This window comes from Haemorhous mexicanus, chromosome 2 (genome assembly GCF_027477595.1).
Source record: "Haemorhous mexicanus isolate bHaeMex1 chromosome 2, bHaeMex1.pri, whole genome shotgun sequence".
In the NCBI taxonomy this organism is placed as follows: Eukaryota; Metazoa; Chordata; class Aves; order Passeriformes; family Fringillidae; genus Haemorhous; species Haemorhous mexicanus.
Window position 1 is genome coordinate 73,741,638 of NC_082342.1, and position 72,089 is coordinate 73,813,726.

Consider the following 72,089-nt stretch of genomic DNA (forward strand, 5'->3'; position numbering starts at 1 on the left):
CACACCCTTAATTATATGTAAATGTTAGAACCTTTGTCCAGCCAGGAGCTGATACTTGTATTTCACACTCTGTTTTGCCCCAGCATGTCACTGGGACAAGTTTAGGGAAAATGCCCTGTGTCTTCTGCAACAGATAAACCTGAATTCCTCAGCAAAGCCCATTCTTGTGTTCAGAAGGGAGGCCATCTGGAAGTGCTCTACAGTTTTCATTAACAGAGAGATTTATTGAATGCAGTAATATAAAATGCAAATAAGTGAATCAGAGAAGCATTCTCCATGTTGCATACATTGATTTTAAACTCAAGCAACTGTATATTTTCATGCTTTACATCTGACTTGACATATTTTTGCAGTGACAACATATTTATCACTCTGTTTTGTGTGATGCATGAAGCTCCATATGATGCCCTGTGTGAAAGGCAAGGATTAGCATCCCTTGCAGGATGCCAAAGTCAGTTCCCCGCTGGAACTGACTGTGGAGGGACAACACCATTGGACAAAGATGTTTTGCAACTTACTCTACAAGCAGTGACTGATGCAATCCTTCTCTGGAATTCTTCTCAGAGAGAAAATCAATGTGTCTCAGGAGAAAAAGGGAAAACATACCATCCCTAGCAAAGAATTGCACTCAACTTTGTAGGAGAGCCATGTTTTCAAGCCTGGCATTTGACAGGACTGACAATCACAGAATCACAGAATGGCTTGGGTTGGAAGGGACCTTAAAGATCATCTACTTCCAACTCCTCCCCTGGGCAGGAACACCTTCCACTAGACTACGTTGCTCAGCTCTCCATCCAACCTGGCCTTGAGCAGCTCTAGGATGGGGCATCCATAATTTCTCTGAGAAACCTGTTCTGGTGCTTCACCACCCTCAGTCTAAAGAATTTCTCCCTATTATCTAATCTAACCCTACTCTCTTTCAGTTTGAAGCCATTGCCCCTTGTCCTGTAACTACATGCCCTTGTAAAAAGTCTTTCTCCATTTTTCCCATAGGCTCCATTCAGGTACTGAGAGGCTGCAATTATGTCATCACAAGGCCTTTCCTTTTCCAGGCTGAACAATCCCAGTTGTCTCAGCCTTTCCTCACAGGAGAGATGTTCCATCCCTCTATTCATCTTGGTGACTCTTTTCTCAACTCACTCCAACAGGTCCGTGTCCTTTCCATGCCGAGGACCCCTTAGCTGAATGGGGGTGGGGTCTCACAAGAGTAGATGGGATTATTCACCTTCACAGTAACTGCCCTGAAGAGGTTGTTGGAGGAATCTGCTGGGTTTAAGGAGCTGGACAGCTGGCATTTGGAACTTTTATTATTTTTGAAAAGGATTTTGGTTTTTTTCTGTTTTTTTATGGATGGGAAGGACTTGAAACAATTTGAATGTCTATGCAGCCCTTTGCATCAACATCCTTGACAAAACAAATTTCTTGCTAGATCTTTTTTACCTCATTATCTGCTGCCTTATGCAGGTATGATTGATAAGGACTGCAATTTCTTTAATCTTGCCAGAATGATAAGTGATATGAGATCTCATTCGCAGAACTGGGTGACGTAGACCAAGAATTAACTCTTGTAGGGATAGATTGCCCCTAACACTCATGTTCCCTCAATCAGAAAGAGCCACTGCAATGTAAAAGGGCTTTGAAGATGCTTAAATTGTAAGTACAAATTTGGAGAAAAAAATTGTGTGGATTGAACTGGAGCCTGTAATTGACATTTATGCTGTTGTCTTTATAACTCTGTTAAAATTGTTAGAACCACATCAGCGAGAGACTATATCTGCTTGGCTGTAATGCATACTTCAGATCTGGGAAAGCAAAACCATAGCGGTTTATACACATTTTCATTTGAAAGCTTTTTCCCTGCTGCAAGAATTACGTGTCCAAAGGATGCTAATGCTGTTTGCAAAGTAACACATGAATATAATTGAATTTCTTTTGACGTACAATGTAATTATCTCAGAGATCAATAACTGAGCTAAAAGAAATATGCCTCCCATATCAGCACTGTTGTATAGCTCATTCTTTTGTCTATTGATCTATAATAGACACAAACTTTGTTTCTCCTTTTAATTCTCTTGGACATTGTTATAATATTGCATACTCTGAAATACATTTTTTATGACGTGATTACCAGTGTCTCTTATCATTACCAACAGTAACCAGATAAAAATTTTTGTAATTATTTTTTGCTCCATTAATTCTCAATCAAATCTTTCATTTGCTTATGTGAGATATTTCTCATTTGACATACACATGCTGCATCAAATGTCTAGTGTCCTTCTTCACCTTATTATGAATCCTTTACATTTCAAAAGTGAGTACTATGAAGAAATAAAGCTATGGAAGAGTCATGAGAATCAGATTGAAACTGACTTTCATTTTTTTTCACATTTGCTCATTTCTTCTTTCATGGAGTTCAACTCATAATATCAAACCATTCTGATTTTGAGACGATTTGTGGAAAACTTGAATGATTTTTCCTGTAATCTACCTAGAAGTTACAAATGTCCAGCTTTTGGTTTTTGATATATCCTTGCTGTGTTCTCTACAGCTGCTGTTGAAGCCAGGTTCAACAGAATAAGGAGAAAGCCAGTACTTGTATTGCCCACATCCGCCCTATTTTGGATCCCATGTTTGGAGAGCCCTAAACACAACGCCTTTGCAAGGCACATCTAACAGGTCAACTGAATGGGATACACTTAGGCTTGACCCAAATCAGGGCATAATAAGGCACTGCATAGTGTAAGCCAGTTAGTCTCTTCTGTCTGTGACGTAAAGCAAGTGCATTGCTCTGGAGGAGATGTCTCTGCCTCTGAATTGGGTTACATTCAATTCCACATTCTTGTAGAATGCTGTCATTCCTAAGAAAAAAGTGTCACTCCAAGTTTGTGCTAAATTAGGGAGTGTCTGTCTGTGAACTCACACCAAGCATAGTTTTAACCAGTGTCACCACTGCCTGAACATCCTTTCCTTGGGATCACGCAGCACCAAGTCCCCAGACATCATTTTCCTGCAAATGCCTGAGATTTTTATGTTGTGGGCCACGAGCAAATTGGATTGATACCATGCATGAGTGTCTGGCCCCATAAGCTGTACATGGTAGACATTTTCTTTAACATTGCTTTTGTGTATGGTAACATTCTGCATTTTACTTTCTGATTCACAAGTGTAAGCTAAAGAAATGCAGAAAGGATCAATAACAAACACTAAAGGACCTAATTATAGAAACTGACATAGCCACATTTTTAAATGCAAGCACAGTAGTTTATTTAGAGACACACATGTACTTGCATGCACCAAAATGGATTAGAAAAAGAAAAGAGTGTGTGCCCATTTCAATCTGACTTCAGTGTGCTGTCTGACCTTGTGTTTTGGCCACACATCTCCACAGTGATGCTTTTTGTAGGAATATTTTGTGTATCTTGACTTGGTAAAACTTTCTGTATTATATGTGGAGTCGGTTTTGTAGAGTCATAAGCTGAATTTCTATTTAAGCCACCTAGCCACATTTGGCTTACCCTTTTACAGGAGAAAAAGAAAATTTGGCTGTTTCTATACTCATGACCCCTTTACTGGAATTTTAAAAAAATTACAATACAATGTCATGAAAATTCGTCTAGCTCAGGAGAGGTTCCGTTCATCTAATGCAAGCACAAAATAGATAATTCAGCTGCCTGCTGGGGCAGACAGTATACTCCAAAAGATAAGTGATAAAATATCTACTATGTTTGAAGATAACCAGACTGAGAACCTGTCTGCTCCTACATCAAATTCCCCAAGTGGGTACCTAAGCCTCAAAAATTAAAATCTTTCATTAGTGTTTAAAGCCACCCATTCCGTTCTATGGACCATGTCCTTCCATAGTACATATTATCTTTGGTGCTACTCCTTCATTAGTTACCTAAAGCAGAGAGACAAAATAGGTGTCCCATTAGATAGTTAGAGTGCTACCATGTACTTCCAGCCTGGGAATTCTGACCTATTTTAAGGCTGGATTTTAATATAGACTTTATATTACACATATGCACAAATATATATATTTTTTTCTAATAATGCAGGCTGATGCTTGCAAATGATCTGGTGAGTTTGGACTGTGCTTGGTCTTTGATGCACAATTCTGATGGACTTTAAAGGAGATGAACTTTCCCCGGGTGGATTTTCACTTCTATACTCAGGCCTTTATAGGTTCTCAAGCTTAACACTGCGGTGCTAACACCCTCTGAAAGCAAAGGCCAAAATCATTGTCTTCTCTTGTCTGGTCTTGACTTGCTTCATATGAACATCTTAATCAATATTAATCATATTTTATTAAGGCAAAAGTAGGATTTTATTTCTGTGTATATTATAAGGAATTGATGACTTCATCATAAATTACTAAATACAGAAACGGGCTTGTTCACTTGTGTGTCATAAATACAATATTCTTAGCTAGCCCAAAGCTTTCTCTTTTCTCCAGTCAAGGTCTCCATACTTTTAAAAGTTTCTGCTGTAAATAATAAAGATTATTATTTAGAAATGCAGAACACATTAGGTTGATGAGATGATAACCTGGTACAGAATTTTTGACTTAGGATTCTGTAATATACTTTAACAAGATGTTTCCTGAAAAGATTTACTTTAGCAAAGAATGTTTCCTGAAAGATTCCCTTAGCACAGAATCTTTTTGTAAATTCTCAGTATTTCTTTGCTGATATATAAATATTTTTGCTAGCTCATTTTCTTACTCTATAATTAAACAAAAAAGTATGCTCTCTATTTATTTCCTCCTTGCGCTGATTGTTCCATATTTTTCTTCCTGAGAGAATGAATTTGCAATGTAGTTTGGTGAAGTCACGCTTTGTGTTAAGAAACAAAAATGCATTCTACAGGAGAAACAGGACATTCCAAAGTGTCCTGTCTCTCAAGTGTTTGCAGAGATGCTGGTTCCTAAATACAAGCAGACAGGAAACAAAAATAGGTAGCTATTCATTGCATTATTTTGTAAGATTTTTCTCTATCTCAAATGCAGTTTTTCCTACCATCTAGATTAGATTCCTTAGCGGCCAATCTAAATGTCTAATTGAAGAGTAGCTTTCTGAAGAGTCTGTAACTGTCGCTTGGCTTCATCCTTCTCTGTTTGTTCCTAAGATTTCTTTCCTCTCTTGTTTTCCTTCTGAAACAACAATGCACTCTATTTTGGGGTTGCTAGTCATGATTCCAGGAATGGGAATCCAACTCTTGAGTACAACAGGCTTTACATAGTAACTTCTTGGCAGAAATTCAGAAATGCTTTGGCCAAAGGGAATTAAAAAAAGACCCAGAACAAGGGTAACTTGCAATGAAAGACATTCACAAAAAAAAAAAAAAAGTGTGAAAAATCTCACAGAAGCTCACATAAAAAAATACCTTCAGCACATAAAAGACTGAAGAATTGAGATAAATTGTGATATTTGTTTTTCATGCTTAATGGAAAGCTTTTTGCGACTCTGTCACCAAGTATCATGAATACTAAGACAGTTCTCTTCTAAATGTGTATGTGTATATGGGAATGTTCTAACCCCAAGCTTGCCAAACATGAAGTCCTTCTGTTTGCTCTCTTTTTAAAATTAACTCTTGATGGAGGATTGGTTCCATTCAGCAAGGGAAGGAATTTAAGTTTCCCCTAAGTCTGGGGAATTAGCATAAGAATGGTCCTGGAAATGATGAACTGTCTGTAACACTACTCTGCTCACAAAGAAATGGTTCACAGTTCCAGGGTACCTGTCTGGATGATGCTTCTCTCTCTACCCCCCACCCCTCCACCTATGCCACTTGAAACACAGGACAGATGTCTTTGGGGTCAGAGTCACAACAGGAGCCTTGAGATTTTGCACTGGAATATGTCTCTTTATATGTTTTCCCTCAAAATTCCTTTCCCTCTTCATGCTTACTTCTGACTTCTTGTTTGCCCCATAATCATGTCTTCCTCTTGAAATGACTGTCCCAGCTGACAGGACGTGGACACCTAATACAGCCTTTCTCTCATACCTCAGAAGGCTGCAAAAAGTAGGTGCTCTATTCAGTTCTGTCTTTAACAGGTCTTTTAGGATTTTAAAACCCAAAAATTTCCATGTTAGATTGCTCTACTTTTCTGCTTTTGTCGTTATCTTGCCTTCCTCCATCCTCAAATCAGTTAAGAGAAAGAAAAGGAGTGCACAGATGACAACCAAATACACTTTTCTAAAGAAATGTCAAACCTAGTTATTGTCAAGAGGAACCATGTCTCTTCTTTCAACATTTATTTATCTATTACCAAACACACCAAAGTATCTATCATATTTTAAACACAGTCTTTTTCCAGCTACTTAATAAAGTGTACTGTGTATTTATGACTCCTTAACCAGAAAACCATATCCTAATGGATAGATTTCAAGTTCCTGACCCAAAACCCTTAATTAACTGTAAACCAAACATTCTTATTCTTCTTCAGAGGAGTATTATGCTAGCAGATTTGGAAGTTAGTTCTGAAGGGACCTGTTTTTATAGTACCACAGATCCTGAGGGGGGGGAAGTAATTTTCTATTCCAAGAAAACATCTGCCACTAGTACCACAGAGAAGAAGAGCTCCAGTTGTTTGGGGTTTTTTTAAAGCCCTAATGACTAGTTTTTATTCCATAATCACAGAGAACCCCTTTCACCTGATGATTTTTGTTCAGTCTTCAGCACACTTCCTTTCCTGCTTCATCATTCATCAGCTATGAAGTCATTAATTTTAAAAGGGAGATTCTCAGTAACCAACAGAGAATTTCAATGTAAACCAAAACTTCTCCAGCTGATAAGTTAATTTGTCGGTAAGGCAGTTCAGCAGCCCTTTTGTTTTGTATGGAATTTTCCAGACAGTCCTTTAGGCTGACTCCAGAGAAAGCAGGATCACCATTTACCATGGGCCATCAGTCTTGATGGAGGTCCTCAAAGAAAATAGAGATGACATAATTTTCACTGTGCTCCCAAGGTCTCTATACCTACAACTATCTCTGTTGTACTGTCTGCTGGGATATGTTTGATCATACTGCCAGTGTATGGATGCATGCCAAAAAATTGTGTACGGCCATTAAGGAACACTTGTTCTCTGGCTGAAAGGGCCCCTTTACACATGTCTGTCCTGGAAAAAAAAAAAAAAAAACTTTCACAAAAGCTTCATGTCCAAGATATGACAGCTAACAAACTCATTGCAATCCATATGGGGGAAGGGAAAAGTGGGACAAGAAACTGAAGTACCTCAGATGTCCACTACATTTTCACATCAAAACAGCAGTCAGAAAAAAGCTTTGGAGCCAGCAATGGAAACAGCTTTTTATCAAACTAGATGTAGATTAGCTGTGCTGAGGAAACTCCACAACACAATGCAGGATCATGCACAGCCTGGCGGAGCTCAGCAAATTCAAACACGCTGAATTAGCATTAACTTCTCTGTCCAAAGAAATTTTACAGGCCAGAGCATTGCTTCTGTTATGACCCGGTTTTGCCCTACACAAATTGTTAGGTCAAGGAAAGGGAGAGGAGCAAGCACGTACTTGCTTTGCCAGTGCTCTGACTGTACATAGGTTGTGCTGGTTACGGCAGCTGAGCTTCAGTGTACCAGTGTTGGCCAGAGAAATCAAGAACGTAATGCTTTCTTCATTCCTCCTGCACTGTGCAGTGCTTTGGTACAGAGAGGTGTTTCACCTGGCATGCAGGCTCCAGAAGCATGATTTTTTCAAAAATTGAGCTCTAATATCTAGTGCATGTGGACAGTGGAAATAACGGCAAGTCACTCTTCTAGTTGAGACATTGTGTTATGACAGTTGTCCAGTACAGTGTTCTCCAGTGTTGCTCTAACACCCTTAAAATCAACTCTTGCTCTATTTCACATTACTTTATATGCAAAAGGGACTAACAGGACTTATCAGGAGGAAAAATGGATGGAGACAGAACTTCAGAAACCTTCTGCATGTTTGGGTTTTTTCTTCTGAATTTTCAGTGAGAAGTAGAAGTAACTGCAGAGTATGTTCCTGTGCAGCTATTCCTAGGAAAGGTCACTCGTAATGGCAATATCCTTGGTTATTCTGCAGATGAGCATTGGCTCCTTTACTGCTGTGCTCTCTCTTTAGTTTTGCTCATGGCATCTTCACAGCTGTCCTTTTTCATTCTCCTTTTCCCCTTCAAAACAATCCAGTTCCCTTCTCCAGATGACTTTTGAGGCCCTCTCTTTGATTCTGCTGAGCTATAAGTGACCTCTATTCTGACTGCCCTGTCCTTTCTTCCTCTTGGCCTGGACCATTGGGACCACAGCCAAAGCAGCCAAGGATTAATTACAGAGCTGTGCAAGAAATAAGAACCTTTGTATGGGGATTATTGATGAAAACCCAAAATGTTTTGACTGCTTATAGCACCAGGGCCTGATCCTGTCAACATGTCACATGAAGACCTCCTGTTTTTCTCTGTGCATGTTCTACAGGCAGGCAGCTGGGGACAGCCAGCCCCTCTCAGAAACATCTAACACATCTGCACAGGACGATGAATGACGCATACTGACGTGTGATTTTCCACATGTAATGCAAACTCAGCCTTACTGCTGAAGCATTGCAGTAGTTGAAGGAACACATTTCTCAGATCCTTTCCCAGACTTTTATGATTCAGGAAAATGCAAAAGCCAGCTGAGTCGCTGGGTGGCAGCTCATATGAAATTGTGGTGCATCAGTAAAGGAGAGAGATTCATCTTGTAGCCCACTGTGTGCTATCAAAGGCGTGCTGGGCAGTAACACTAATTGCAATATGCTGTGTTCACACAAAAACGTTTGAAAGCAGTTCTGTTGAGCTTTGTGAATATGTGCCCAGAGCTTGTGTATGTGACTGTTGCAGTAAAATGAAAATATCTCTCAACAACTGAAAAAGAGAAATAAAAAAAAAGAAATATGTCATTAGTACCTCACGGGAAATTTTCCCTCCAGTTTGGAACCAGTAATATCGTCCACTCACTTCCCCTGTAAGACATTTTCAAAGAGGTAGTTTCTTGATCATAAAACAAATCATGACACCAAAAAAAACCCCAACCAGAACAAGACACTCTATTGCACATGCTGCATCTCAAGGGAAAGGATGAGACAATAAACAGCATGTAACAGATGTTATTCACATTGCTTCATGCACTGTTGGAAGGCTCAGACACTGTAGTTTTGAGCATGGTGAAAGAGTCCATAGACACTGAGTAGGGTCACCAACAACAAATTTTATTTAGGAAGAAATAAGAAAAATAATTTATTATTTATACATTCATCAACAAGGTCTTAACAAATGTAATAATCTCGAATCTTTCCACTCCACTGCTGCGCTTACAGTAAGATCTTTCAAGAATACAGAAATTGGTAAAGATTTCAGAGTACTTAAAGTTTCCGAACTAAGAAATATGCATGCTAAATGTAGCATCTTATAAGGACTATCTGGATCTGTGCCAGCTTTGAATCATGGGGTTTCAAGGGAATTTTTTATTATAGTTTTGGCTCCAGTGTACTAACACCATGTGGGTTTTTGCTTTAAGTTCTGGGTTTGAATGGACCAAGTACTTCAAAGCAGGACTCTAAATCAGGAAAATGCAGTGAGTTTCATATGCTTTCCACTCAAAACCATACCTTGGCCCAGATTCCTGTATGATGGAGCCCAGCCTCACTTGAAACTCAGCCCACATTTGTTGAAAGCGTTTACAAATCCCATCAAAACTGGCCAAAGTTTTAAGTTTGTAATAAAATCCAAATTTAAAAGCTCTTCTTGGCTACAAATTACTCTCTGTTCTAGTAATTCCTACTTGTTTCCATTAAAAGGAAAAAAAAATGGTCTTATTCATTCTGATTTCTTCCTGTTGCACTGACAAACCTGGAATAATTCCATTAACTCATCAAGGTTGCTTTAGATTTGCACCAGGATAGGTGTGAGCAGGTTGAGCAGAGGTCTGATTAAGACAAAAGTGGGCCACAATTCCAAGGCCACAATTCCTAAAAGCAACACATGCCTTTCTGTTGAAGTTAACAACAGGCAACTGCAGCCTGTAGGTTTTCTTTGGTAAAATCAAATATTTCTGGCTACACCAGAAAAGCATGGCACTTGAAATGTCTCAGCATGGTGCCATGCCAAAAGGCAATATCCATCTTTCTTTCTGAACCCAGGCTGTGGCAGCTCCACATGCTGCCTGCCTCCCCCGCTCCCTCCTGCCCCTTCTGCTAACACTGACCTCTGTACAATCATCAGGGGACCAGGCTCAAGGACTGTCATTTGTTTCCACCTGTGTCCATGCCTTGAAACCAAGCAAGACTTGAAGCAATTACATTGACTAAGAAAAAAGTTCTGGAACATGCAGCCTGGGACACCAGCAAGGGTGGGAGCACTGGTGTCTGGATTTAGAGTCACTCAAACCACCGTGAAACCATTCCTAGGTTTGCAGAAATAGGATTGGGTAAATTTTATGCCTCTGCATTTGCCAGGCTCTACTATCTCACTGTACATCACAGATTTGCAGGGCGATATTGTCATCTGTTATTATCTGTCATGCAACATTAAGAATTATATCACTGACACACCTGATCCATCACTGGATCTTACTGTCTGAGAAAAGCCCACCACAAACAATAAAAAAGCCTGCAACTATTGCTCTCCAGCCAGCAAACCTTAGTAGGGGGCTATCCCATGGTCACATTTCAGTAAGAACAAGACAGTCTTCATAGCAAAATCCACACTGCAATGTTATGGCAGCCACCTGACTTGAGACTGGAAGCGCTGCAAGGGCCGTCCCCCTTGCAGGGATGTAATAGGGCAGGTAAAATGCAGCAGCAGACAGATTTTTGCTCTGGATGCTTAGACCAGTTACCCTTTTTGCACTTCTTCTGCCAGAAGCCCTCAGCAGAACTCACCCTGCCCCTGTGGCATTACTGCAAGCGGAGGCCAGGCTTGCAGCATTCTGCCTTGCAAAACCAGTCCCTTTGGCTCTGTTTCTCATTCTTTCCTGTTCTCCCGGGAGAAGAGGGAGCTAACTGAGACACAGACTGGGGAATCAGAAATCTACATTTTTGAATGAGCCTCTTCCAAAAGGCGGGTTTGCTCCTTTGCAACATTTCCCACCTCACCCGAGCGACCAATGTGTTGTGAAAAAGTTTTCGTCCCCAAGCAGTGCCTTCTGATCATGACAGAAATATGTCCTCGCCCTGGAAGGACTCCTCACAGGCTCCTGCAGTTTGCTCCCACACTTTCTCATCATCCAGGGGCAGTCCAGAGGCAGCTTTGAGCAGCTCCACCCCACCTGCGGCTACTCTCACCCCTCCTTTCCCTAAGCCTCTTCCCCTGGAGAAAGGAGGAGGGCTGGGAAACGGCTACCTGAGGCCCTGAGCCGTGACAAGATGTGATGGAGCGCAGGGAAAACAAAGTAAGCGCCATGAGAAGGCCGTCCCCCGCTTGCCCCCCTTGCCCAGGCGGGCCCACCAGAAGCGGCCGGAGCGGGAGCCGCAGCCGGGCCACAGGGCTGTTTGATTGCCTAAGCCTGCTGGCCAGACAATAGGACCAGAAAGAATGGCTGCTTCCTTCCTTCCTGTCGAGTGTTCTGCCTGAGTGAGCAAATTCAATAGCACTTCGCTTCGCAGCAACACCAGGCTCTCTCGCACAGGCGAAAATCAACAAAGAGCCATTCTCGGGCATTTCCAACTGCACCTAAGCCAAGGCACTGAGCTGTGGAGCCATCCGGCCTGGGGAGGGGAGCCACGCAGACACTGCTCTTGGGTGTGCGGCCAGGCACAGTAAACATCCAGGTTATTCTTTATGGTGAAGGACGGGTTTTTTTTTTTCGGTTTTTTTTTTTTCGTTTTTTTTTTTTTAACCCCTCTAATGTCAGGCACCAGGCAGTTAGGTTCGCCATCCTGCCCCCAACCCTGCCACTTACTCCGTTTGTTGGTTTGGGGCTTTTTTTGTTTTGTTTGGGTTTTGTTTTGTTTGATGTTTTTTTGGTACTTTCCTGATGAATTCGCTGCTGCTTTAAACCCCTCCAAGACAGGCTGGTTGAAGGGAGCTAGGAGGTATTCAGGCGTAACTAAACTAGGTGAAGGTGACACAAGAGAAAACCTGAGCCTGCTGCTTTCTGCAGACTCAAGTGGTCACACATTTAAATCACAGACTGGCTGAAAATAAAATAGGTGTCAGTGAATGAAAATATTTGACAAAAGCGGGCAAGCAGGTGACCAAGGCTATGCTCAGGTGGGTATAAACTGAAACACCGGTCCCTATAAATTTCATAAATAAGAAAGATAATAATAATAATAATTATCTATTGCAGGTTTTATTAGTGTAAAGGTCTTTTCTGTCTTCCAGATCCCATTCTTTAGTTCAGTGCTGTGCCAAAATAAGAAGGAGCATTGTGTTGCTAAAAAGACAAGGACCCAGGATGTGCACACCTGAAGCTGACAGTCAGACGTCATGGTTTTGTAAGCACTGATTTTCTAGATCTTTGGGGCTTCTGAAGTGGGTTCAGACCATGAAGTTTTCCCATACAGAAATAAAAAGTGCACTTTGTACATGACTTTGCAGTACAACAATCAGCACTGAGGAATTCCTGTGCATCTGCGGTAAGGCATCTCCCCTTGCACTTGCATGGCATAGGACAGGATACTGAGGGACGTATCCTTGTGAACATCTGGGTTTGTTGATTCAGTGTGTGTGGGAAGAGAAAGGGGGAAGCACAGAAAGAATCTCAAAAAAAGAAAAGTTTACATGGAATTTTTGGAGTGATCTTTCTCTCTGTTAAAAAGCTAGTTTTTTGCTTTTGAAACAAGCAGAGTAAGATTTTGCACTTGCCTGCTGCATCTGTTTTCTCAAGCAAAGACCTGTTTGTTTTTCCCATTGTGTGTGAACCATATTTGAAACAGACCACTGAGCCAAGTTACATCAAGTCTGTTTCTTTTCTACTTCTGAACTATGACAGATTATCCTAACCCATCTGCAGGCATGATTAAAAATATGAAAATAATTTTTACTTTTCTTTTGAACTGCCTTTGATATAGTATTTGCTGTCAGATAATCTATAGAGTTTTAACATCTGGTAATGCAAAATGGTATGTTATTGCAGCTGAAGAAAGAACTATTTAAATATTTTTATAGCAATTTTTTTTGTGGCATCCAAGATTGCAGTTGTGGCTTCAGTTTACAATAAACTTGTGGTGGTACAATTATGACTAAATTATTCATTTTTTATGCATCAGAACATAGTCTATAACACAAAGGAAAGAAAAACCAAACCCAGCACAGAGGATTTTTATTACGATAAAGATCCTGCTTACATGATGGGGATAAGTGATGTTCAGATATGTCATCACCCAATCTTAGGAAACTAGCTCAGACAACTTTCTATTAAGCAATAACCTATAAGTGACAAAACAATATCTATTTCAGTCATTGCACAGTGAAGTCTGGATTACTGTAGTTGAAAGATTTTTCTCTTTCTCCAAGAGCATTCAGAAGAAGCATGCAGAGAAAAAAACAGCAAGCAAAGTAGGACAGCTATGTAGACTTTCATCTTCTAAAACTTGAAATCAATGGGAACTCATACAATTTATAGATACAGCTGATCTAGTTTTAGGCATTAATGTTCATGGTTTCTTTCCCCACAGAAAAATAGTCACTGACGCAGCGCAAGTCCCACTCCTGTCTTGGTTTGCTTGGGTTTCTTTTGGTTGTTTTAACCACTGAAAAAGATCATGATGCTGTGCAGTGGGTTTACTCCTAACAAAAGTAGTAACCTAAGAGGATGGTGTATGCAATGTATATTTTTTAGCCTAATTCAGGCAAAGTTTCCCTAAGAAAGCAGTCTACTATTGCTTGTCCTGTAGAAAAGAATTTGCAACTAAGGACGAAGAAACTGATTAAGGTCAAAGACCACCACCACCAGACTGTATTCTGATTGCCCCAAATCTGGTATTTGTATGACTTTCATTTATGCTACCTTACTCAATATCCTCTGGGAGCAATATGCAGGTAGGTACCTTCCCCACTCCAATTGGAAGTGCACATTACCATAAGATTTCAGAGCCAAGTCTGAAGATTCCACACATTCAGGTATGTCACATCAATTCTGAGGTCAAAGCCAAACAAGCAATCAGATTCTAGCATCTGTGAAGGTTGTTGCTGGCCATGGGGTACTCATTACAACACATCCTCTTTTCTTGTAACACCTTCTGTTCTTTTAAAATAGTCTGGTTTGTGTTTTGTTTTTTTTTTTAATTTCCATTGCAGTCAAGCTAGAGAGAGGTCAGATGACTCAGACACTGGTTAAACCAACAGAATTGAGATAATTTTTGACAGCTATATAACCTCCCACCTTCATTTTAGAAAGCTGCTTATACCTCTAGAAAATAAGACTTCCCACAAGCTCCTAGGGAAAGCTGAAAAGGTAACTACTCAGTGTATTTTAGACTATATGTAAAATACTCTCATTAACCCTAGGCATCTGCATTGCTTACAGTCTTTTGATACATTTATGTTCAGATTGTGAGTCTACCTGTGAGGTAGACTGATCCTTTCACAGATGAGCAGCTGAGGCCCTGTGTTCACTACCATGGGGAAGTAGGGCAGCAGCAAGGACAAGCACGGCAGTGTTGGTGGCAGCAACCAGCTCAGGCTCTCAGGCACTAGTGGAAGTATAGACAAAGCAGCCTGGGATGCTCAAATCTGCCTGGGACCATCAGCATTTAGCCCACATTGAAGCCATGACATTGGAGTGATTCTCATCTGCAGTTCCCAATTTATAGAAAGTGGTTTGCTGAACCATATAAAACAAAGTTGTCACAATGGTGCTTTTGATTAAAATTTTTATAGGGGGCCACAGTGGCCTTTGAAAACAGTGGTGGTTGACAGTGGTCTAGTGGTGCTGCTAAAAAGTTCAGGAATGCTGAACTTTAAGGTTAGGTTGTCTGACTGCAGTGCAAATATATGCTAAGTGACTTGCCCAAGGTCATTTGTATTATGATATCTATAGTAGAGCAGGCACTGAACACTGATTTTCCATAGCTGTGGTTAGAGCTCTAATCTCTGCTATGAAAAGAAAAAAATATTTTCTAATCTGACTAAGTATGTTCAATTGTATCTTAGGCAAACTTTAACTGGCTATACAATATACATAAGTAGGCTAATAAGCATATCAGGAATCTCCATCTTTACTTCTTCCCTATGTGAACACTTGAATTCAAACATCAGTTTTTAATTCTAAATTTTAATTTTAATTTTAATTTACACCTTCTAATATTTTTTGATGCAGACTCCAACACAGGAATTGAAATGGGACACACTTGTTCCCAAGTGAGAGGAATCACAAACAGGTTTGGACAGAAACAATGAATGACTTGACTTGAAATAATTTTTCTTCCTACTGGAGAAAGTTGCAGTGGTTTACTAAAGGGACAATTTAAATTAATCTATTTAAACTACTTTAAATGGTGGATGGAGGTGTGTTATGTATATTCGGAATAAACAGTTTACAGCCGTTTAACTGGGTCATTCTTGAAAAACTGTGCATGTCTTTGTTCTATAGACAAAGTCTGCCATTATTGGGGGGGACATTTCTTTATAACCCAAATTTCAGAACTCGGAGGCAGCTTTTATCCTTCAGGTTTATTTGCTGCTGTACCCCATGCAATTGTCACTGCCCTGCTTTCCAGAGACGAATAAATCATGGGGCAGACTGTCCTTCTCAAAGAGTTTAATGGCTGGTCCATGTTGCTGATATGCTGATCAAAATTACAAATTGCAAAATTACTTATTATTACTGTAAACAGTGTTCAGTGTCTTTTCCAAGCAAGCTGACTGTACTGATTCCAAATGATTTAGAGTATCTGAGAAACTGAAAATGCATGCAAATACATATATTAATGCTTTTCAAATGAAAGAAAACCCTTTCTCTAGATGGTTGTATTTTCATTGGTTCTTATTGAAAGAGAATTTGAACATTTAGAAAAATTAATAATTTTGGAAATTGCCACTAAAGAAAACAAAAAAGTAATAAGAACAGAAACAGCAGTGGTGTGGGGAATTTCACACAGGGTAGATAAGAGTGTAAAGGAGCAACCTTTTTCATACCCCAGAACTGTTGTGCAAACACCTGTGGAAGCCTATGCAGGGGGAACAGATGCTACAAAGACTGCAGTAGTTCTGTAAAAGTATGTCACAAGCTCAGAGAGACAGGGAGGCGTAAGCAGGTAGGCTACCTTTCATTTTTTATGCAGAAAATGAATCATGAGCACAGATCTGAAGATCAAATATGTCTGTGCTTAATTGTATTGCAAGCAACTTACACCTGCAAAAGCAAAATGCCCCTTTTGCAAATCCACCTCTTGGGTGTGGAGTTGGGGTGAGAACTACTGTCATGCAATAATTCATGAAATGGAAAATGACTGCCTACACGCTTTGTTGCATCAGGCTCTTTGCATACTTGTCTGGTTTACAGTGTGACAAAGTGCAACAAGCTGATGTACCCAGCAGCATGAAGTGAAAGTGCTTCGCATTAAAAACTGTGAACAACCAAACCATTTTTAAATATAGGCAGAATCTATAATAAGCAGCAAAACGCCCATGCCTCTCATGGCTAATGAGAATTCCCATCTGTAATGGTCTGCCACATCCCCGGTTAATTAGAAACTAAATTACTGACGTCGCTAATTATTCATAATGACATTCTTTTACGTCTGTTAAATTAGTTATAAAAATGATTAGCATAAGAAATGCTAGGCTTTGAAATACTAGTCAATAAGTCAAAAAGCCTCTGTTTGCCTATTTAATCTAATGAAAGGTATTTTATCTCACACGGCATCTAAGCACACAGGCAAAATTAACCCTGTGAAAGTAAAGGGTTTTATCAAACAAAGCAGAGAAGGGTTGCACTACTATAATTTACATGTACAGACTGTTTCCACTAATAAATGTATTTCAGAATACTATACATACTTTGAATAAGTTGCATAATTTTCAAGGGCATATGTGGGGAAAAAAAAAAAAAAAAGCTTTCAGAAAATGTATGTCATGATTTAATGTATTAATAAAAAGATGACCCAACTGTCTCCCAGGCTTTCCAGATACTTGACTAACCTATTGTTTTAAAGGTGTATATGAACGGGCAAGTTTTCACAGGGTGTCATTTTCCATATAATCAGGAGGTCTTTGTGTGAAATTGTATAAGAAAGCATTCAGGGTTAAAATTCAGCATGACTCTCCCCCAAACAACCCTTCCTGCACCTTCACCCCCACTCCCACTTAAACCCTTTCGGAGGTTCCTGCCCTCCCCTCCCTGTTCTCCTCTTAGAAGCAAACTCAGCACCATTAGCACACAAATGCAAAATAACTAGCCTAGGCCTCTTCCCAGGAATACAAATTAGGGGCAGGTAGTTGAAGAGCTTAGAAAGCTGAAATAGCGAAGTTCACAATGAAAAGGATGAATAGATGAGAGACTGAAAGTGGGGTAAAGTGTTCAGCTTTTGTCATTTAAAGTGACGTCTTTAACTCTTTGCCTTCATAAGGCTGCTCTTCACAAAAATAATAATGAATTGCAATTAAGACCTGAAGGACAAAAGCGAATTATGTGGGAGGAAAAAAAAAACGAAAAGGAAAAGAAAAATAGAACAAAAATATGATGACAAGAAAATTATTTTTCCCTCCTATGCAGCATATGAATATCTGTCAGGAAAGCAGAGAGGATAGTTTTAGAACTGTCATTGTTTTATCTGACAATGGTGCCACTGTAGATAGTGAAACCAATGATGTCATCAAAGCAGCTGGAGAAAAGTTTGAGATGGCTCATCAGATCTTTTAAATTTATATCCACATATGAAGCCCTGTAGCTACTTCATGTTCTGTTCTGCTTTTGGGGACACAGTACTGCTTCTTACTGAAATAGGAGATATTTTAGTTGTAAAGTGTTGCTATATTTAAAGTTATTTGTCCTTCAGTTATGCAAAGCCTTTAATTCAGCTGCACCTCTGGACTTGACTGCCACCTGTTTGTCCCCTGCTAGAATAAAGTTCTGTTTTATGGCATACACCTATGACTAAAGCCATGGTGAGAGTTACAGCTTTAAAAGAATTCTGTAAAATGTGTTATTTGTGAATATAGCATCCTGCTGCCAGTGTAAAATGGAATGGCTCTTTGATCACACTGAGGACAAGCAGTTCCTTAAACCAGTTGTCTGATCCGTCAGAATGTGGGGAATGGATAGGGACCCAAGTTGGGTGCAAAAGCTTTAGTTCCTATTTTCTCTTAACTTTAAGCTATTAGAGCATCTCAGAAAACCTGGGAAAGGTGTCTGGAAGAGTACCATAAACGCCTCTCCCATTTATTACCGCCACAGTATTTCCTAACCAAATGTGATCATCGGTCCCTTGTATTCACCCAAAAAAGCAGAAACCCAAAAATAAGCCATCACTGTGGCAGCTTGTAGCAGGCCATGTAGGATGAATTCCCAGACTAGGGACTGCAATATTTGGCAGGAGGCTGCACCAGAACTTAAACAGCAAAGTAACCAGTAGAATCTCAAAAAGACAGCTTCTGAAGATGGAAAGTTTACCAGGACCTTTAATTTTATGAAAGAAAATGGAAATTTTACAGGTTCTCCTGTAATTCCTATACCAATAGCCAGTATTTCTGGATCAGATTTTGGAAATACCAAATTATTCTTAAAATAAGAAGAAACATTAAAATAAGATAATAATGAACAAATTAAAGGTGACTGCCCACTACTAAATTAGCTTTTCAAAAAGGGTTTACGTCAATTCCAGCTATTGCACTTGCATGACAGTTTATGGGTGTGGGAGGAAAGAAAATCTCATTTTATTTGCATTGTTTTACCTGTTTTCTTTGTTGAGGATATTTCAGCTCCATGATGATTACCTGACATTCCATATTCATTGTTTACTGTGACATTAAAAAAAAAAAATCAGCTATTTAGCAGCTTTAGGGTATGTCTCCAGGGACAGGTACAGACAGATGCAAGCTTGCCTGTCTGCTCTTCAAATGGCCAGACATGAGCCAGCTCTGATCCAAAGTCATATAGACATTCACATGGCACTTGTGTTTTGAAGTAACCAGCAGGGTTGAGCAACCTGAGTGCAATTACTTGATTTTGGACAGGATCTGGCTCTGTCTGACCAGGTCAGGGCACAGCCAGAGGACCTTGGGCTTGTGCTTGTCCAAGTAGTCAGGCTTCGTAAACCTTCCAGAACAAAATGATGGACAACAGTGACAGCTGAAAACAGCCTTTTCAATGTCATTATAATGTAAAAGGAAAAAATCTTAGGACCAATTTTCTTTATGGTAACATGAATTTGGATGCCTTTCAACAATCTCACCACAGTAAAAAATGAGTTACAGCTTTGTGTTTAATTACATCTTAGAGATCATACATCTATTGTGAGATGTTGTGATTAACTAGTTCTTAAAAAGACCCTACAGACAAGAAGTTTTTTTGGCTTTCTTCATTTCACAATTCCTTTGACTTCTTAAGCATATTTTAATGATTTGTCTCTTTCTTATATTTAAAAAAACAAACAAATTAATGTGCTTAAATTCTGTTGCAGTTGATGGAAATATCAAAAATTATTCAGAACTACTCATGCTACTTCCTTAGCATGCCTAAGTAAGTATTTCCAACACTGTGGTTTATTCCAGCTTGCAATTCCCCAGTGAAGTCAATAGGAACTGAACACTTGTATCAGAAGTCAAATTTTGCCTCTTTATGATTTCTAGAGCATTTTTAAAAGTCTCTGAAGGAATAACTATATAAAATACTTTCTGAGGTAATCCCCATAAGGAGAACAAAAGCAGGTATTATTTAACAGCCTCACCAAAATGCAGAGTATCTGGAATAAATCAGGAAGAGTTTGGAATAGATTTATTGGAAGGGTGATGCTTCTGTTTAGCTTTCCATTTTTTACGGGAAGAATTAGAAATGTCATTTGGCAGATGTCTATAATGTTTTTGGAACTGGAAGGAAATTTGGCTTTTCCATTTGGCGTGGGTGGATGTTCCTCTAGGCCACATTTAACATGTAAAATGAGAGAGGTGGGTTTGAAACCCTTCCTAAACGGAGACCTGTAGCTGCATGTTTTAGAGACCTACCTTAGAAAATCCTCTGCCAGCAACCTGCATACCTTATCCATATATTACCCCCAGGGAGATGGCCCTAAGCATCAGTTTCACCCTTTTTGCTGCATAAAGATTCAAGCCAAAAAAATCAAAGTATCAGGATTCAGGGCAACAAAAAATCAATAGACCAGATAAACTGGTTTATCCTCCTTGCTGCTGTGCAAAGGAGTTATAAACATGACCTAACCAGCCAGATTCCACCAGTGCATCTAACCTTATCTGTATTTCATGCCACTAAGTACATTGTGGGTTTATGCTTGACATTATATATAATGGATGTCCTCTCTATCCCTCCTGGAGCAGGATGTAATTCTAATCTTTCTGGATTTAGGAGGGGTGGGAGGGAAGGCTACTGCTGATATTAATAATCCTGATAATAATAACTGTTACAGAAACAGTGAAAGCCCTTATACATTGCAAGACACTACAGGAAGCTTCAAAGAGTACCACACTCTTAGTGCTAGATGAAAAAACTGAAAAGATACAAACCTGAAGAAGATACTGAGGGACTTGAACATTTTACCAAACACTGATAGAAAAACCTAAAGTTTTTATGCCCCAGTACTTAGGTATGTTTCCCTCTTCATGAGAAGAAACTCCCAAGGTAAAACTCAGCTGCTAGTCATACATTTGCCTTACAACAAAACAATGACATTGCCATGAATTTTGTACCCTGCATCTTTCTTGATAATTGTTGCAGGAATTTGAGCTGTGAAGACAAGGGAAGCCATCTGGAAATATTTCTTTTCTATGACTTAACAAAAACATTAGCAATCTAATAAATGTCTATACAAAACAGTGAAGGAGCACTGGAAGCATATGCACACAGTTAGATAAATTAGCTTTGTGCTGCACCTGAGGGTTCATACTACAGGTAAAATGCTGCAATACAATCAAGGAATTATGTATCAAAGTACAGATCACTCAGTGTACCTTCAATCCTTATAAAGGTACTGAAGTACATCTATAAAAATCAGTTTGCAAGTCTTTGGGGTGAAATAAATCTTACCTTCTTTGGTCAGCTAAAAGCTAGGTTTAGAGTACAACAGTGGAACTCCTTGCTCAAGGATATTGCAGGCAAACATGTTAAAATGGCTTAGACAGTAGGCTTTAGAAACTAACAGAAACATCATTAAAAGCCATTAAAATGCTAGATTGGATGCAGGAAATTTCTTGGTTGAAGAAGTACTTTATTATTCCTTAAATACTGATGAATCAGTGATAAATACTGATGTATCAGTGGTTATATCTTTTTCTGGATGTTCCAGTGCTGACCTCCTGGGCATGAATTTTTGCTAGCATCACCCAGCCAACTTGCTAACTTTGCAGAACCATCCATAAGGTTGGTGTTCACATCTGTGTTGGGCTTCCTGCAAGATACCAGATGCAGTGTCTTGTTGACTTAAATGCTTGAAAAGCTGAATTTTAGTGAAAAATCTTCCCTAAGGTCACTGTAGAAAATTACTTTATCAACATATTTAGCAGAAGAATTTTCTTCTTTGCCCAGTGTCAGCTATATACATTCACATTGGAAAAAAAAAAAATAGATCTAGCACCACTCTATGAGTTTTGCTTTTTTGTTTTTTTTTTTCATTACTTCTACACATTTTCTAGGAGAATCCAGATGGAGATGCTGGCAGCCACCTAAGCCTTGATAGGCTGTAGTGGACAGCAGCTGACACACAGGCAGTCACTATAATTCCCTTACACCTGCTTAAGGAAAACCCAAGATAGTTCGGACTTGTTATGGATTTCTGTTTCTCAAAAAAGTCTTAAGAACACAAGGACTTTCTGTGGCCTCAGAAGAGTTGTTCATATAGCCCAAGATGTATTTTCTGATGGTGACAAGAGAGATGCTCTTTAGAGATAATGTGCAGACATGTCCACTGTCTGCAGTCCATTCCCTTCCTATCCCTCATATCCACCACTGTTGTACTGGGATAGCAGACAGTACACCCAAGCTCCACATTCATTTTTCTTTGTGTTCAAGGATCTATGGTTCATAAAGCAAACAGTTCACAGATACACTCAAAGTGCATGCCTTACTTTTAACACCAAATGTACAAATGTGAAAGAGATTAAGGCTGCCCAGTAGCCGACTGCAGTTGGGCTGTAGAAGCTGGTTATCATTACAGGTGTTGATGAGGCTGTGTCTAATCGTGAAGGCTGTTTGTTCCTGAAGATTGCCTTACACATCTTCTCAGTCAGCTCCTGATTATGGATGCATCTCAGACTGGCTGCCACTTCTCAAAAGTCTCTTATGAGGCACCTAAATTAACCTATCAGCAGGTTCTTCCTTTACTTCATGTTCTGCTCTTTCCAGTGTTTATCTAGCAAGGGAATACAAAATATTAGTTTATTACAGCCCTTACAAATGTATAACTCCTGAAAAATCTGTTGTTATAGTTTCTGTAAATTGGCGGGAGTTAAATCCAGGTTTTAACCCTGGTCAAGATTCCATTCTGTGCAGGACAAACAGTAATCTGAAAGCAAAGATGGCTCTTTCACAATCACACTAAAAAGTAAGTTAAAAAAAATGCAATTACCAAAAATATTTATGGTCCTGTGGTAAGACTGCTTGCTTACCAAAAGGATGTTTACTTGTCACTTCATTTAGGATGCCCAGTGATACAGGCTCCCACTATTTCTTCCTCTCTGCAACCTGGAGGGGGGGAATCTCCTGCAATGCTCTGCCTATCCTTTCTGCTTCTAGACCAAAAATGAAACAGATCCTGCTTGGGCAATGAAGTGGTAAGTACCTGTAAAAACTCCTTGCAGCTGGTGAGGAGGAGAAGAAATATTTAGATTTATAAAAGCAAGGTCTCTTGCATTTTGAAACACAGATGTGAAATGCAAGGTGGTTAGTAACATCTTTTGAGGTGTTAACCAGAAGCTCAGGTCTTATCTTCTCTAGAGAAAATTGGTTTAGCAATGGTACTTAGTTGCTCATGTTTTTTAAACAAATATTTTCTACTTATCAAATGTTAAAATCACTGTGCTAAGAACATGACTGTAGTTTTGACATGTATTGGTAGAGATGGTAAACATTTTCTTGGTAACATGAATGACCAAACCACTAGCACTGAAATTCCAGCAGCTGTAACCACATGAACATTTTTTCTTGTGCTAATGATCATGTGTGAGCAAGCAGTAAAAAACATACACTTTTTTTTCCATGCAAGTGTGGACACAAAGACAACAGCTTTCTTCACCTAAGATCAATGAATTCAGTTGACAGAATTAAATCATGGACTACTTCTTTCTTTTGGCCTCTTAAGAAAGTGAAGAAAATGAGAACTTCAGAGGCATCACAAATATGAAGGAAGAACTAATTTCTCTCCATCAAAGAAGTCCACAAATTATTTTGAAATCTTTTTAAAGCTGTGGAAATATGGTGTCAATCTAAGCAGGGAAGGTTAGTAGCTTTTCTGACTGAAACATCAAAAACTTGGGGGTGAACAGCAACCAAAGCTCATCAATTACCTAAAAGCCCTGTGGAAGCCAGGCTCTCAGTCAAGTCTCAGGAGCTATTTCTTGTCTTTCAGATTTGGGTGTGAGCTACAAACTCTTCTGGTTTCTAAACTGTGTTATATCCTTGTATATAATTTATTTTATAAATTATTTTATATCATTTATATTCTTGCTTTAAGCTGCACTCTAGATTAGGCTTGTTTGCATAACTATAAATGAAGTATAAAGGAACTGGGATGTTGATTGTTGTTTCTTCATCTAATCTCTAACGTAATTCAAATGTTTTACATAAAAAATTGGGAAGTTTGAGTATAGGCCAATGGCTTTACATAGGTCTCAGATTCTCATTTTTCTGCAGTGTAGTCCATGGTGGGTGAAGTAGTTCACCCGCTGTTACACTGAATAATAGCTTTCATAACTCCACATATAACTACAGGCTTCACGTGCTCAAGACCTGTAGGTAGCTTTCTAGCACAATTAACCCATTGGCTCTTACCAATCAGAGCTGATATTGCCTGAAATTACAGACCATTTCTGATTCTGAATCTCGCAGAAATGGCAGAATTAGCCCCAAACAGCCCAGCCCAACAAACAAATGAAGACACATCACTCCAAAATGAAAGTTTCCGTATCAGCAGGGCAGTTGTAGTGGTTGTGCAGCTGTAAAGTCAGAGCCCGCAGAGACACTGCCTCTCACGGATCACAGCTATGTGAGCCTGCCCACTAACCTCCTTCCAAGAGCCCAGGTTTTTCTGCCTTCTTATTTTTCATTTTGCATTTGTCAACATCCCACTATCCCTGTCTAGGAGGTAGAGGAGCTCCCTTTTGTTTGATGTGAGCTGAACGCCTGGGGGCACTGAAGGGGTTAAGTGGAGGAAATTCTTGTCAACTCCAATAGAGAATAAGGCATTTTAAAGGATTTTCTGTAAGAAGAACCCAGTATGTCTGACATCAGAGCTACAGCACATTACAGTGAAGGAGTAAAATTTCTACTTAAAGGGTTTTTTATACTTTCAGAGTGGAAAATATTCATATTGTGGTTTCACACTAAAAATAAATTCTTCCATTCACAGCCAGCAACAGGTAGCTGAGGTTAGATCAAACCACTAGCTTACTAATGACTATGAATTGCAGTATCTATAGAAATGACCAGAATTCAAGGCAGTCTCTAAAATAACCCAGATGAATCATTCTTGAAAAATATTATTCACTCCATAATAAATAGACCCAGCATAAATTCCCACCACACAAAGCATGCTTTAAGTATTTTTTAAAAACTTAAAACACTGTTGCATGTAAATCGAAATGATCTGTTTTCAACCTTTTGCAGTTCTGCTTTTTTCACAACAAGTCTGGGAACACTGAAGTGATCCCAGGACCCTCAAGTTAAGTGACTGAATTGAAAGCATTTCTTGTGTACAAGCACCTTGAATGTAATAAAAAATAATAGCTCTTAAAGTATTATAAATAAGGAATCTGAACTGTCTTGAGTTATAGTGAAAACTATTGTTCAACAATGATGCAAAAAGAAACAAAAGCTGATAAAATCTCAAGATTATTATTCTACTGTGCACCATGGGTTTTTTTTTTGGTAGTAAGTTATTGGCCAAACACTCTGCCTGTGGAAATAAGCAGGACATTGCTGTCAGTAATGGTGCCAGGTTCATTTACCCAACTTGTGAATCTGGGCCCCAGTTAAACTATTAAAAACCAAAACCTAAAAATCACAAACTCCCCACAATGCCAGCAACCACTGTCCTGCAATGCTGTTACATAGTTTTAGACAGGGTTATATTTTCATATTTCATAACCAATGCTTTCTCATTAAGGCAAATGCATGATCTATGATCATAGGACTGGCAGACCCTAAGAGGCCTGAAGAAGACAAGGACTGTTAGCAAAGAAAGACTAAAACAAACAGTGGATAAAAATCACTACAACCATGACAACTTACTGACCTTGCCAAGGAAGTAAATACCAGAACAGCACCAAACTTTAACTTCTACATTCTTTTGGTCTGTGGCATTTCCTTCTCCCAGTAAACCTTATTGTACCTCTCTGAAATTGTTACGAAGGATCACAGGTTGGTTGTTTGTTTCTTTTCCTTGCCATGAATGGTGTATCCTAATTCCATATACTAACCAGGGAAATAAAAGGAAAAAAAAAAAAAGCAAACAAAAACCAACAAAAAACTATTGAGGAAAACAATACCTTTTATGGCCTCAACATGAGATGTCTAAATCACACGTGGACAACAGGGACAATTAGGGCTTAAGTCCCTAAATTCCTAAATTTAGAAATGAATGTTCTTCGTATCTAGTTATTATCTATACTACTGTGGGACTGAATCTCTCAGTTAAGTCCCACCAACAGTAAACCCTTCAGTCATTATTTCATGGCCACTGCTGCTCATGGTTGGTTTTTATAGCACATCACATCTGTGCACTCATTCTTCTCTTTATCACTCATCTTGTGATGATATCTCCTCCCGAAGCAGTAGTTCTGCATATCTGTGCATCTGCACAAGAGCTGCCTATCAGCTGCTTCAGGAATTGATGAAGTCTTTGAAAGTTGCAATATTTGTATGATTAGCAATAAGAAAACCCATATTTTCATCACTTGTTTGTCACTGAAAGTACAAAGTGGAAAAAAGCTGTTCTGTTTACTGGACCATCATACCACACCTGAGAGATTCAATATACAGAGTACAGGGTAGCTGCACTCCACTCTGCAGATGCTCTCCTTCAGGGGTGGGAGAAAGGAGCACTTTTCATGGTGTTGTTTAAAGACCATGGGAAAATGTTACAGCAAAAGCTGATACTCTGGAAGAGGAATATTGGTAACAGTGAAATACGGTAGTTCCTCATAGGAAGGGGCAATTCCTCACTCCCCCTAAGAAAGACGTAATTGTGATGTGCATATATCTATTTCTCTATCTCTCTATATATCTATATCTACAGGTGATATAATGCGCAATGTAGATATGTAACTGTGACAATATTTTGCCCATCGTAATGGGCATCTCAGATGAAAGCAGTGCTAGTACACACAGACACTTCTGTCTGACAGCAGCTCACTGTACTTTACTTGAAGCATGTTTTCACTCATGTAACTTCGGGTAGTGCTTAGAACTGATTTAGTAAGTCACAAAACACTGTGCAGATACTATTAGTATAAATGAGCCTATTCCAATTAACCAGACTGTCAGCTAAACCAAATAAATACTCTCCCTAGACTTTTTTGCAAGAGCTGAGCTAAACTGAATTCAAACTGTTGTAGCTTCAGTATACAAGAATTGTTTGATAACAGTAAGCTGAAATAAACGGAGAAAGTCCACACACAAGCTTTTATCAGGACAAATCTGCCAGCAAAAAGCCTAACAGGAGTCTACAGCACCCTTAATGGAATTAACCCCCAAAACAGAATCTCTCAGCAAAATATAAAAGATTGATGTCTAAAGGAAGTAACTACAAATATCCTACAGCAGTGGTGGGAATAAATTATCTTAGTAGTAGAGTAAGTTAAGTAGGATCAGAACGAAGGTTAAAAATCCTAAACTAAGATAGCTGCTCCTTCATTCAAAAGTGTGTGTCATGCAATTATAAACTTTTTTTATTCCCCTAGGCAGCTGGGATTTTCCCAGGATATCTATTCAAGTGTATGTTCAATCAGTACATATTCAGGAATTCACCTCTTGTCAATACAAAGTTTCAAGGAGGTCAAGGAGAATTTTGTCATTGCCTCCAGTGAGGCCAAGCATTTCACCCACCAATCTTGCAGCTGAAGTGAGGTCTTTGGATAAAAACTATGTGAAATGTAAGCAGCACAAATCTTGGACACATTTATTAAACTGAACAAGATATCTTTTTGTCTAATATTTTGCTTAGTTGACATTGATTCCTTTTTCTAAAGCAGAGACCTTAAGGAATGAATTGTGACATTTCTTTTGTCTCCAACCACATCCCTCAGACTGCATGTATGCAGAATTATATTTTGCACACACTTGAAATATTTTAATAAGATCTGTTCCTCTCAGAGGATAAGCTCAAGTGCAATACTTTACACACCAGTTTTTCTCTATGAAGGGCTGCACAATCACTTAGCAATTACAAGGTTCCATAAGACACCCATTCTGTAACCTGGGGGCTAAGTGGGCACAGGGCTGAAAGCAATAGAGAACACTTTCCATATCTTGGGAAAAGATGAAGTTGTAATGATTACCATGAAAGGAAACTATCTTTTGTGACTGTTTTATTCAGAGATATATGTAAATTCCAAAAGCAAGAATCACCATCTCAATTCATTCTGAAAAATCAAGTGCTGTGACACATTAAATCATACTTTTTAGTAAAAGAAAATAGAGGAAAAAGTCTGGTTTTATGACTTGTCAGCACATACTTAAGAAAGAATTTTGGAAAGAAAAAAAAAGAATGCCATTCTCCCAAACAAACAAAAAAATTACTAGTTCAGGTTAGATACAAAATATCGATATATAATTTTATGTAACTAGGCTGGAGCAAGTTTTGCAAAATTCTAAAAAGTTACCTTGACAATTGAGAGAAAAAAAATTAAATAAGTTGCTTGTGTGTGCAATTAAGTTTCTACTTGAGGATTAGATTGTGTCATCTGAACTCATGAGAATGTCTGTCTTTGTGAGTGGATTTCCCTTGAGATGACACTTGTGGGAGGGATCTCTTTCCTCCTGGACTGCAAATGAATCTGTCCAAGAATGTTCCTGGGCACTGTGTTCCAGCTGGCCCCAAAAGGACAGTGTCCATGCTGAGCAACTCCTTTAACCTCTAAAAGAAGGAGCTGCTGGCAAGCTGACTTTTGGGAATGGCTCCTGAAATGTGGTGGGGAATAGCTTGGGAGAGTACTTCTTGGCACGTGCTTAACTCATGCCAGGCAAAGTCTTAACGCTTCAGTAACGTGGGCAATTGCAATCCATTGTCCAGGAACATTTCCACCTACTGTCTGATTTAGAGTACAGAGGTGGCCAGAAACACTCTTGCACACTTTCAGACTTTGTACTGCAGTTGTGTATGTGCAGGAGAGAGCAGGTCATGCACAGCCCTGATGGAAAGTTCACCTTTTATACATAACCCACGCCTCCTTCCAACCACACTTATTTCAGAATAACTCACACAGTCTTTTTCTTCCATTTGGGATGAAGGGATCTGGGAGAGCCTTCATCCCCAAGAACAGTATTGAGAGTAGTAGGCAGTGGGCAATTAATATAAACTTCACATGTGGCTAGTTTGTCTCTGGTTTTTTTTTTTTTTTTTTTTTTTTTTGTAAGTAATGGTATTATGGGATCCTCATGCACTAGTTTTAAAGAATGAACATGATGTTTCTTCAAAACGGAAAAGACACTGAGGCACAAAAACACATACCTGATAAACAACTGCATAATCTCTATCTGCAGAGCAGCAGAGGTGGAAGAAAGTAAACCCACTGGTGAAAGGTAAAATGCATTCAATGATTTCTGCAAGAAGGCAAGGATGCTCCTGCTTTGCCTTACTATTTAATGCAGCTGCACTTAGGTTAAGTTCACAAAGTGAATTCTTGGTCCCTTACTGCTCTACTTGCATATTTCATATCAACATATACTTTGGGGGAGTGACTGTGAGGGCGGTGGGGAGAGAGGGGAGGGAATCACAAAACAGCAATCCATCAATTTAGCACTCTGTCTTCAATAATTAAACAAAATTCATAAATAAAATGACCCAAAGCAAATAAAACTATATCACAGTTTCCTCATCTTTGCAATGCTTTATGAAAGGGAAATGAGAGGGAAGAAAAACTGTTCACTTCATGCATTTGACAGTTTGTGATACACCAACTTTTATATGCATCTTACAAGAAACAACACTTTAAGTAAATCAGTAATTAATGAAACTACACTACAGAGGAAGCTGACAAAGGTCTGAGTTGATTTGGAGACCTAAAGCAGAACTGTGTCTATTATAGTAACAGTTTTATTAACTGTGTCTATTATAGTAACAGTTTTAGCATAACCAATTAGTGCAATTTACTTACAGTGCAACTAATTTTGAAACACGGCTTGCTATAGCCCTGATGTTTGCATTCATTTCTGAAGATGACAGTGGTAAGTTTGGTCATTTAAAGATTTTCCACCCTGGTGTGGTTTTCTGAGGCACACTTTGAGAGCATCAACACATTCTTTCATCATTGAACAGAGGAACAACAACACGATTTATGACTCATTCATATACACCATTTCTAGATCAAAATAAAGTGACAGTAAAAAAGGAAAAGTAAAAAACTCCCTTTGCTCAAGGGGCTCTCTATGTCTGTAAGTTGGTGATTCTTCCTAATACACCCTTGTGTACCAACTCAGACTCTCCAAATGAAACTTGTGCCTGCAATTCCTAAATGGCACCAAGTGCTATCTCTTGTAACATATCTCAGGCGCACCGAGTGGTTTGGTAATTATACAGCAGTCTTTCAGGAAAGCAGAGCTCCTCTGATTATACAGTTCCTTACCTTTTAGAAACAGATTATCTCCCTTGGCAAGACCATTTTAAAATGTAACTTAAACCCCCAAGTATTAAAATATCCATAAATAATCCTACATAATAGTAGACTACATTGTCAAAGCTTCTGATTATTGGTAACTTCTACTGAAATGGGAACCAACCCATTTTAGTCTAGCAATTTCAACATTTTAGCCCTAAGCTTCTGTAATCAGCATGCACATTGAAGTCAGAGGAAAAAAAAGTTTCTTACACCACATGTAAAGCGAAACTTGAGATATGTAGCACAGCCTCTGTTGCCTTATCCCAAGGCTGAAAACACTGAACCCCCACTCTGTTTCAAACAAAATCATTCCTGCTCATGTCCAAAAGCAACTACATTGGCTGTCTACTGAACAATCCCTGTGGCAGAGGAACAGCAGCGGTTCATGCTTTTATGGTAGTAACACCTCTTCCTCTTTCACCTGAAACTCAGTGCCAGTGGGTTAAAACAAAGCCTTCTTGAGTAATAAAATTCATACCAAAACAATGAAAATAAGATTTTTCTGAAATAGTGTATTCAAATGTCACATGAATGGAAAAAACCTTTTATCTTACTGAAAATACAGGAAAAATTACGTGCAGCAAGGTAATCAGTTTTCTGACCTTGTTCTGAACTTACAGGTGCAGAATACTAATGATAATAACATGTTTAATCCTCCTCTTTCCCCTTTTGTTCTATAAGTGGTAAAAATGTATTATGTATTATTACTAGGAATGGTCAAGGAAGGGGATAGGGACCAGAAAGAATATATGTGAAGAGGAATAACACATAGAAGTTTCCACAGATTGAAACATGAAATATTTTTGAATTGAAAAGTACTATACATATCTGCACTTTATATGCACATGTTTTTTGAGTCAAACTGTCCTGACTTCAATGAGACATTATTTTTTATTTATAAGATTCCAGTTTAAAATCAGATTGCATGAAGAGGAAAACACCCAAGTATTTTCATTGGTAAGGATTTGGTGCACTTTGTCACCGGCAATCCCACATCTGGTGTGCTGTCTACCTACAATTCCAGTATGTAACTGATTTATTTAAGATGACCCAACAAGACAAATACTGACATTTTCAGCAAGACATCTATTCAATACTATTCTTACAGACACTACTCAATTGAGCGTGCTCTCACATTCTGCCAATTTCTTCCTGGCACTCTGCTCCAGTGACTGATTGAGAAATTAGTCTCAGCAGATGAAATCATTATTACTTGCTGTACCTGCACCCATCTAGGAACATCTGAGACAAGACAGACTGTTCAAATCAATCTTCCCCAACCGTTAATTCCTAAAAATGTTCCACTGTAGAACAGAAATGCATTCTGCTCTCTTCCTGCCACCTGAGAAAAAGACCTAAGATTTCACTCATCACAAAAATTAATTATTTTGCATTTTACCAAAAGTGAAAATGGTAAAACAGGTAATATTGTATATTTAAATGCTGGGAGTTTAGTAAGAAAGTGTAAAAAATCTATTATGTTAATCACCACAATTTAACTACTTCACTTCTGCACTTGGAGAATTTTTGGTTTTTGAAGACTGATTTGGTAAATCTGTTGAATGTAAATAGTCACATGAATATGATCTCAAATCCTTTAGGAACACATTTCAATTCCATCCAAACACTATTTATTCTCTACTTGAATCCAAGTCTCTTTGCATTTTTTTTCCCTATTTTATACTGCTAGGATCCTTATCTCAAAAAAGAAATTATAATCAAGTTTCAAAACAATACAGAGCAAAGTAAGAAAAGAAGATCCTGAGGATATTAATAGAGGAATTTCTAAATGTCTCTAAATTTGATGTATTTATTTGTAGCTTACATCATACAGAAAAATAATTTGAAAAAATGCTATTTGTTTCCATTGTTACTCTGGGGTCAACTGTCAGTTCAATCCTGCAAATCTCTACACCTTAAACAAACCTTACAGAATCTGTAAGTTAACAGATCAAAACTCTGAAGCAGCAACACAACAAATGGAGCAATAATAAGGGTTTTGCTCTCTCTCATGACTTCCTAGCAGTCTAAAATTAAAGTCCTATATGATGTATATCAAGAATGACTTTCATGGTTATCCTCAAAACCTGTGTATGGAAAATTTTTCTCGCTTGGACCTCCACTTTCCTATCTCAAAGGATAAAGTAGGTATGCTTTAATAACATTATCTCAATCCACTTAAAAAGCCCTCTTAATTCTTATTAAAACAATCTAATCTGCTTGAGGCAAGATTTTAGTTTTATTTAGAATACTAAACCTTATCTAATTAAGTGCAATATTGGGATGTTAACTAATATACACAAGCCAGCTTTTAAGAGTCCAATGGGCAAAACCGTCAATCCATACTAACTGAAGCCTAGACCCCAGTGCCATAGTTAGCCCAACAGGCCACACTTCCTTACATCCCTGCTCCCAAGAGTCATACATCTTACCCAATTGCTGGTAATGGGCTTACCTGGGGTGGATGGGACCCACTATTTTATCCTCATTAAGAACCAAGTGGAAGGTCACAACCATTGCTCAGTGTTTAAACCAGCTTCAAATTTCACTGCCAACAAGAAGATGGTTTTCCTTTTCCCTTAGAACCTAACTAGGCAGACAGAGAACCTACTATGCTGCAGAAAGAAAACACAGCCACAATTTTAGTATTCAGCTAGGACTTTTGAGTTGTACCCACTTTACTGCTGTGCTGCTCAGCCATCCCAGTTTTCCAGTTTCACCTTCACCTTTCTGTAGAGTTACCTTCAACTGAAACAAAAACCACTGAAAAGACTGGGCTTGCCTTCAGTTTTGTCAAATTCATCAATCCAGTGAAAACACTGTATTTACTGTCTACTGAAATTGGTGGGACGTGGGGTTTCCAAGATAGAGCCTAAAGATTCCCCTAATGCTTGCTTTCATCAGCAAGACTAGCCCAGGACAGTTTAAGCGTAAGCACCCAACCTAGTTCAAGAACTACATTCAGTGAATGGAAACACATGAAGGTTATTAACCCCTTCAAGAACAAAATTGCTAAAAAACTCCATAATTAAATAATAAAAATCACTGTTTATCAGGAGCCAAGCACAATCTCACATATACAGTCCCCTACTCAGTTACAGTATACTGATGTGCTTTAAATATGAACAAACTACTCATGTAATATAAGCTACCCTCTTTCTGGCAAATTCCACTCAGAAAGCTAAATATATACTGTTCGTCTTTGTATACCAAAGTATCCAGCCAGCTGGTGCAGAAAGTAAACCAGCTTACATTTTTCATCAGAGAGGTAAGGAAAAAAAAAAAAAGAGAAAGAGAACAAGCACTTTTTAATTTCACTTGATGATTGATAACCAATATGCACAAGCACACAGTGTAAGATTTCTGAGTACTACAGACCTATGTAAAATCATCCAAACACTAGGCCTGAGATGAAAATTAAGGGGCAAAAAGACAGAACATTTACTCAATGGTCTGGTTTTCAACTTTTAGTGAGTTCTTAATTTATTAGTAATAACTTGTTTATCTTGGAGGGGCTTCAGAAAAGGCTGGGAGACTTTTTTAAGCATCAGCTTAAAAATACTAACAACTATTCTTAAATGCCAGCTTAAGAAATGTATAAATAAAATTGAACATTAAGACCTCTAAACTTGGAGAGACATGCTCAGAACAGGAAATGATAGTTTGTTAATAAAGAAAGGTAAATCATTCTCTAGGCTTCCGGTGGGAAACTTGGCAGGGAAAGGATTTTGACCTCAGTGGAAGGTAACTGCCACAAATGACAAATCAAGCAACTTTCTTCTTACAAGTGAGGCAAATGTTTGACATAAGGCTGGACTGGATTCAGATCTATCATTCCCTGTGGCATACTCTTCTAACTTTAATAAATAATCCTGCAAGCTTTTTGCATTGACAGTATTAATTACATTTTTTTCCTCCTCTCTCTCTCACTGAGTAAAGCCATGCAAGCCTAACATTTTTTGTGAATGATTACTTATTTCCTATTTGAAGCACAAAAGCTCATCACTTATAGAATAGGTCAAGCTTTCAGTGCCTATTAGTCCTAGTCTGGAATGAATTAATGCATTTTCCTATGTTCATTTTCCTTTTCTCTTGTAGGAATAGTATATTGGACATTTGTGGAAAGGAAGGGAGCAAAAATCCTGCACTGTTATCAGGTGAATAAGTAAACAAGAACAAAAGAATACACTTAAAAATCTCTTTTTGGTTTCACATCAGGCTCACTGTGACTATAGCACTGTGAAGCTTGCAATTAAAAGTATCAATTCTCCCAACTCAGAACAATAAATGGGAAAAAATGACAAGTAGCCCAGTTTAATTTCAAACGTTAATATATTTTCTATTTTATAGTGAACATATGCATCATTCACCCCTTATTTGCAGCAACTATGACGTCCTCATAAAAAGGGGTGACATTTGTAAGATGCCTCTTAAAATAAATATTTCTTTTTATAAAATAATAAAACTTCAAATAAATATTCTTTACACTAAACAATATGTTGAAAAAATTAGAAAATAAAGGCTGAATTTTACTGTAACTGTACAATATACATGAAGTCCAAGGGAAATCAAAGTCTTGTAATAGAAGGTTTCCGTAAGACAAAATACAATCTAAAAACATACTGATTGATTCACATTCTTCCGAATGTACAACATATTAGTATAATATTTTGTGACTGTGCCATGTCTTATGACAGCACTTACTTTTCACAGTTGAAAATATTATTGTATATACAAAAATATAGCACATTATCTCTGGCAGAAAACAATGAAAAAAAAAGGAGTCATTTGCTAATTTACAAATTTTGCAAGTACTATTCACAAACAATAGAGTTGCCTAGGAGTGTCTGTGTTGCTTTAGCTTATGCAATATGTGGGTCACAATGTACTGCATCCTTTTTTTCCCCCCTGTATGCCACTAGCTGGATTCTAACAAGCGTATCAGTTAAGATGGCACACACACAGAAAAGCATTTCACTGCAAACAGCAAAGTACATCCCCAACCCTTCTACTACAGTGCCAAGACCATAGCTGCTTAGTTGGTTGCATATGTACGTTAAAATAATAATCCTTGTCACTTTAGTATTTCTGGCTAGTGATGCTATGTTGGCTTTTCAAAGTTCCTGGGGGGTACGCTGGGAACTTTGCAGCAAACGGTGTTGGAGTGTTTGCAGCGGCACCCAGGCCGATTTACCCGGTCGTAACAGCCCTGGCACAACTTAAGGCAACCCTTGGCTGGTAGGTAACACCACAAGCAAGGCAGAAAGAGGGACACTACACCCATGGCGGACCACCTAGTGCAGCAATGTGACTGACTGCAGGAGCAGGGGTTGTCAGCACAGTTGTCCTCGTCATCATTAGAGCAGTGATAGAAGAGGCCCTTCACACAGCAAACACAAGTCCCGTAATCAACCACGTTCTGGGCTGAGCAAAGACACTGCTTGTCACAGATCCAACATGAGGGGAGGGTCCTTGGATAAGTGCACTCCTTACACTTACACTTTCCACAGTCCTCACACCTGTAGCTGTGTGCTCCCAAGTCTTCTTTGCTCAGTGGCTTCAGCTCACTCGGCTTGAGCTCAGACTTGGGCTGCATTCGGACTATCCCATCAGCAACTGGCCCTGAAGATGATCCCAGAAGTCTCTGTTCTGACGAATTACTGCTCGTACTTGTCCTCGTACTGCTCCGTGAGCCTGTGCTGACTGTGCTGATGGACCGGGACAGAGGCGCTCGAGGAGATGCGTGCGTCTGCGTGTGCTGGATCCGGCTAAAATGACGATGCTCAGGCAAGCCATGGGGCCTTTCATTTTTGGGTTGGGCTGTTACCCGAGGAGAAGACTTGACCCCCGGCCGTGGAGCCACCGTAGGTCCCTCTGTGTATTCATTAGTGTTCCGGATGGCTCTGATCTGGTCCAAGGACAAGACGTGGACCTGCTGCATCAGGACATCCCGCAGGTCGGGCTCCCCGTGCGGCCTCCCACTGTCACGCCGAGCCTGTAGCAAGGGCTGCGACCCACTGCCGTGCTGAGTCTCCATCAGTGCCCAGAAGCTTGCTCACCCCGCCAGGCTTAGAACACATCTGAAATCCTGGAGCAAAAAAGAGAGGATTCACTATTGAAACAGGTCTCATGCTCTCTCCAGCAGCTTTTCAAGCCTGCAGGACCCCACAGCACCGCAGACAATCAGGTAATGCATCAGCCATTAAAGAAAGGAGTCACGCCTGGGACAAGCACTGGCACCGGTCAGCTGAGTGACCAAATTCCCTTGGCCTGTTCTGCCTACTGCTGCGGAGAGCTTAAGGACCTCTAAGAATCCCTAGGACCCTTTCCTAGGACCATGCAACTTAACTTGTGGCTCTGGAAAGTCTAGGTATTACTCCTGCTGACTGAGGCTTCTCAGGCCAGCTTCTGGTTAGACCATGGCCTTTAAAGTGATTACATTTCAGCCACTTGAAGTGACACTTCTTTTCACATCAGGCTACTGAAAACCTTATACTAAAAAAAAAACAAAACCAAACTATCCTGCAAGTATTTAGCAAGTGTAATGTGACCTGCTGATGACAGACATATAATTCTCCAATTTTGTTTAAAACTGGATAATATTTTGGTAGGTTAGTCTCTTTACACATTAAACTTTACATGATGCAAATAGGAAATTTTAGTTTAATACCAATGGTCCCAAGAAAAACACTAAATAGCAATAAAATGTTTGAGGTTAGACATTAAATGAGTTAGTGCTACCAAAAACTTCAACAGCACAAGTAAAAATATCTCTCTCCAGTATTTTAGTGTGTGTCATACTGCTGCACACCGCTGTGATTGTTATTTTAAGGCTCAAAACTACAAAAGCAATGTTACCACAGTTGTTTGGTTGTTGTTCTTTTTTTATGCGTAAAAAATTCCGTAGACTACATTTCAAATTGTAAATATCATCAAGAGTGGCTTTTGGGATGGAGGCATGCATAACATAATCAAATAATGCCAGCATCAGAGACGTCTACTTGATTGTGAATATTACTTGAAAGGATCGTTAACTACAAAGTAGAAATGCAGACTTTAGAATTTAAATGAAAAGCCAGTAAAAGACACAGAAGATGAAAACTTGTAAATAACTTCCACACTCAAATATGCGCAAGTTTCAAGTACTGCCCTCTAAACTAGTTAATATTTGTTTTGCCTTTATCATATCTTAAGTGGTTCCAAAATCCAATTACCTATACAAAAATCCAGAACAATATTCTACAATTAAAACCCAAGTAGGAACCAAACTTCTTACAAGGACCACACAATGTCTTCAATTATACCTAGAAAGAGCACCATAGTGTTACTCTGTACACATCAGTTACCAACAATAATACTGTACTGCAGAATAGCAAAATATAGCCAAACAGTTTAACAAAGAGTATCTCAAGACACAGTCTTTATTCTAACATCAATGCAAAACATTAAACCTTTTAACTCCTGGCTCCCCTCCTTCAAGTGTTTTTTTACTTTAAAAAAAAATATATAATAAATACATATAGACAAATCTCTAACTTTTAAGAGTGACCACTTCTTTTAAATATTGCTAAATCCTGGTTTTGGACACAGGATGTATGTTACGGTGATCCTTCCCCCGCCCCCCCCCAAAAAAAAACTCTTGCAAACTTGTCTTGAAGCATTGCTTATACTTTTTTCTTTTTTTTTTTTTTCAAATTAAAACCTCCGCCATACCAAAAGTTTCAAGCAACAGCCTAAGTAGAGGGTCACCTCCTCTGAAACTATCTGGAGATAGGAAATAATAGAAAATAAAATGCTTTCCCCATTCTTGAGAGGACTTGGCAGCCCTGTGTCTCCTCCGCGCCCAGGTTTCCACCAGCCCCAGCCAGCCTAGAGGGTACGCCGGATCAGCCCCTGCCTCTCCAGAAATGACAACCCACTGCAAAAGCAAAGCTGACCCTGACCTGAAGGCGCTTCAGACGACCCCGGGATCGGTGGCGGAGCCCCCCTCAGACGCCAAGGTGGGAGCTGGAAAAGCAGCCTCCGGTCTCCGCTTCCCTGCCCGCCTCCAGCTCCGTCTCGGGCGGGGGGCGCGCAGCAGGTGGGAGGCGACAGCCCCTCGCCCGCCGGAGAGTGCAGACAACCTGGAGATAACCAGGAGACATCCTCTGGGCTGGGAGGTGGGAGGGGGCTGCTTCAGCCGCCTTATCAGAAAGTCAAACCCATGCTTCCTTTTAACTCTTCCCCCCTGCCCTCCCCCAGGAGATGCTAAAGGAGCCTCCCCTCCCGGGAAGTGCCAGGCGCCCTGCAGACGGTTCAGACAACACCTCCGGGACAGCTGGGCAAAAGGCAGATTACCCCCTCTCGCCTTGCCCTAAACACCCATTCAACTTCACAAAGCCAGCCGCTGGAAAAGCTCCTCTTATTTTACGCATATTCTGCAAATTGCCCTGACCTTCAGCCCGCCCCGCTCCGCCCCAGCCCGGAGGGACCCAGGAGGCATTTCCAGTGGGGCATCAGGCCGAGCCGGGTGCTCCCCGTTTTTTCTCCCCGTCATAGATCCGCTAACAGGACAGGATGCAAAGAACCAGCACATTTATTTGCAAACCTACATTCGCCTGAAAATCCTGACGCGAGGGCACACCTCTCCCTCCTCTGACCTAGTACTTCTCCCCTTTGCATCCGCCAAGAGCAAGAGAAGCAGATTTGCCTTTTTGTGTGTGCATGTGTGTGATAACACGATTCCCCACTTCTAAGAGCCAAAGTCCACTCTCACCGAGCTCAAGTGCCAGGATTGCTAACTTTTCTTTTCTTTCAAGCTGGGCTTGGCAAAAGGGTGAGCGAGGGGGACGGGTTTCGCGTTCGACACATTTGGGGAGGTTTAAAAGGCGAGGGGATTCTCGCGTGCTGTGGAAAAATCCCGTGTACAGCTGGCCGGGGAAGGGCGAAGCCTAGGGAGAGAAGTCCTCTGCCCGTGAATTTCTGTTTTGTGGCCGGAGCCTCTGCAAGGCACCCCCACCCCCATTCCCACCGCACACACACCAACCACCTCCTCTTCTTTCAAAGTGCTTTGAAACCCCCATTAAGGCCCGAGTGTGTGATCAGACTATGGATTAGGGCAAAAGGGACTTTACCATCGGGGTGGGGCAAAGTGACACACAAACAGCTTGCTGAAAACACCAGCAGCTTTTTTTTTCTTTTTTCTCTTTTTTTTTTTTTTTTTTTTTTTTTTTTTAATGGGAGAAGGGGGCTGTCACGAAGTAAACCCAAAAAAAAAAAAAAAAAAAATTAAAAATTATGGCTCTTCCTTCCCCTCCACACATGCCCTCTGCATAGAAGAACCTAGTGAAGGACTTTCCTCGTCTTACAGATCGAATTAATTTCATCACAGGAGAAGTATCTAAGCTTACACACACGCACGCACACACACGTATATATTTGTACCAGACGTGCACTCACTTCCGAATCGCACGGATCTCCTGACGCCACTAGAGACAGGCGTAAATCACGCACTGCAAGGCAGGTCGCTCCTTCTCCCCCAAGAGCGGGGCACCAACAGCCCCGACGCTCGCCAGCCCCGCTGCGCCCTCCCTACACCTCCCCCGGGGCTTGTCGGAAACCCACGCGTGCCCAGCGAGGCAGAAGCGCGCAGGACCTCCCGTGCCCGGCCCCCCGCAGCAGCAGCACGGAGAACACGCCGGAGTTGTGGCTCCTTCAAGCGCACCCCCCGGCCCGCTCGCAGCCCCCGCAGGCATTCCGGGGCGCCCGGGCAGCCCTCCGCCCCCCGCGCAGCCTTCCGCACCCCCGGGGCACCCCGGCGGGGCACGAACGCGGCGCAGCCCGCAAACCCCGCGGAGCTCCCCCCACCCCTCCCCGGAGAGAAACCGCTCCGAAATCCCACCTCCAGCTCCTCTCTGAGAAAGGAAGGAGAAGGGAAGGGGGGAGAGGGAGAACCTGTACGAATGGAAAAGGGATCGGCCTCAAACATTTCCACGAGTTTTCTTGGAGCAACCAAAGGGGGGGGGGGGTGGGGGAGGAGGTTACTGAAAAGCTTGTTTTGCAAAGAAGGAAAAGGCTCTCACCGTGATCGCGGCGCTGCACCAAACCCCTCTCTCTCTTGTATTTTCTTCTTCCTGCGGTTTGCAAATAAATCCAGCCCTAAAGCAAAAAAAAAATTCTTTTCCAAACTCTGCTTTAGTCCAACTTGCAAATTAGAGTAAGAATGATCACCATGTAAAAAGGAAAAAAAAATGTCCGGAGCAAAGTTAGGTGCCTCTCCCCAGATCGATTATAAATTCGTGTGTGTGCGTGTGTACACTATAATAATAATCAAAACACCTCTCCGGATCGGGGTGGGTTTTCTTTGCTGCTAAAAATCACTCAGTCTTATACACACACTCTTTCCTTTTTTTTCCCTCAATGAACAGGAGGCCGAATCGCCAATACCAAGTCACTTTTTTTTTTTGTTGCTGTTGCAAATTGATCAAGAGGAAAGGGAAAAGCCAAAGAAAACAAAACAAAGTGGATCTAAAATAAAATCCCAGAGCTTTCTTCCACTGAGCTCCTCCAAAAAAGCAGCTTGTGCAATGTAGCCGTTCTGCTGAGAAGCTGCTTGCTGCAGGCTCCTCTCTCCTCTCTCCCTCTTAGCTTTCTCGCTCCCTCTGCGAGCGTGTGTGTTGCAGGCAGTTCTGTGGTTTGCAATCGGGGGGGTGTTTTGGGAGCGCAGCGGATTTGTGGTGGTGGTTGTTGTTGTGTGTTTGGAGGAGGTGGAGGAGGAGGAGGAGGAAGATTTGAGATCTGAGCTGTAGGGGCTCGGCGTTTTTCTGCTCGCTCGCTCTCTCCCTCTCTCTCTTTTTCTTTCCGGAGGAGGTAGGGTGATCTCTCTGCAAAAGCAGCAGTAAATGGCGTCATGTGGATCTGAGGAGGAACAGAGCAGTTGTTGTCCCAGAGGATATATCGCATCCGGTCCCAGCTCATTGGCTCTGCGGGGCTACATTCACTGGCGCTCCCAGCGCCCTGCCAGCACTCAGAGCTGCGGGAGGCATTCAAAAGGGCAGCGCTGCTGCCGCCGAGCCAGCCCGGCTGTCCCGGCTCCGGCCCCGGCCCCGGCCCCGGCCCGTCCGCGGCGCTCCCCGCGCTGCGCGGAGCGAGCGGCAGCCGCGCTGCCGGGGCCTGGCCGCAGCCTGTGCTCACGGGAGGCTGCTCCGTGCGCGGTCTCACGCCGCTCGGGCTTGCTTTTGTGCTCGTGTATTTACTCAGAGGCAGGCGGCGATAGGTTTGCAGGGAAACCGAGGGGAACTCGTTTCTCGCGGGGAGGAAGGCGCGCTCTCCCCGCCGCTGCGGGCGTTCGGGAGACCCGTGTCCGAGTGCTCCCCGTTGCCTCCCACCCGTTTTTCTTAACCGAGTGGAATAAAAGTTTACACTTTCTGCCCCTCCCATCCCCCGCTTCGCCCTTTCCAGCCGCCGGTCGCCGGCCGCGCAGGGAGCAGGAAGGGTGATTACTTGGGGCATTGTCCCGCGGATTAATGCGATTAGGCGGCGCGGAGGGCGCCCCCGTGCCCGGGCGGGAGCGCGGAGCGGAGCCCGCGGGGTGCGGAGCGGGGCGGAGCGGTCGGCAGGTCTCCGCGCCTCGGGCGCCTGCCCGCGGGGTGCGCCGCGTCCCTGGCACCAGCGGGGTCCCCTCGCCTGTGCTGGGGGGCCTGGATGTGTGTGGGGTTTTTTTCTAATCAGTTAAAAAAACCCTGCAAAGCTCGCCCCCCAACTTTATTTTAGTCAGCTGCCATTCGTGCGGGGGACACGGTCTGCGAGCAGCTCGCGAACGTGACTGTTTGTCTTCTGGGCGTTTCCTGACACGGCCCCAGCTCGGTCCCTTTGGTACGAGCTGGAAGCACTGTGCCTGGTTGGACGCGGGCATCTTGCGCCGGCACGTATCTGTGCGCGCACCCCTGTCCCCAGGCAGGCACGCACCGAGCACGAATGTTCCCGTGTCACGTGTGGCACTACTTAAAATACACACCGTGTGTAAGGCAGTAATCGCTGCGCTATTCGCATGGACAGCCCTCGGCGCAAAGCCCCAGCCAGCCCTCCACTACTCGAGGCGATTTCGCAGGCACTTCCTCTCCTACACCTGCTGGTCACCGTTCCGTGGAGGGGGTGGTCATTCCCCATAAAAACTTGTAAATAACGACGGCTGTGTCTCACATGGACGGCCTTCGGGTTTTCGTGGTTTTATGCTCAAGTATCCGTTCTTCCACAGTAATGTTCTGAACCTGCAAACTATTTTCCCTACTTGGGTGACAGTAAGGTCAGCCGGAGTTAAACGGGGCTCGCTTCTTTCCTTTCAAGCGGCTTCCATTGCTCCCTAGCCCGCACAGAACTGCTGCAGCCCGGCCGTCAGTCCCCTCCCAACCCTGTTCGACTCCCAGCCCTCAGACGGAGCGCTCTCCCGCCGGGGCGGGGGCTGCCCCTGGGCCGGAGCCGCAGCCCGGGGTGGCTGGGTTGCCCTCGGGGCTCCGGGGAGCGGCGGCGGCGCGGCCGCTCTCCCCGCCAGAGGGAGCGCGGCGCCGGGGCGGGGGGCAGCGGGTCAGGGCGGCTCCGCGGGGGCACCAGCCCCGGCGCCGGGCAGCGCCGGAGGGAGCCGCGGGCCTGCCCTGAGCTTCCCAGCGGCCTGGCGTCTCCATGAGGATGCGCCTGGCAGCGACATGAGCATCCTCGCAGATGTGCCCTGTGTGTAGGCTGCGCGCTCTGTGCAGTAAGGCAATCCACGGTGTTCCGCTGTGAGATACAAGTATGTGTTAAAATACCCGGGAAACAGAAAACACCATATTCCCCTCACTGTAGAAAGACAAAAATCACTTCCTCCGACATAGCAAAGTCAAAAATAGGTTAAGACCTTTTTGTGAAAAAAAAAAAAAAAATGCACATGGGAAAGGTCTGTTAAATTATTTATCATCGTTTATATTGAGTACATAAATAGTGGTTTAAGCTGGAAAGTTCACTACACCATTTTTAAATCCTCTGATCAGTAGTGCAATCATCAGTTCCCACACCAATTCTCAACTACAGGTGTACACAGTTAATATAGAGAGTAGTCTCAAAGACAGATGTAAAAACAGTGAAGCTATTTTTATTCGCAGAGCCGGTCATGCGTGAAGAATGGTGTAGCTTCAATGTGTTATAGCTCAAAAAAACACACACAAAAAAAGCGCCAAAATAAAGCCAGAAAAACCCCCAAGAATACAGCATCCTGGTACTGATGAGTTTGAAAGAGAAGCCTTAAACTTGCAAAGATTTGTGCGCTAGCTGGCACAAAGGCAAACAATAAATAGTGCACAAATCTGCAAAAAATGTAGTGTGCTCTTTTGTGTGTGTGTGCTTGTATGAGTTCATTTGGAGCTTCAATGCTGATTTCTCAGAGTTTTTATCTGATGGTACCTTTGAACCAGCTTTTGGAGGATTTCATGAATCACTCACATTTCTTGCCGTGGAGAGTGCCTAATGCATGTGATTATGTTTCCCCTAGTGGTTTGCTCTAACCACTGCATGATTTTTGTTGTGTTTTTTGTTTTCTGGGTATTTTGATTTTTGGTATTTTTTTTTTCTTTTAACCCAAGTAGGCCTTATTTTTGAGATGAGGTTCCTGAGTTTATTCTCAGCAGCGAAGTGTAACTGTTGTGTATATATTTATATTTGTGTACACACCAACATACACGTATATTTGTATGTGTATAGGTGTTGCATGTTCATGATATATTTGGATAGTAGCAATTCCAGTGGCTTCAGGTGAAAAATGGGGTACATACATTTCAAAAATGTATGACATGACAGACACCCATATGAAATAGCTGAAAGTTTTCTGCTTCATCCTGAAATTGTCCCATAAGGTTTTGCTTGATTCGATTTTCAGACCAGGACTGGAAAACAAGTGGTTTCTCCTTCTTTGAAAAGGGAGGACAGCTCATTCATAAGGAATTCTTCCTGCAAGGGAATGAAAGTGCAGTACTTTGCTGACTTTGAGAACATTTCATGCATTATCTCATGAGTTAATGCAATGATATGGGAATATTGATTCTTCACATCCTAAAAGGACTAAGTTTGGCTGCACATTGCTTCTAATGCCCAGAAGTTCTATCAAAACTTAAACCTTTAATTGATTATCTTCCGTGTTTGTGACTCTGAATAAGCTAAAGTACATAAAGGAATTACAGAGCTTTTTAAAAGTGTAAAGCTTTTTTTGCCTACTGATATTTCATTGAGGTTCTCAGGGCAGATAAGGCCATTTAGATTAGTTGTAGAGAGAAACAGAGAAGTCAAACACACTGCACTGTAAACAGGTGGATGTACTTCTAAAGAAAATTAGGTCCTTGACTCAATACTGTTAGTTTTTCTTTTGCAATTTTTGTTGTAGTTTACCTGAAGGAAATCCTGGAATTCTCTTCCCTGAGAAAAGGGGGAAAATGAACATTGAGTTCTAGGAACACAGTCTGGTGGGACAAGGATCAGCAGTGTTACATGTGAAAGAACTGATACCTGCCACTCTGGTTGGGAATGCACAAGCTCCACAGCTGCTCAGAGATTTAGTCTTCTGCTTTTGGTGATGCCCAGATCTTCTCTGATTAAACTACTATTTTCAGATCTAGCTCATGATAGACACCTTTCTTAAAGATGATATAGGCCAGATCCTGTGTTACTTTATCCCATCTGGTGATTGCCCCACTATATAAAGGGACAGTTACCAGAAGGATATTTTCTTGTTGAATACCAAATATACTTATGTAAACTTAAAGAATAAACAAATCCCTTTCCTGTACCTTCTGAAATTATACTGAAGGATACATACATTTAGTACTGGTAATATAATGTGGAGCTTTTGCATGTAAATTGCTCTAATAAAGCTAGTAAACTCTTTGATGTGTCATTCAATGTTATTTGGTTATATTTGTGTCCTTGATAAAAATCAGAATTGGTTTTGTTTTTTTTAAATTCAACTTTATAAACCTTTCTAGCTTATACAATGCATTTTATAATTTCTCTTCTCAAATACCTTGAGACCAAATTTTCATAAGTTGGACAATTTGGCATGGATTGGGACTAAGTGAAGTTTATTTGCTAAACTGGTATTATAGCAGGCTTTTTATGGTTTACATGGTGTATTTGTTTTTGGTATGGTATTCCTCCTAATATTTTTCATTTCTTTGATAGAAGTAATCATGAGAGTGACAGCACAGACAGGCCTAGTCTGTTAGTGTTTGAAACACTGCACTTTCTAGATTCATTCAGTTAGAGGATAGATAACACTGGGCTTGACTCTACTAGAATTTTATGCAAAATCAACTGATTGTCTTTTAAAATGTTAATAAGCACTAGTTTGGGAATTCCCAAAATATTTTATAGCAGGATGCAGACATTTATGTGTTGACCTGGGATTAAAGTGACTCAGAAGGAGTGGAAGAGGTCAATGTTAGAAGTTATGGGAAATTTGAAAGGAGGTTTTATGAACAGACTTATCACATCTCTGCTGTGGTTTGCAACAGTAGTTTTCAAATTTCTTCAGTCTGTAGACTTTTTCTGTGCTTTAGAAGAGAACAAAAAAAACCTAAGGGAAGTACAGACTTTTTTAGAAAATTTTAAATTATGAGACCTTCCATTTAGAAGTGGTCCATAGGAATTCACAGATCACAGCTAGAAAACCACTGATATAGAGATACCTGAACTAGCTCTAAACTGCAATAAGTAGCAGAAAGGTAAATGAATATCTTGGGTACTGTGAGCAGTGGAGTTGGAAGAAGCCTGCTCTTCTCTGAAGTGCAAGGTAGCCTGGATGGACCTCCATGCTGTGATGGCCACTCTGCTCCCAGAACATAAGGTAATTTTCTGCATTGGAGGCTGGAGTTCAAAAAATACTCCTAGAGATTAGCAATTGGTGACATAAATCTTGAATGTCAGTCAAGACATGTGTACAAGTCAGATTTACAGATTTTGCTGGAAACAAAAAGAAGCAGATTGAGCAAATGTTTTAAAAAAAGTATAATGTTTATTCTATTTACTGAGATTATTTTTATTTTCCTCAGTTGTGAAAGACTTGTGTTCATCTGAATACAAGCATAAAAGCATAGAAGCACATCCTGAAAGCAGAGGTGTTGTATGCAGGATAGAATAATTTCCTGGAGACTAATGAATTTTGCACAAAAAGGAAAAAAAAACGTTTCCCTATCACTTGTCTGAAAATCAGAACACAATCAAAACAAAATAGTGTTTATATGGTTACATCAATGAAAAAAAAATTAAAAATTGTGAAATACCCAGATCCTGCTGTCAGATCTGTACTGTCTTTTCCCCCATGATTATAATAGCAATATCAATGACAATAATTAAACTGCTAGATATTCTATCACAATTTTCTCTACAGATCTCAAACGAGTTTAGTTTTCAGGAGATGCACTGCCCATTTTAGAGGTGAGAAAAAACAAGGAAGAAAGAAAGAGTTAACTTATCTCAAAAGCATGGACTAGGACTTTCAGGTCCCAGTTCAGCCTCTGTGCTGTGTACATGCTGCTTCCCATGAAGGCCCAAGGTGTTCATTTCCTTCATGACCTCCAGTCTTTCTGCCCAAGCAAAATTTCAGAATCTGGGTCTGATAACTTTAAAAAATTATGAACTGTTAGCCAATTATCTTACTTTGAGAGGGAAGAGGACAAAATGTTTGGTTATCTAAACAAGGTTATCTCTGCAGGAGCATCCACTCCCACTCCTTGATTAAAGAGTTCCTCTAAACTTCCATCTCTGCATCTGGTGTAGTTACTCCTATCTCATTTGTGGTTTTGTAATCATCTTTTCCTGTATTTTAAGCAAGTCTATTATTTTCATAAGTCCCATAGATACAGAGGCAGAAATTAACAGAGAAGCTGAATCTTGGAGCTGTTCCTCCTAAATAAGCCCCTGACTCCTTCTGGAGCCTGAGTGAAAGTCTTATGTGCTCCAGGCCAGGGAGGGAATCCAGCTGTCCAGTGCAGCTCCTAGGATGGTGTTCTAATTAATGAAAGCTGAAGGAGGCATTGGAAATTGCATTATAAACATAGACAATAAATCCACTGCATCTGACAGAACAAGCTTGCAAAATAAGCCCACTGGAAAACTTCCTTCATTCTTGAGGTTAAGTGTTTAAACCGTTTAACATATTTTAAGTTTTCTTACTGTTGCTTACTCACAACGCAATTCAAATTGGCATAAATTATATCCAGTCCTGACGGTTTACGTTGTGTCAAAGCAGTTGTGTTTTCGAAAGTATGTGCTGTTCAATTTTCATTTTCTTTCTTAGCTCCGTAGATTTGTTTTCTCCACAGGGACACAAATTATGGCTCTATAAAATCCGTTTCAGCTAAGGAAATTTCTGTTAGCGCCTTATTCAAAATCCCAATGTAGACAATAGAAATAAAGGCAACAACCTTTATTTAGTTGAATAGCTTTTGCATCAGGTAAAGTTTGACTTCTGTGAGGACAAATTCTTTGCAGAGTTAGAGCATATATGGAAATATATGTCTGAATTAGATGTTCAATATATAAAATTAAATGTGCAGATGGTAGATGCTGGGCCACAGCCCGGGCTAATAGTTGTACTTTCAGGTTTGGTCGAAGCAGGAGCTTAAGCTGCAAAGGCAAAATCTTCCTTCAGCCCAACTTCAAACCCAAGGATTTCTTCTTCAGTAAAAAGGACTAGGAGAGGGAAAGCATTTTCTCTGTGGTGAGAGGGAGGCAGGAGGGAAGAGCCTTTTGCAGAGACTCTCTCGGATTTAGCATTGCAGAGGCTGGTTCTGAAGGCGAGTCAATGAAATAGAAACGCGAATTTCCTCCGCTCTCCTTCCTGCTTCTGTCTTTGCCTGTCTCACCTTTTGAGAACCTGATTTGTATTTGTATACATGCGTGTGATCCCGATTTCATTGTTTGCCTTTTCACACAAGCACTTTCACCTACATCCCCCTTCCCTCCCCTCCCTTCCTCTCATTTGGCAGCCAGTTGGGCTTCTTCCTGCCTTGAATACCGCATTCCCTGGTTATTCAAGCTCAGTCATTAGCACCCTGTCCCCCCACTGAAATTATGAATGAAAAGCCTTGTTGTTCTTTACAAATAACTCGGGCTTCCTCAGTCAGTCAAATTCAAATGGCAGTGACTGCCAGACAAAGCGCCTGTATGATGGACAGTCCTCTCAGCAAGCCATCAAGGCACACAGGAAGTTTTTAAAGGCACAATCTAGGTAGCGCAGCCTGGGCGTTCCCCGCGGGCGCGGGATGGGGAGCGGGGATGGGGAGCGCGGATGGGGACGGGGACGGGGATGAGGAGTGGGGATGGGGACAGGGATGGGGACGGGGATGGAGACGGGGGTGTGGGGCGGCCGCTGCCCTCCAGCGCCGGGGGCGGCGGCGGCAGCTCGGGGCTGGCCGGGCGGCACCTCCGGCACCCTGTCCCGGCGGGGGCGGCGGGCTCGGAGCGGCAGCACAGCCCCCCGCCGCCCGCACATTGTTCGCCGGCCCCTTTCACAACGGGGGAAAAGGTAATTGACAGCCCCATTGTCCGGCCCGGCCCCCCGCGGCTTTAAAACACTCCGGGGCCCCAGTCACACGTTGTCAATGGGAGCTGTCGGAGGTGACGAGTGAAGAAGGGCTGCTCAGGAAACAGTTTGAGCCCTTCAAGTGGACAGGCCTCAGTGACTTCTCCGGCACTCCGGCTGCCACAGGCAGCCCCTTCAAAAATAACCTTAAAGCAATAAATCATACATGTTTCCTGCACTATACAAGGAACAGCTGGTTATTTTTCTGCACTTCCCCTCCCTTCCACTCTCCCCCCCCCCGGCCCTTTTTTTTTTAAACCTAAAAATTATTTAAGCACAGGAAATCAAGCATGTCAAAGTTTGGCAAAGCAGTTTGGGTGATTTAGCAATTACAACACTTCTTTCTCTATTAGCCAATCCTTGGGCTTTGACTTTTTATCTCCTCGTTTCCACTGGTTTCTGCATCTGCTCCAGTGACTGGGGTAACTCATCCCTTGTCATCCATACAGCAGGGGAAGTGATCTGCGTGGTTTGCAAGAGCTTTTCACTCTGATTCTTCTCTTTCACAGGAACTCTGTGTCGTGGAGTTCAAAAAGATGTCGTGGACTTAGCCCATTGATTACATTTAGGGAACGAAAACCCTGAACCTGAAAATTAATGATGTGTCCCATTGTAGGCAAGTCTCTACCTCCGTACTTAGTGCCCTTAACCATCTGGTGCAGGCAGTATTGATGTATTACCACGTGTAATGCTTCATGTATGATGTGTGTGCATAATAATATGTTGAATGCATTAAATTTTAAACACAACTACAGGTTTTTCTCCTAAGGCCTCTGCAACCTAAGGCTCTGTTGCTGCAGCTGGATCCACACGGGCCAACATTTGTGTTTGCACCAACCCCCTTTAGGAGCCCACCTGCCTGGATCTGATTTCAGCCTTGGAGCTGTCATTTCCTGCCATCACATGAGGTAGTTACTGCATGCTAACTAACTACAATCCAGATCTGTTAGACTTAGTGTTGCCATTTAGCAATGCCCAATTCTGCCAATATATTCGGTGCTTGGAACTGAGGATACACTTAGGAAATAAAAAGCAGGGGTCAAATACTCTTTGCAATGTTCTGCAATGTCCGTGCATTGTGACTAAAGCGTTGTATTCTAGCCAGCAATGTAACTCTTAAAAAAACTGACAGAGAAGCTGGAGGATGAAGTAAGGAGAAAATCAAACTTTTGTGAAGGTTTGGGGTCTGAAAAAAATCAAGGCAAAAAAGGAAGAACTAACTAATGTGCAGCAGCATTAAATTCTCCTTACTCACAAAACATAGGATATATGTTCTTATTTCTTTGTCATGACACCTATTAACAAGACATAAAGAATATCACTCTTGCCTTGAGGGTGGTCAGAGGGAATTTAATTGAAAAAAATGGTCATGAGAAAGGAGGTGTGTGGCTGCAGGATTATGTCTGTGATCTGCACAGGTCACTACATTAACTCATCCATTTAACAACATTGCACTGGTAGGTCAGGACATGGGAAAGAGGGTATTACATATTTTTAAATTTTTGAGTATTGTTACTGTCTTTCACTTGCAGTATGATATGTTTGTATGTGTGTTAATATAATTTTGTCTCCTTGTGGGTGTAATTTCAGTTCATCTCTCCACAGCACATTTCTGCTGTGGTTTAAAGGCTAAGGTAACATAGACTTGCTAAGTGCCTGAGACTAGTTTACAGGCATTTTTAGCCAAACCTTACAGCATGCTGTAAGACATAGCCCTCCTAACTATCTTTTGAAATCTTATGGGAGTAAAAGCTGTTCAAAACCTCAGACCAGATGCTTTGGTAGGATCCAGCCTTTAGCTTGCAAATTACTCCAGGCAAGGATCTCCTTCCTGTTTGGCAACTTCCTAGAACACTTTTGCAGCCGGATACATAAACTGCTTATTATGTTGAGGAGGAGATACTCATCTGGGGTGATTTACCATTGCTCACTTTCATCCTCTGAGAATCCAGCACCATATGGAAGTCAGAGGTTATCCATGTCCTGCAAAGGGAACCCATGATGGAAAATTTTTGCTGTAAAAACCTGTTTTCTTGCTTTTCTTTGCTGTGACCAAGACTTACACATTCTCATATGTCACATTATACCAACTAACCTAAAGTCTGTTCACATAATGAATGTAGCAATATCTTGCTGTTAAAATGAATGACATTTTAGAACCTGCCACCTTGGGGGCTTTGACGTGTGTCTCTTGTGCTCGGGAGCAATATAAAAATGCCCAGTTAATAAGTTTGCTATTGCCTTTGCCCTGAAGTGCAAAATGTTTGCTTAGATACCAATAAATCAGTGGAGAATAAGAATCCCACAACCAAACAATAACTAGGGCCAAAACCTCTGCTGTTCACTGACCTACATGTGGAAGAGCACTTGAAAAACCATTATAGAATATGTATAGCCCTAGCAGAGCTGAATCCTTCACTCCTCAATTCTTCTCATCTCATTGGGAAGGCAGAAGAAAAAATTCAATGTTTTGGAACGCTGCTGGCAGAGAAACTCAATGTCAGTACTTTCCTGCCAGGCTTTTCCTACTCAGCTAAGCTCTTTTTTAATGGGGGATGGGAAGCAAGCATGGCAAATATTTTTCTTCCGATGTACAAACAGGTCTGTGAGCTAAGGCTGTGAATCCTGCCATATGAAAATGTGACATCAGGATGGCAGGAAAGCTGACATCATGTGCTGAAAGAGGAGTGACAGCAAGGCTGACAGAGAAGCTTAACTGGGCAGTCAAGTGTGAAGAAAGTGCAGCTGGACAGGTGTCTGTAGATGACAAGATGAGAGAAAAAAAATGCCAAGAACTAGTAACTGTCAGAAGAGGGGATTAATTTAATTTATTTATATATTTATTTATATTTTTATTGCTTGCCTTATTGCCCTGGAGAACCATGCATTTTCTATGGATTGTAGTGAAGAAACTGTTCTTGCTTTTACTTTGCCTTTGCCTCAGTCTTGCAGTCACACTCCCTTAACACTTGTTGTGAAATCTAGACTCTAATAAAGTCGAAGGGAGTTTTGCCATCAAGTTTAGTGTGGCCAGGATTTTACTCAGTTCGTAAGTCTGGCAGTGTCAGCAATGTTAGAATTACAGAGACCAAGGTTAAATTTGACAACAGGAAGGGAATTTTTCCCACATTTCCCCCCACTCCTCTTCCCACAAGAAAGATGTAAGCCACTGTTGAAAGACAGTTAATGGTCCTTAGTCAGATGCTGTAAACAGTGTGAACTTGGAAGAAAAGCACCCATTCTGCAAGGTACAGGCTAAATACAGCCTGCAAACTCAATTTGTAACCTACTCCCAGGAGTAGCTGCCGGAGTAGCTTGGGAATGAATTACATAGCAAATTCATGGTTTCTGGGAAACATGGGGCTAGTTTGCATGCCAGCCTAATGGAGAACTCCATGAACACTCTAGTTTGGGCTATGTGACTCGTAGGTGTTGGGGTAGAAAGCTCTCACTGGCTCTTAAAAGGAGGTATTTGCCCAGACAGCCAGAAAAAATTGGGAACTACTGATTTAGATCACAGTAAAATTTTCTTTTGAGATTCTTGTCAGTGCTTCCACCATTCAACCAGGAAGAAGTTGGGCTGCCAAATGAATTGAGGTTGAAACCTGTTTCAGAGCATATCTCTGGGTTCAGTAGGACATAAATGCAACAGATGAAGTTTTGGCTCTTTTGAAGTCTATAGGAAAAGTACCCTTGACTTTGATGAGGTCTGAATTTCGTCTTTTTCCCATCACATTCTTCTTCCCCCTTCATTTAATTCGCCTCATAAAACAAAAACTGAGACCCATGTGTGTTTTTGTGTAGCTGTCTGGATTCCTTTGAGCCGTGCACTAGTGTACAGGCTCCATTTGTATGTACAAAAGCCAGCTATACATATGCAATTGTAACTGTGCATGAGAAGATCCTCTACAACCTTAGGCTTCAACTTATGAAAATCTGATTCTGGAAGCTTTATGGTTCCAGACTCTTTTAGGGAGAGTCAGGGAGCCAAGGGATGTGTCTGTCTGCTACATTTTGCAGTGAGCTTTTTTACTTGGGAATAAAACCTGCAAGATGCTGAGTGCTGCTGTTTGCTTTTACAGGAGTCCCTTTGAAGGCGTGGTAAAGTGGGATCCAACTTTGTGAGAATCCAATAATGAGAATCATGAGGAAAAGAAAAGGCCTTAATTGACTCTGTCTTTAAGTTTTCTGGAGTTCTTTGTATGGATCTTCTAATGCATAGAAGGGCTTAACACACATTTTTCCTCTGTCTGGAGTCAGGGGGTGAATAGGCCCTGCTGTTGTCAGCCGCACAAGTAGCGCAGACATCACGTGTTTCATCCTCAGAAGCTCTGCAGTTGCTTGGCTTCAGACACGTGGAAGTTTTACCTGAGTAAGGACAGGGAGATAAGGCTCATTAGTTAATTAATTCCCACAATGCCCGGGTCACACCCCTTCCGTAGCCGGCTGGGCACAGGTGTGTTGGCCATGCAGCTGTGCACAAACATGCCCTTTGCAGAGCAGCATCTCCCCTCCGTGCAGCACCTGCTGTGCCTGAGCACGTGTTGTGCCGCTAAGTGCTGAGGATTTGAAGATACGTTTTTGTTATACAATACAGCCACCGTGGCCTGGGATATTTTAGGTCTCATCTTGGTGAAATTCCCTACCTGTGTATACCTTGGTGTTCCAGATGCTAGAAGTTAATCATCCTACAGCTATCCGACACCCGTGTTACCTCACAGCTGTATTTGTGATGCGTAAAAAGGTGCTTTTAGCCCGGAATGTGCGATCATTTAGTTTTAAAAGCATTTAATTTGGTGGGGGGGAAATTGGAGCAAGAAGGGACAAAGCTCCCCTCGCAGGTTTGAAGCCCACAAAAAGCAATGCTCTATGCTCCCTCTGCTGGCACCGGGGTAGCCAGTCCTTCCTCTCTTAGACACTATTTCAGCAAGATAAAAACTATACATTTAATGACACTGCTTTTGTTAAGTGTAACAAAAAATAAGCCATTTAAGATTTTTTCCCCCCTCATTCTGTTTTTTCAGGAACAAGGGTTTGAGAAAGAAACAGCATAGCTAGGCTGCATGATTCTGCATTTATTCTTATGCCTAGCCTGAATACACTGCTTCTTGTAACATAAGTTACAGACAAATAGGAAAAAAGACATACTTAGGGTATCATTGATAGAGAACAGAGCAATAGCACTATATTATTCCTATTTTCAGGTTTTTTGGATTTTTTTTTCCACGAGAGTCATGCCTATGCTGAGTGTTGCTATTCTATGACTTCTGTTTTTCATTTTAGCTGTTTTGGAGGTTCTTATGTTATTAACATAGGTAACCTATTAATTTAATTATTCAATGAATATTAAGTAAGGCTTTGCTTTCCCTTTAACAAATGGTAATATATTTTACTTTAGTAAATTATTATTTGCACTGGTTTAGTGAGCTGCAATTTATCACAGGTAATTTTTTTTTTAGCCATTATGACTTTTAAAATCACTCATTTGTGAAATTATGTTTATATATTTTAACTGTCAATTTGAAGAGAAGAATTTTTTTCCAACGAATTTTTATGAAATGCTTTTTGATGATTCTTACAAAAAATAATGCCAACACACTATAATTTTATTTATTACTTCTCTTATCTGGATATGCTTTTGTTTGCAGTGGAAGTGTTGGTGTAAGTGAACAAGAACTATGATTTTTTCTAACTTAAACTAAGAAACAGTGCAAAACCTTTGGCTGAACAACTCAACCATCACTGGTCAGGTACCTCTTGAGGAAGAAGTGCAAAACTCCTTTTGAGGAGTGGATCAGAAGTGAGAGGGATGTGCAGACATTGGCTTTATAATGGACAACACTTCTGTGCTGTCCTTACTGGAGAGAAGTGATGAAGATGCTGCCTATCAGCCACAGTCCATTGTTCCTATTTTCTGCCTCTTTTTTTCCACTTTGCTTCCTGCAAAGGAAGGATATAGCTGAAAGAAGAGCTGTATTGTAGGGGAGATCTTTAACAGCTTTGCTTCAGGGAAAAAAAATTGCAGTAGGGGTTACTTTGGTATAATATAGAGGCTTTGGTGTAGTGCAAATAGGGAAAGCACATCTTATGCAGACAGGCATGGCTGAAGCCAACCTCAAGTTGGCCAAGGTCAAAATATCAATGTGCACATACAGTACAGATCAAATAACTCTTGGAAAAATTTGGGACACTCTCAGCTTCAAACAACCTTCCCAGCTACAGTTCCAGAATACTATGACTAATTTTGAAGGTTTGTCTTACTCTTCTCTCTCAATCAATGACAGTGGTTGACACTATGACCAAACAAATTTCTTGAAATAGAATATTTATTTTGTACAGAGACACTTCAAAGAAAACACGTTTGAAACCAATTAAAGAAATATGTGCATATCTAGCTTTTCCCTGAGGCTTATCTATCCTTGATCTGAAGGGCCTAACAAATTTCAGCACTCTCTACAAACATATTCTCTTTCTCTTTCTCTTTCTCTTTCTCTTTCTCTTTCTCTTTCTCTTTCTCTTTCTCTTTTTCTCTTTCTTTCTCTCTTTCTCTTTCATTTCCTTAACAGCTTCTGATAAGTAACTTCAGCATGATAAGAAATGTTTTTCCTGTCCACAGTGGGACAAGACATTTAAATTTATATTCACAGTTCCCAAAAATATACCCTTCCTCCTTCCCAAAGATTATTGCTGAAAAAATAAAAACAAATAAGATTTTGCACTCAAAAGAAGTTGTAGTAATTTATACCAAGCAAAATATTTTCAATAGACAAGCATATAGTGCTGGGATTCTTCAAAATGCTGCTCCAGTAGCTCATATTGAGTCAGCCCTGGTATTGCTCTGGCAGCTTCCCCATTGCTGCCTGCTCAGGGGATTAGCTAGGACCTAGAAGGACTGAAGGGAAGAACTGCACATCAGTTAAGAAGAGGAAGACAAGGGAAGAGAACATAGGTGGAAGACCTTTTTTGTAGTTAGGCAGTTAAACAAGGAGTAGTAAAATGGAGAAAAGTGCAGTCTGAACTCAGATTGAGGCTGGTAGAGTATATAAACTAAAGAAAAACCCCATAGTATGAGCTTCGGTTTAATTTGGGGGATGCAGGCTGATGAAGAAATCAGAACAGAAGTGATAAAAAGTTTGTCTGAATTTAAGCCAAATAAAGGACCAAAATACACAATTTCCTTCAGTAACCACAGGTTGAAAGGAATGTGATTGAGGGCCCTGTTCTTAATGCAAAATGCAAAAGGAAAAACTATGTGAGAGCTCTCTGTTGATAAAGCCTATTGCTCAGTCTCAGAGAAGACTGTAGTTCAGCTTCTGATGTATTGAGTTGGGATGTGACAACTGCTCACAGGAGTGGTTTGAGTTAAGTGAGGTGAGTGGGTGTTTGTACTTTACTTTCCTGTGTACTGGGAGACTGTTGTCTCTCTGGGGAAGAAGCTGATGTTTATTTCTTTACTTAAATGTAAGTAGTTTTTGTTTAAAGCTGAGAGAATTCCTTGTGAATAATTTGATCAATGTTACAATCCCACAAAAGATCTTCTGATAGGAAAAAGCTCCTTCCCCAATTCTGTCTAGCTTTAACAATATGACCCCTGATTATATTTTGTCTCCCCTGTCCAGTTGTGGAGGGGAGTGATACAGCTGCTTTGGTGGATGCCTGGCATTCAGCCAGGGTCAGCCCATTGCATATGGTAATTTCATTTCAATGACTAAATTGCAAACATAACTCCCCAAATTATTATTCCCATAATTTTATTTAGCAGCCTGATCAGTTGTACCACTGCCACAGGTACCATTCTGCTTCATCAAGTATCAATCTGTCTCAAAGGTTTGTGCCAAATTTTGGAGGAAACATGATCATACACAGGTTTCAAAGTCAGATAGTATTACATCTCACAAATAAGACCAAAGCCAAAAAATTACCTTTATACATGCACATTTAGAAGGCAAACCTTCCTCTACTGGTAACTGGATTTTGGAGTCATTCTGCAGTTTGCTGTAGCTGCTCAAGCACAATCTCAAATAAAATGTTTTGCATTCATTGAGCCCAGAGGGTCATGAAAATGGTTTTTATAGACAATCGATTATTTTGTTATGATACTTAACTTAGCATTATTTTTGTGTGCTCATTAGTAGCACCCATTTCACAGAACAAAGCCATCCAACTCATTACCTAAGGGATATTGTGGGCCATGGGCCAGTTCTAGTCCTCAGGACAGCTACAACATCAGATAAGAATTATTTTCTTTGAGAAATCATCTGAAATCACCCATCCCACAGTAGTCAGGAAGTTGGGTAACATGAAGGTGAATCAGTGTTGGGAGTCTGAACAGCTCAAATAATATGCATTGGATGTGCACACTGGAAAAAATAATGGGTTTATCATGGGTAGAATAGATGAAGGATGGCTCCAATCCTGCTGAAAATTGCCCCCCCTAGCTACATCTATGAGAACCCTCATACAAATATTTACCCAAGTACTAGATTTACACAGTGGTGTGCCCAAAAACAAGATTTAAATGCTTGCACACCTAAGAAGGAAGTTGCTGCTGTGCTAAGGCAGATGGACTGTGACAATACTTTTTCCTTTCCAAGAACAAACCTAAGATTAGTGATGATGAAGGAATCAGAGAAAGGCTAATGGGTTAAATGAACATTTAGAATTCTGCATACTGCAAAAATATTTTCTATCTTCCTGTCTTTTTTCCAATTTTCTCCAATTTCAATAGCATAAATAATCCCGAGATACTTAACCTGATCTGTAGCTACACTGGAAGGGTGGAATTTATCTTCAGAAACTTATGATTATTGTTAATGGAGAATATGATTAATGGACAGAAGCATGCACTTTTAGAGTATTTCAAATGGCTGCTACTGGTTAAGATGAGAGACATTGTGCAAGTGCTCTCCAGTAGCTATAAAAGAAACCAGGAAGACTAATTTGGAGGTAGATATCTTTAAGTACTGTGATAGCTTCATTGCAGAGCTCTCTTTATTAGTTCAGATGTAAATCACTGTAATTCAACTCCTATCTCCAAGTTTCTTTGTAGCCTTGGACTAGGAGAGCACAGATGATAGACTGGCATTTCATATAAACACATTGGGTTGCTGCATGTTTGCAATATGTATGTGTGACACAGAAAAGACAAAAGATATTTCTTTAAGTTAGTTCCGTACCAGAGATACATACTGGAGCAATTAATATAATCTAGGATAATATTAGAGGGAATAATAATGCAGCTGGGGTCATTAACCTCTTCTTTACACCTGCAGATGGAGAAACTGATTATTCCTTTGGATACTCTTGCTAGATTGAACCTCTGTTCTGCAGGGAGGTTTATCCTTTCTGCATGAGAAACATTATTGACTTGTGTTGCAGTGTGCTGGCTGCTGGCTCAGCTGTCCCCAGATAACAATGTATAACTGCATACTGCCTACATGAGAACATCCTGTCGCCTGGTCTCCAAGAATAACTTTACTGCAGAGCTCATTGTTCTCCAGGGTCACTGCCAGTGAAGTCATGTGCTGCAGACCTCCAAGAAGAGAAACAGTTACACTGGTCCAAAAATCCACATTTAAAATTTAAAAAAACCCCAACAAAACAACAAAACAAATAAAAGGGAAAAAATGGTCTCCTCTAACGTCTCCTTCCCCCCCAAACCCAACCAAAAATACCCAAGCCAACAAAGTCCAGCAAAAGAGATCCAGTGGTGAAAATTGTAAGGAGCAAAAATTAAGCCTGCTAAAGTAAAGGAATTTTCTTTTCTTGACAACCTTAATGCTCCCTTTATACTACAACTTGTAATCATATGATTACATGCATCTTGTTTTACTCTGGGGCCTCTGGCACATTTTATATGCAGCATAGATTATATTATTTGATTTTCTTCTTGCTTGACATTTCCTAGGTGTTATTTCACACTACTGATTGTGAATTGTTTGCAAATGGTGGCAGTTGTAGGTGTCACAGCTGTAGGAGTTGAAGTCTTGCCTAACTGCAAAGAAATTCAGTATATATTTATGAGTGGGAAGACACTGTCATTCATTTTTCTTTCCTGTCTTTTGAGAGGTCTTTCCTCTCACCCACAGTGCTGTAACACTGAGATAGTTACTGCCTTAAATATTCTTTTAGAGTTGCTGTAACTAGAAAAATAAGGAGCAAAGAAATAAAAGGCCATTTTCTGTGCATTAGGAAAGAAGTGTTCTATTTGTAAAGGAAAACACAGATGTGAAAGTATAAAAGCACAGATATCTATTTTCTCATAATGATAATTAATTTTAATTTTTCTCTATGTTTTTCATGGGCTCTCATTGCTAATGAAATATATAATAGCCACAGTAGTATTTTATAAAGATAGGCACATAGAAATGGACTTTTATCTTTTTTCTGAGTCCATAGTGAAATGGTTTTAGATTACTGGTTACTAGTCAATAGTGCTCATCATGCAGGTGTTACCTGAGTTGCAAGGTGAATACTATGTGGTTTATATTTTAAGTTATCCAGAAAAATAGTATTTTCCTTAAGAAACAGAGTTCTATAAAGCTTAGATTTTTTTTAACATTTATAGTGCTGAGTAATGCAGTTCAGTTCAAATTGAATAAAATGCATGAAATGAAAATTTGTAAATTTAGACTGGGTTTCCAAAAGTTCAAAGTTACCAATTTTTCTGTCAGATCTGCTGGTAAATGGATTATGTTATCCTTTTCATTAGAAGAGAATGATAGCTGGGAAGATAAAGCAGTTTGGTGGCATCAGAAAAAAGCGTGGCACACACACATATACACTACAGCCTCAGTCAGCCTGAGACACAGGTCTCCTGGACATTTCTTCCTGCAGCTTCTAGCCAATAGGTTTGCTCCTTTTTGAAGATGACAGGGTCCACCATGGTGACAGTGAGTTGGCTGCAGTTATATCTTCCAGTAAAATTGCATCAAGTTTTCATTTATATTCATGGTTCCCTTGTGTTCCTATGGTGGTGCCATTAAGGGTGTTAAATCATTTATTTTCTTCCTGCTATACAATACTTAACTCAAAATGCACTCTTTCACATCACTGTGGCACATGCAATCCAAAACTTCTGAGAGCAAGGATTATGTTTTCCTATTTCATCCCCTCTGATTGAAGAGATTAGACAATGACAATACCTCCTAGGTCTTTTATTTTCTTACTTTGCCAATATTAACTTTTTCTACCAATATTGCTATTTTTTCTGTTGTCATAGCCAGTCAACATTAGGCATTTCTAGTAAGATATTTATTTCACTCATATTTCAGAGGGTATTTTAAAACTCAGTTTTTTATGTTTTCCTAATGGTGGACCTAACATTCATCTTTGTTAATATTGTCCTTAAAGAGGATATGCTATTTTTACCATTCACAAAAAACAGACCTAAAATATTGTCATCTGAATTTTTGAGTTTTCTTTTATTTTGTAATCAATTTAATGTATCACATCCATGCATTAATTCATCCTTCTAGATTTTGCAATATTTAGAAAGCAAGGGTGATATTTGTCTCATATGACTTGAAGCATGCCCAAGTTAGATCTCTAAATCTAAATTAGGGTGCTTTTTATACCCCAAGGAGAAAAGTGGGTATCTCTGGACATGATGTGTCTGATGTTATTCCAGAAGCCATCATTATTATGCAGAGTTTATGTCATGGTTTAACCCCAGCTAGAATTGAAGCCTCGCAGAGCCTCTCAGTCACACAGCATTCCAGTGGGATGGGGTGCAGAGTTGGAAGGGTAAAAGGGAAAACTCATGTGCTGAAATAAAGAAAGACAGATAGGCAAAGCAAAAGTTGCACACACAAGCAAAGCAAAACAAAGAATTCATTCATCACTTCCCATGGGCAGGCAGGTGTTCAACCATCTCCAGGAAAACAGGGCTCCCTCATGTGTAACAGTGGCTTGGTGGTGTGGTTTAACCCCAGCCAGAAACTGATTACCAGGCAGCTGCTCTGTCACTCACCCACCATTGGGTAAGCCAGAGAATCAGAAGGGTAAAAGATAGAAAACTTGTTGATTGGGATAAAGACAGTTTAACAGGTAAAGCAAAAGCCATGCATGGAAGCAAAACAAAGCAAGGAATTATTTCACTGTTTCCCACGGACAGGTCTTCAGTCTTCTCCAGGAGAGCAGGGCTCCATCACACATAATGGTGACCTGGGAAGGCAAACACCATCACTCTAAACATCACCCTTTCCTTCTTCTTACCCCCTCACATTATATACTGAGCATGATGCCATATGGTCTGGAATATTCCTGTGGTCATTTGGGGTCACTTGTCCCAGCTGTGTCTTCTTCCAACCTCCCATGCACCCCCAACTCCCTCACCAGCGTGGCAGTATGGAAAGCAGAAAAGGCCTTGGCTCTGTGTAAGCCCTGCTCAGCAATAACAAAAACATCTCTGTATTATCAGCCCTGTGTTTAGCACAAATTCAAAGCATAGCCCCATACAGCCACTGTAGGGAAGATTAACTCTAGTCCAGCCAAAACCAGCACACTTGGGAAGACAAAAGCCATCACTTTGAGCATTCTCCTTTCTCCTTACCCTAGCTTTTTATGCTCAGCATGACAGTATATGCTATAGGATATCCCTGTGATCATTTGAGCTCAGCTGTCTTGGCTGTGTCCCCTGAAAACTGCTTGTGCACCCCCAGACTACTTGCTGGTGGGTCAGTGTTAGTAGCAGAGCAGGTCTTGAGTCTGTGTAAGCCCTGCTCAGCAATGATGAAAACATGTATGTATTATTAACATTATTTACAGCACAAATCCAAATCATGTCCCTGTACAAGCTACTGTGGAAAAAAATAAAACAAAAAAAAAAACAACAAAAGGCAAGCCTCTATGCCAGCTAAAATCAGGACAGGTAATTTCCTGTTTGTCTATTGTGAAAAACCTAGAGGGACTGGCTCAGAGATATTGGTGCCTTTATTGCCCAAGATAGAACCTGTGAACCACACCCTAAATTTCCTACATTCTATGCCAAAGATAGGTCTCTTGATTACTCTTGATTCTTGAATACTTCAAAAGTAGATAATGGGTCTCAATGTGGTCCTTAAAACAGTTTAGGATGAGTTTGGAGGGGTTGGCTCTAAATTGCTTGTAATATTTCTTTTCATGCTAAAAAAGATACACAGTTCAGGTTGGTATCTTTTATTTTTCCACTTTTAATTTAATTTTCTTTCATTTTACTTTCATTGGTAGTCTCTTTTGATCTTTGTACTTCTTTTTTCCCTTTGGTAGTTATATAAGTCCTTTTATTCTCCTTTTCCCTTTTTGGCCTATTCATATTTAAGAGTCCTTGGATTCCTTTCCTACCACTCCTTCCTGTATATGTACTTTGAACTCTGAATAGCCCTTTTGAAGACACTCTGACCATTGCTTTGCGTTGTATCTCCTTCCCCCCATCCCCTCCCGAATGTTTTTCTCATTTTTTCATTTTCTTTTTAAAGATAAGCATTTATTCATATCTCATATTCAATATTTTATGTTCCCTAAAATGTTTCTAAAAGTGGAGTTGATTCCCTTACACCGTTTTTCTCGCTGAATTATTTTCTTCCTGTATTGAATTCAAGTGCTTTGATTTCATAGTTTCAATGCTCCACCTCCCAACAGCTGAAACTTTGACCCAACTCTTCATCTTTAGTTTTTGGAATTCAGTATATGTGTTTGACAATTTTGCATCTGTATGCACTATCTAGAGACTTGATCAACTAAAATGCAATCAGAGGTTTGCACCTTCCCTGGTTCTGTTCCAGAGCACTAGCCTAAGGGGTATGAATGAAATTATTGCTGTAGGAGTTTGGGGTTTTTTTGTTTGTTTTTGTTGTTGTTGTATTTTTGTAATTTCTTGTATGCTTACCTGAGATTTTTACCATTTACTGTTGTCACTCTCAAAATGATAAAATACTTGCTTTGAAAGTATTATATAACATATTTTACACCTATTGATTTTCTCTACTCTGCCTTTCCCATGCATACTGCATCCTGTCTTTTCAACACAAGGGAATTATCCCACTAAGTTTCAGTTAGTCTTTCCAGATCATAATCTCCTTTATTTCGTACAGCACCTTCCAGTTGTTGCTTGTTTCCCCACACATTTGAGTCAGGCATTATATTCATGTTATCCTTCATCTTTTGCTTCAGAGCAATTTTAGTTTCTTGCCTAATTTGTATGTTGGAAGTACAAACCGGATTATCCAAATTAAGTGAAAGCTTTCCCTTTCCCTCCTTCTCCTGAAGGTTTGCAGCCTGCCTAACAGGCTCTGCCAGTTCTGAGCCCAAGAGGCTGGCAACCTGTCTGCATAAGGGGAGAGAGTGTAATCCAAACAGTTGTCTGTGGCAGCAGGAGGCATTCCAGTGATCTGTGCACTCAAACCCCTCCAACCTACCCCATCCGATCTTTCCTTGGTTGGCTTCCAGCATTTTACTTTCTTCACCCGTGCTCCACATGAGGAAGTCTTCTGCAAGTTTCTTATCTGCACAGGTCCTTACTGTGCAGACAAGATTTTCTTTTCCTTACTGTCTGAAGAAACACTCTTGTATTTAATATAAATGTACTTTATTGGTGTAATTTGTTTCTTTAGGAAATATGATGATTAGAACTTCTGGAGCATTACTCAATAAATCTAGCAACACCTTTGTTATGACAGTCCTTTTCATCCTGGCTCTCTATCATGTTTGGCTTGTGTAATATTTTGAACTACTTTCCTTGTATGCAAATTAGTCAGTTGGGACTGCTTATCCTTTCTGTCTTTCTGACAGGTCTCTTTCAGTGCTTGTGCTGCAGTCATACATGGTTGGAACTCTTTTCTTCATATCGAAAAAATAACACACCTGTTGCAGGTGTTAGCACTGTTTCCACACATATTTCCCATCTGCTTTTCCTGTGGGCTTTCTTAGGATTTTTGGCACAAAGCTTTTCTTTTCTCCTCTACTATATGTGGGGTCTTAATTGCCTCTTCCTTTTTTTTTTTTTTATTTTTCTGGTAATTTCTTCTCTTGGTCTTTGTCCAGTCCCTGTTTCAGTTTGTCTTTCCCATTTGCACTTAATTTGGCTGTTCCCTTATCATTCATAGAATACATCTATTCCCCCCTGGGTTTGTCCATGGAAAGGTCATGGACATAGTTTTGAGCAGCTGTTTCTTCCTGTTCTTCAGGCTGGTTTGCAATGTCACAGCCTTTTGCAACCCTTTTTACATGAGCTGCACCCATCCTATAGCTGATTCCTGACACTGCCCAGTTTTCTGCCTTGTTTTGCCATGCCGCCCTTTGCCTGAGGTGTTCCTAGCTACATACATGAATATGGCTGAAAACATGAGGGGGAAAAGTGGAGGAAAACTAGACCTGTATTTTCCTGAGGATGCAGCACAGTGGGAGACCTATCTTCCTGCTGCAGCTTTCTGGGAGGCTGGTCACAGCTTTCTCTTAGCTTGGGCAGATTTTGCTGCCAAATGCTGAGAGATTTGTTGTAGCCATGGGTAGTCAAAGTAAAGGAATAGATAAAGATCCTTTAGCTATGTGTGTATAATCCATACAACAATCATAATACTTTGCTTTCAAATACTCTTTTCTGGACAGAAATCACAGTCTTGTGGAAGAGGTACAGCCATTTGGTTGGAGGACAGACACCCCCTGCAACATCATAGTTGCAGAATCATAGGATTGCTGGAGTTGAAGGAGGCCTTTAAAGGTCATTTAGTCCAACCCCTCTGCAATGAGCATGGTTCCCCCATGCACCTGTGAAGGAACAGTAGGTTTTCTTGGGTCAGTAAATGAAAAAGTAAGGAAAAAGACCCAGGCACTGTTATTCCAGAGCCAACAGGTTCCTTTTCTATATCATGCCCTGAGACATACCTCAACTTCTTTGTACCCCTGAAGCTGTTCAGGTGAGAAGGAAGAGCTGCTGCTTGCCTCCTTCTGGAACAGCTCCAGTCCTCTCTGCACTGACTGTCATCCTTCTTATGCCCATGTATAAATTACCTTGCTTAGGTAATATTCTCCATATGGCCGTACTGCTTCCACATATAGCAGAGAATGGAAGAAATATAAGGAACTTCTCCTTGGTTCAGGGCTAATTAGGCTTGAGCAAGCTTTATAGGAAGCAGTTTTGGGGTTCCTGGGGTAGCTTTTTACATAGGTGGGTTATGGGGCCTTCCATAGAAAGTGCATATAGGTCACAGAGGCTCTGAATTCTGCTTTTTGCACTCCAGATTCTTTGATGTGAACTTGCTGGTATTGACTCCCTTCAGGCACGAATTCCTCACCAAAAGTCCTGACGTGGGTTAAAAGCACTTTGTTTTAGGGAGATCTGAGCCCATTTCCATGCAAAGTAGGTTCCCTAAGGAGACAAAGGTGTTCAGCCTTGTTCTCTGTATAGGGTGTTAATCAGAATATAATTTTTTAAAAACACTATCTAATTTTGCTATCTTGTATTATTGACTTCTGTTGATACTCTGCTTTGTGGATGATATGCATTCTTATTTCATCATACTTTTTCCTCATCTTATGGAATGGCTATGTATCTTTTACATGCCTCTCTAAGATCAGGTTGCTGAGTAAGAGTTACTAAAAAGAATGCAGCAAAGATTTTAGAAGACATTTTTGTCATTTTGTCAAAATGAGCCACAATCAAACATATTTATATTAGGTAAAAAATAACATTAAAATTGGGGAGAGGGTAATTTTGCAGTCTGCTAGTAATTTTCCATTCTCAAGAAGCAAAGTTTTGCTCGAAACAACTCAATCTCTACTCTCCTCACTAGTGTACATAGAGTATTTGATATTGCATTTCATTATGTAAACTTTGCTTTAATGCTTCTCATTACTTCTGCTCAAGTAACCCTGAATAAATGTAGTGTCTGGCACAAGATGCTGTTCCTATGGCATTGTTTCAAAACTAGTGCCTTTGTGTTGCACAAGATGGATCTCTCAGTGACATGACAGAGCCTTCACTTTAAATCTTCAATTTAGGAAAACTGTTCCATCTAACAAAAGCCCGACATCCTACATGAACTTCTAGATCCCTACCCCAGGGCATCAAGCCAGCAATGAAGGATTAAGACCTAGTTATGAAAAGGTCTTGAACTGAACAGGAATAAGAAAGTTTTGGTTTAGGGACTATATATGGAGAGCATTAGAGAAAAGTCTTTAGTCCTGTCTGTTTGCAATCTAAAATCATTGTGAAAATGCTTTCTTTAGTTTGCTGGCATGGGCAATCAGAGAAGCAGGAGAGAAGGAAGGAAATGAGAGACTATCTAATTATGCTTCTATAAATGTCCTCCAATACCTTGCTAATGTGGCTGGTGGAACTTTTTCAAAACTGAAGTAGACAAATGTGGCGCTTGTCCAGCTGAAATGGGAAACTAACATGCACAAGGTTTGGCCAGAAGGCTCCAGGAAAGCTTGACTTTAAGTGCATAGCCACACTGCATCATTTGCTCCATCAACAGCAGCAACCAGCAGAAATGACAGCTGAAGCTGTCTATAACATAGCACTACGGTCTTCTAGGCTCTAAATCTCAAAGAAATCCTTCATTCGACTCCATTGTATCTATCCTATGGATGATATATTATAACCCCTTCCCACTATTAGCGATATTTAGGTAGATGGTACAAATTGTCATCGTATGCTAAATAAAAGAAGGGAGGGAAGTAGAGTTTTGGATACTTTATTGTAGGCACTGCTCAACTGTTGGCTCAGTCCCAGGCTCTGGGAAGATCTCTCCAAACAACTGTTTCTGAGTCAATATGTGGCAGAGTTTTGGGTCTAGTTTGTTCCAGGGACCACCTCCAAAAACAGTCACATTTTGTTTTGTTCTCTGGCCCTGTTTTATTTATCAGCACAGATACAGCCATTGGGTTTGTGTTAACATGTGAAATTATGAGACTTTTCATGACAATTTTGTTTCTCAGTGACTTCACCTCATCAAACGTCAGCTTCAAAATCTATCGTGTCCAAATCTCCATCTGCCCTGTTATATTTCCTCTATCCAGCACATCCAAAGTTCCAAATGTCAGAGATCTGTTTTATCTGTTTTATAGAAATGATCATCTTGTGGTTTGTGTTTTCTGTTCTTGTTGTGTTTTGTTTGGTTTGTGGGGGTTTTATTATTACCTATGCTTTGATTTTGTTTGTTTTTGTCATTGTTTGAAATTTTGATCAGAACTAAACACAAAAAAAAAAAAACAACCAACAGAGCTAAGTTTCTTTTCATACATCTTTTTCATGTCTGTACGATTTTTTCACTAGCATGGCTTAACCAGCACAAGTATGCACAGAAGAAAAAGTTTCAGATCTATTCCAATACCTTGCCTGGTACTAATTTCTATTAGAAACATAAAATGCAATAATTAAGGTTTTCAACTTAAGATGTAGGAATTTTACAGCATTTAGTTACTTGTAGTCAAGCAAAAAGAGGAGGATCATACATCTCAAAATTTAGGATTATTTTATTTCCTTTTAAATAAAGTTGAGAAACACGTCTTTGATGGATGTAATTGTGCTTTGTGAAGGTCTTGAAAGTGTCCTAGTAAGCTCTTGCAATCAGTGACCTTGAAATTATGCATTGGCATAAGAAAACTATGTATTATTGTGAGAAACATAAATATTGATATGGGGTCTGTGTAATGGTTAGGATGGTTTCCATAGTTATTTTGGGAAGGGAAAAGTACACATGGTAGCACTACCTGTCCTCAGCAATTTCCTGTTTGTGTAGTCATTCATGGCACTGGGATATCCAATGGAAAGTATTCACAAGTTTTACCACCCTTACAATGTTTTAGGAAAATGCCTTTCTTCAGATTTTCAGAATTTCTGTGTTTGAAATTACACATATTTTCCTTCAGAAAGAAAGGAATGTTTGTCCACTACAGAGAGGATAAGGCTACTCAAACCAGTCTTTGAGCTGCATCTGTTTATTTTTGGTATCCTATAGCTGTAGGACTTAACCTATACTTAGTCTAAGGTTCAGCTGCTTTTTTTTGCAGTTCACCATTCTTTGTATTTTCTACTGACCTTTTCAAATGTTATGTTATCTAATGTGCACAATTGCTTTTCAATTTTGTACTTAGATGGTAATCAGGAATTAATTTGTACTTGTGATAGCAGAAAAAGTTTTCTTACTGGCACTTATGAGCACATGCTGGACAGTAGATATTATGAGGAAAATGTTTGAGCTGCAAATGCTCTTCAGTAGCAAGCACACAGCAATCACAAATATAATCACCAACAATCCACCAAAGGTCTCTTGAACGCCATGGCAAATCTCTAGCTTTAGTGCAAATGGGAGAAGTGATCTATTCTTGTGTGCAAAAGAATTGCAGTTTGATCAAATTATCTATTATTTTGGTTTTGGGTTTTTTTATTTCAGAAAATATTTAGAACATGTTGAGAAATAAACCCTTTGTTTGACAAAGGTGCTACACAGCAAATCATATCCTTCAGGATTTCACACTCAAGATTTTTTTTTTTTGCATCTGTATTTTACTAAATTAATCATCTGTATCAAACAATTACCTACCTAAGGAGAAGTATGTAGATGGATGTGATAAGTTCAAGAGTGTTTAATTAAAATACATAAGAAGATCTCAAAATCATAGCTCTGGGATTAATAATTGATAGAAATTAATGTATTTCACACATTTGTATTCATGGTACCTCCAACCCTGGAATCAGTGCTTCTGTAAGCCATCAACCTTAGAAAGTAATGCAAAGGCTCCAATTCAGTTGATATCAGTAGCTACCAATTGATCCGAAAGTCTGAACTTTTTTCTGCATAAAGTTTGTATTTTAAAAAGGGCTGGCATTGTGCAGTGTTGACAGCACAACATGAAAAGTCCTGCTGAGCTTGTCTATACACGTTTTGCCATGGCTGAGCATAAAATCCTTTGCTATGCAACTGAATGAGTATCAAAAGAGAATATGAATACATGTAGCAGAGAAATGAAGTGCTTTTGAAAGGACTTTCCTCTGAATGAAAGAAAAACAAAGCAAGATTGGCTAAGAATCTGCAAGCTGGTTATATTTTTTCCTACCTTGGGTGGCTCCGAGGCTTGACTGGATGCCAGTTAACAAATTAGGTCATTGATATGTTACTTCTGCATATGGAATAATTCTTGATAACTGTATGGTCTGTCCACACATGTGAGACTAATCTTAATTTCCATCATCCTTCTTTTTCATTTGGGGAAAGAGTTTTTACTGTCAAAACAAAATCTACTGATGCAGATTTCACCCCCCCCACCTCCCTCACCCTCACCAAATAAGAACAAATGAAAAGGAAAGAGCTTGTCAGAAGTTATTTCATTTCAAACCACCTCTCATCAAAAAGAATAATAAATAAACCTGAAAACCAACTCTCAATCCTCTTAGGCCTGTTATATTTCAGTTAGAGGAAAAGGACACAGTGTAATTTCCAGTGACAGGTAGGTAAAAAAACTTTTCAGAAATTTAAAGAGCTAACCACAATGTATTAAAGTAAAAGTATATATATTATTATAAGAATATGCTTATTTCATGGGCCTGGGTTCTCTTGGTAGGGAGAACTAAATGCAAAGCTCCAAAATGCTACTGTTAGGATCAGGTAGTGATTTAGAATCAGGCGGTGATTGACACATATTTTGCACAAGATGACTTAGCAGGAACTTGGCTTCCTCCCCCTGCTTTTCAATTTTTAGCATCTACGAGTTTGCCAAATGGTGTGCACTGATGATGTCTACATTTGGTCCCCTTCTGGATCTCCTCCTTTCTCGAGTGTTCCCAGCTTCTCATGTGTTCAGCAGATTTTCAGCCCCCACCACCGGCACCGCACAGCCCTGTGCCTCCACACGGCCACCTGGCAGGGAGACAGGCTGTCTCCCATTCTCATCTCCCGCTCCTCCTCTCCCACCCGGATTGACCAGCAAAAAGAGGCAGAGGAGGAGAGGGAAGGGGAAGTGGTGGCTGGCAACAGTTCCTATAGGAAGGTCAATTAAAGGCTGAGAGCTGGGAAAGGGATTAAAGAGCTGACTGGGCTGTGATGGTGTGTAGGGAGGAGGGAGTTTGGGATGGCTTGGAGAAATGCAAGAGAAGAGGGTGAAGTGAATTTGGCCACAGGAAGACTGAGTGTGCAGTAGGGAGGATGGGGACTTTGGAAGCATAGTGAAGGCAAGATGATTGATGATAATAACTGATAATTTAAGGAGATGGAGACACAGGAATAGGAGAGTAGAATAAGACAAAATACTAGGATTTTTTATAAGCTGTCATATGAGACGGTCCCTGCCAAGCTAATCCAGAATTTCGATATAGTAATTCTTGTTTGAATGTCATGTAAGGTGTTGATAAGTAGGTTTTGTGTAAATTATAAGTTAGGTATGTCAAATGGGAAGAGAAGGTACCTTGCAATGGAAAAACTCAAATAAGAGGTACACTGCAATACACATTGCAGTGTGTACAAACAGCATATTTCCATATGCTCTTTTTTTAAAAACTGTCCTTTCAAATATTTTTCTCATGTAGACGTTGTCAGTTTTTGTACCATACTTTATCTTTTGCATGCACTCTCAGAAGAACAAACATTATTTCTTTGCAGCCAAACAAAGGATTGTCAAAGAGAAAGTTGAAGAGCTGAATGCTTTGTTGCAAGTCATTATGTGTATCTATATATTTATGTATAAATATTTATATTTCAGCGAATTCTAGGCTTCTGTGAGAGGGTTGTGTAGAAGAATGAATGATAAATCAGGCTTGTTTTAGCCTTTGAAACATGAGTTTATTGGATTGGTATTTATAGACAAAGCACACTTCAAATGATTAGCTCCTTTTTTGTTTGTAATCATTATTATTACATATTCAGAGCAGTTATTCCTTAACAATCCTATCTTAAATTAACCCCTGATTGTCTGCAATAGTTCTTTGGCTCTGTTCCTAACTATGCAAACCTTTCCAAGATACATGTGCAATAGCAAGGATGACACTCTACCAATATGGGTGCAAGTTAGTGCCAATAAAACCAGAGATCTCTCCTTGTTTTGACACAGTAGACAGCATGGGTGACCTTGGAGAAACAACTGAACAAACAGTGAGTTTTTCTGGTTTGGCTGTACTGTGTTGGATTAAGAAACTGCCACCCCTAAGAGCTCATTTCTAGCCTCCCTATTGTATTTATTTGTCTAGAGAATTTGAGATTTATTGATCTAGAACAAAAAAAATTGCATGATGATTTAGTGTACTCACCAGAGGATGGGTGTGCTCACATCCTGTCTCTCTTTAAGACTTGTTTATACAAAGAGTAAAAAAATGTATACTCACAGCAATAGCAATTTCCGCTTCTGCATATTGGGGCTAGACTGCAGTTTATTCTCAGAAATAGTAATGGTTTTGTCATCCGGTTTAGTTTCACTAAATCTTCCCATTTTTGGAAAATCAGGAAGAGATACTCATCAGCTTTGCTATTTTTGGTTTATTTATTGTTGTTTTGTCCTATAAGAACATTCTTTAATGCAGTTGTAGATGTTTTCTGAAGGGACTGCAAGTTACTCAGAATTTATTGTCCAGTGTGTCTGCATGAAAGACCATTTTTGCCTTCATTAACGAAGTCACAATGCAAGCTTGTGGTGTTAATGTACAAGGAAAAGAAGCATTTCTTCTGACACTAAATAAATACATTTCGGCCAAAAGATCTGTTCTGGGAATCCATACAAAATTATAGACATGCCGTGCAAGGTTTTTATAAATGAATAGCAGAGGTATTTTTTGCCGTGACATTTGCGCAAATGGAACTGAGCGAACCGTGGAGACGCTTCATCCTCCACGTACACTGTCTCAGAAGGGTGTGTTAGTCTTCTCACTACAGCTCTCATTGTCTTGTCCCTCCAGGGACACAGCTGATACCAATCTCTCACCTTGTGCTGCAGTCAGACAGAAGCTTTATTAATAATGACAATGGCACAGCCTTTGCAGCGTCTTCCTGCTTCACTTGGAGCCTTCTCAGATGTTATCTTCATTGTTTCATGGTAGCTATAAATACAAAACTATTTACAATGAATTGTTTCCAAACAATTAATTACTGAACTATGAACTAAGTTTATATTGGCTTTGTTACTCCCAAACTCAAAACTGAGAGCTGAATCAGTTAGATAAATGCAATTCTTCATATTTAGGACAGGAAGGATAACTGATCTATCATCATGGAGTCATTTTCGTGTGCAAAATATGAGGTAGCATCTTTGACAAATGTGCCCCTGGATAATTCCAGGTTGGAATACAAGCACTAACTAGAAAAACCAAAATACTTGAATTTTTCATTTGACGATTTTATTTAAATTAGATTACTAATAATTAACATGCATGCTACACATT

The 72,089-nt window shown here is 40.4% G+C and overlaps 1 protein-coding gene across 5 annotated transcripts; it reads right to left on the reverse strand.

Moving 5' to 3' along the window:
- Window positions 1-34,472: 34,472 nt before the first annotated feature.
- SPRY2 (sprouty RTK signaling antagonist 2) lies at window positions 34,473-40,363 on the reverse strand. Of its 5 annotated transcripts, none has more exons than XM_059839205.1 (2): window positions 40,221-40,363; window positions 34,473-36,247 (listed from the first exon to the last, which is right to left on the reverse strand). In XM_059839205.1, exon 2 carries the CDS (start codon window positions 36,194-36,196, stop codon window positions 35,261-35,263), a length of 936 nt encoding a protein of 311 aa, XP_059695188.1. In that variant the 5' UTR covers window positions 36,197-36,247; window positions 40,221-40,363; the 3' UTR covers window positions 34,473-35,260. The 5 variants fall into 5 exon arrangements, with proteins under 5 accessions (XP_059695188.1, XP_059695191.1, XP_059695193.1 ...); XM_059839208.1 differs by lacking the exon at window positions 40,221-40,363 and adding an exon at window positions 40,040-40,151; XM_059839210.1 differs by lacking the exon at window positions 40,221-40,363 and adding an exon at window positions 40,093-40,114.
- Between the last annotated feature and the right edge of the window lie 31,726 nt (window positions 40,364-72,089).

Bases quoted from the DNA above. Each gene is read 5' to 3' on its own strand.
- SPRY2 (XM_059839205.1), bottom strand. From the start codon at position 36,196: ATGGAGACTCAGCACGGCAGTGGGTCGCAGCCCTTGCTACAGGCTCGG.